The sequence below is a fragment of the Neoarius graeffei genome, chromosome 6, assembly GCF_027579695.1.
Source record: "Neoarius graeffei isolate fNeoGra1 chromosome 6, fNeoGra1.pri, whole genome shotgun sequence".
Classification (NCBI taxonomy): domain Eukaryota; kingdom Metazoa; phylum Chordata; class Actinopteri; order Siluriformes; family Ariidae; genus Neoarius; species Neoarius graeffei.
In genome coordinates, this window is record NC_083574.1 from 18527147 (window position 1) to 18585048 (window position 57902).

The 57902-nt window shown below is 41.1% G+C and overlaps 3 protein-coding genes across 5 annotated transcripts; all 3 read left to right on the forward strand.

Annotated features, from left to right (window-relative positions):
* Window positions 1-4659: 4659 nt before the first annotated feature.
* LOC132887391 (zinc finger MYM-type protein 1-like) lies at window positions 4660-12495 on the forward strand. 2 transcript variants are annotated; one of them, XM_060922862.1, is made up of 4 exons: window positions 5239-5366; window positions 5540-6652; window positions 6727-6826; window positions 10430-12495. In XM_060922862.1, the coding sequence occupies exons 1-4, from the start codon at window positions 5335-5337 to the stop codon at window positions 10955-10957; spliced, it is 1773 nt and encodes a 590-aa protein (XP_060778845.1). In that variant the 5' UTR covers window positions 5239-5334; the 3' UTR covers window positions 10958-12495. The 2 variants fall into 2 exon arrangements, with proteins under 2 accessions (XP_060778843.1, XP_060778845.1); XM_060922860.1 differs by having other exon boundaries at window positions 4660-6652.
* A 6259-nt stretch (window positions 12496-18754) lies between these two features.
* clasrp (CLK4-associating serine/arginine rich protein) lies at window positions 18755-35793 on the forward strand. 2 transcript variants are annotated; one of them, XM_060923376.1, is made up of 21 exons: window positions 18756-18869; window positions 20024-20166; window positions 23500-23597; window positions 25211-25312; window positions 25772-25851; window positions 25948-26032; window positions 26128-26267; window positions 28392-28488; window positions 28752-28830; window positions 28956-29029; window positions 29115-29156; window positions 29259-29441; window positions 30417-30707; window positions 31189-31368; window positions 31530-31569; window positions 32486-32546; window positions 33647-33705; window positions 33800-33846; window positions 34772-34860; window positions 35012-35036; window positions 35145-35793. In XM_060923376.1, the coding sequence occupies exons 2-21, from the start codon at window positions 20068-20070 to the stop codon at window positions 35185-35187; spliced, it is 1914 nt and encodes a 637-aa protein (XP_060779359.1). In that variant the 5' UTR covers window positions 18756-18869; window positions 20024-20067; the 3' UTR covers window positions 35188-35793. The 2 variants fall into 2 exon arrangements, with proteins under 2 accessions (XP_060779360.1, XP_060779359.1); XM_060923377.1 differs by lacking the exons at window positions 34772-34860; window positions 35012-35036; window positions 35145-35793 and having other exon boundaries at window positions 18755-18869; window positions 31530-31573.
* An 873-nt stretch (window positions 35794-36666) lies between these two features.
* znf296 (zinc finger protein 296) lies at window positions 36667-48271 on the forward strand. The gene is made up of 3 exons (XM_060923378.1): window positions 36667-36934; window positions 40079-40396; window positions 45135-48271. Exons 1-3 carry the CDS (start codon window positions 36883-36885, stop codon window positions 46682-46684), a joined length of 1920 nt encoding a protein of 639 aa, XP_060779361.1. The 5' UTR covers window positions 36667-36882; the 3' UTR covers window positions 46685-48271.
* The last annotated feature ends 9631 nt before the right edge of the window (window positions 48272-57902 follow it).

Here is a 57902-nt window from a genome sequence, read left to right on the forward strand (position 1 = left end):
AACTTGAGACTGAAAGGTTTTAACAGTCATCCAAATGACTGAACGTAAACATTGCTACAGTAACATACCAGCTACTTGTTGACATTAGCTAGTCAACAATAGCTACTACAGAAGAACAAAGAGGTTACAATGGGTTATTTTAGCCTATTTGGTTACACACTCGCCGCCACAGAATGTTAACAGCAATGTAATGCCTTTTCTGGCTAATTTTATTCGTCTTACCTCCAACAAAGTGGTCACTACACAAGCGTTGGTATGCCGAGGGCTGCCAATCTGTTAATGGCCGCTATCCATCTTCTCCGTCGGGATCCGATAAAATGATAACCCTTGCCTTGTTTGTTGATGGTTACTACATCCAGGTGCACAACAATATAGTGGCATGATGGAAGTCTTGCTGAAAGTAAAAACTTTCTTTGCTGCCGTTCCTCAATGTTGGCTGTGGTAAACTACTGGTAGTACACGTTCAAAATGGCGGCCGCGTTTGTCATGACGTCACGTGAAAAGGGTCCATATATAGGCTCCCTGTTTCAGTACTCCTCACAACATTCTGACCATTCAGCTTGACAACTTGCTCCGTGTTCAGCCTGTTCAACCAGACTTGCTCAGCAGTTTAGCATCCAACAGCCTTTTTAAAGGCTTATATCCATTTATATATTATATTATATAACACATCACTGCACATTCAAAGGTTCAAAGACTTTGTAAAAGGCTAGTGCATTTCCAACAGTCTTTGTGAAGGCTCATTGTCTTTAATTATTATATTATAATGAAATATAATATAATGAAATATAATATATTTCATTATATTATATTACTAAAAACAACACTGCACCTTCAAAGGTTCAAAGCTTTTTTTAAAGGCTCATTGCCTTTAATTATTGTAGTGCGTGCGCATGTGTGTATTTATTATTATTATTATTATTATTATAATCAGTTGTGAGAAATTTAGGAAGTCCCAGTGAAAATCCAATAGATATAACACTCCCACATTACACTTGGCATCAGTAATATGGATTGCAAACAAAAAAGTGGGGCTTCAAAACGAAAAGCCAAAAAAATTAGGGAGGCCAAGCAGGCCGATATTTTTTTTTTTTTTTTTTTTTTTTTAATGTGCCTCTGATTTCTAACTTTTTCGACAAGCCTCAAGATTCAAGTATTGATAATGTCATCAGTGGCCCGAGTTGTAGCAATGAAGAGATCACTACTGGCTTGATCATACAGGAGCCCTCACAGACCCAATCAAGCGTAGACCCGACCTGTCAGGCTCAGGCCTCAGGCCCACAATCAGACCAGGCATCGCCTGAGAAAGTGTTTCCAAGTGAGGAGGAGTGCACGGAGCCCAGTTTCACACCAGAAGCTTGGGACTCCAACTCCAGTTGTGAAACACTTAATGACCCTGCTTTACTTTACATGAAGGAAATTCAAGACCATTGTTACCCTCCCCAGGAGTGGTTGACCAACAAAGATCACTCCAAGAGCAAGACGTGTAATAGTTGGCGAGGTCACAAAGGACCCCAGGGTAACTTCTAAGCAACTGAAGTCCTCTTTCACATTGGCTAATGTTAATGTTCATGAGTCCACCATCAGGAGAACAATGAACAACAATGGTGTTTAAAAATGGCAGGGTTGCAAGGAGAAAGCCACTGCTCTCTAAAACGAACATTGCTGCTTGTCTGCAGTTTGCTAAAGATCACGTGGACAAGCCAGAAGGCTATTGGAAAAATGTTTTGTGGACAGATAAGACCAAAATAGAACTTTTTTGGTTTAAATGAGAAGCGTTATGTTTGGAGAAAGGAAAACACTGCATTCCAGCATAAGAACCTTATCCCATCTGTGAAACATGGTGGTGGTAGTATCATGGTTTGGACCTGTTTTGCTGCATCTGGGCCAGGACGGCTTGCCATCATTGATGGAACAATGAATTCTGAATTATACCAGTGAGATCTAAAGGAAAAAGTTAGGACATCTGTCCATGAACTGAATCTCAAGAGAAGGTGGGTCATGCAGCAAGACAACGACCCTAAGCACACACAAGCCATTAAAGAAGAATAAAGTGAATGTTTTGGAATGGCTAAGTCAAAGGCCTGACCTTAATCCAATCAAAACGTTGTGGAAGGACCTGAAGCAAGTAGTTCATGTGAAGAAACCTACCACCATCCCAGAGTTGAAGCTGCTCTGTATGGAGGAATGGGCTAAAATTCCTCCAAGCCGGTGTGTAGGACTGATCAACAGTTACTGGAAAGGTTTAGTTGCAGTTATTGCTGCACAAGCAAAGGTTCACATACTTTTGCCACTCACAGGTATGTAATATTGGATCCATCCATTAGCTGTAGCTGCTTATCCTGTTCTACAGCGTCGCAGGAAAGCTGGAGCCTATCCCACCTGACTATGGGCAAGAGGCCAGGTTATCACAGGGCTGCCACATAAAGACAAACAACCATTCATACTCACATTCACACCTACAGTCAATTTAGAGCCACCAATTAGCCTAACCGGCATGTCTTTGGACTGTGCACCCGGAGGAAACCCATGCAGACACGGGGAGAACATGCAAACTCTACACAGAAAGGCCCTCGCCGGCCATTGGGCTCGAACCCAGGACCTTCTTGCTGTGAGGCGACAGTGCTAACCACTACACCACCATGCTGCCGTAATATTGCATCATTTTCCTGAATAAATAAATGACCAAGTATAATATTTTTGTCTTATTTGTTTAACTGGATTCTCTTTATCTACTTTAAAGCACCACTCTAGATTTTATGGAATCAATTTTGTGCCAAAATGTTCATACAATACTTTTGAAATATCAAACAAAAACGACAAATCTCATCATCTCTAGCCACTTTATCCTTCTACAGGGTCACAGGCAAGCTGGAGCCTATCCCAGCTGACTACGGGCAAAAGGCGGGGTACACCCTGGACAAGTCACCAGGTCATCACAGGGCTGACACACAGACAACCATTCACACTCACATCTACGGTCAATTTAGAGTCACCAGTTAACCTAACCTGCATGTCTTTGGACTGTAGGGAAACCGGAGCACCCGGAGGAAACCCACACGGACACAAGGAGAACATGCAAACTCCGCACAGAAAGGCCCTCGCCGGCCATGGGGCTCGAACCCGGACCTTCTTGCTGTGAGGCGACAGCACTAACCACTACACCACCGTGTCGCCAAAATACACAAAAAAAAAAGTCAATTTTTTTAGACTGGCAAACAAATTATTCGTGTAATTGTGCAAAATAGTCTATTACTCTTCAGAAACCTTTTATTTTTGTTCCGTGTCTTTCTCAGTTTTGTTTGACGTAATTTATTTTGGTTGCGATTCCAGCTTTCTCGTTTGCGCTCCCTGACTTTTTGCTTGCAGTTTTGGCACAAACTTCACGTGTGGGTGGGCTGTCCAGGAATGCATTCCCATTGGGTAACTTGTGTTTGACTGACAGCTACGCTCAGCCATTCCCTACTCGGATTCTGGCGGACTGTTTGACAAGTGACCGATCCATTGACGGTAAACAAGGATCGCGTGGACTTCAGTGGCGACTATGATATTGAATTAATTCAACAAAGTGTAAATACGGGACAAATGTGTTGTATGTGTTGCAGTAGTACACATTATGCAGGTGTTTCGTGGCAAGTCAAATGTTAGACTTGGCTCCACTACCCAATATAGTAGCTGTCTTGCTAATGTTAAACACGCCTGCATAATGTGTACTACTGCAACACATTTGTCCCGTACTTGCACTTTGTTGAATTAATTCAATATCATAGTCGCCACTGAAGTCCACTCGATCCTTGTTTACCGTCAATGGATCGGTCACTCGTCAATCAGTCTGCCAGAATCCGAGTAGGGAATGGCTGAGCGTAGCTGTCAGTCAAACAAGTTACCCAATGGGAATGCATTCCTGGACAGCCCACCCACACGTGAAGTTTGTGCCAAAACTGCAAGCAAAAAGTCAGGGAGCGCAAACGAGAAAGCTGGAATCGCAACCAAAATAAATTACGTCAAACAAAACTGAGAAAGGGGTGGCACGGTGGTGTAGTGGTTAGCGTTGTCGCCTCACAGCAAGAAGGTCTGGGTTTGAGCCCCGTGGCCGGCGAGGGCCTTTCTGTGTGGAGTTTGCATGTTCTCCCCGTGTCCGCGTGGGTTTCCTCCGGGTGCTCCGGTTTCCCCCACAGTCCAAAGACGTAACTCTAAATTGACCGTAGGTGTGAATGCGAGTGTGAATGGTTGTCTATGTTTCAGCCCCGTGATGACCTGACGACTTGTCCAGGGTGTACCCCGCCTTTCGCCCATAGTCAGTTGGGATAGGCTCCAGCTTGCCTGCGACCCTGTAGAACAGGATAAAGCGGCTAGAGATAATGAGATGAGGGAAAACTGAGAAAGACGCGGAACAAAAATAAAAGGTTTCTGAAGAGTAATAGACTGATATTTTGCACGATGGCACGGTGGTGTAGTGGTTAGCGCTGTCGCCTCACAGCAAGAAGGTCCTGGGTTCGAGCCCCGGGGCCGGCGAGGGCCTTTCTGTGTGGAGTTTGCATGTTCTCCCCGTGTCCGCGTGGGTTTCCTCCGGGTGCTCCGGTTTCCCCCACAGTCCAAAGACATGCAGGTTAGGTTAACTGGTGACTCTAAATTGAGCGTAGGTGTGAATGTGAGTGTGAATGGTTGTCTGTGTCTATGTGTCAGCCCTGTGATGACCTGGCGACTTGTCCAGGGTGTACCCCGCCTTTCGCCCGTAGTCAGCTGGGATATGCTCCAGCTTGCCTGCGACCCTGTAGAAGGATAAAGCGGCTAGAGATAATGAGATGAGATGAGATTTTGCACGATTACACGAATAATTTGTTTGCCAGTCTAAAAAAATTGACTTTTTTGTATTTTGATTTGTCGTTTTTGTTTGATATTTCAAAAGTATTGTATGAACATTTTGGCACAAAATTGGTTCAGCTCAGTGGTAGCCACGCTCCCTACCAGTTGGTGGCGGTAATGCACCAATTTGCAGTTTGTCAACCGCCAAACAAACTAAAGAAGAAGCAGCATTATTTTTAAGTTGTTTTGTTTTTGCACGTGATGGAAGTTTTCTCCAGACTATAATATTTACAGCTGTAACTCACTGCTGCTTATGAAAGCGGAGCGTTTACAAGATGGCGAGTTCAAGTGGACCCGCGGAGAAAGAAAATTCTGTTGTTTCTTTACAGAAATATCCTTTTTCACGGCGAACACTGGAAGAAAAAAAGAGAGTAAAGGAGCTCGGACCGGACCGGCCCGATTTAAGCATTAAGCAGCAGGCAGGTGACCGGGGCCGGGTTTACACTCGGGGCTTCTCTCGCTCCTGTTATGATAAACGGAGCTGGCTTGCTGGATGCGGTGTGAGTAATGCCTTTTATTGCTTTCCCTGTTTGCTCTTTCAAAGTGTCGGCACCGAAAGTTTATGGACAACGGCTGGGGTCCAGGACCTGAAACACCTTTCTGAGAAGTGCACACGCCATGAAAGTAGCCGCAGCCATCTCGATAACTGTCTAAAGCTCAGTTTCTTTGGCAGGCTTGGCATCGCTGAGCAGTTGGATGACGGCTACAGGATGTGCATTAGAAGGCACAATGAAGAGGTGACGAAAAATCGGCACATCCTGTCCAGGATTATTGATTGTGTGAAATTTTGTGGAGCCTTTGAGCTTCCCTTACGTGGCTCAGAGACCTCTGATAATCCTGGGATATTCCATGGGCTGGTTAATTTTGTTGCTTCCCTTGATGGAGTTTTGAGGGAACACCTTGAGAACGCCACTGTATTCAATGGAACATCAAAAGCTGTGCAGAATGAGCTACTGGACTCTATGCTGGCTGTTGTAAAGGAACACATCATCAAAGAAGCCCAAAGCTGTGACTTTTTATCAATACAGGCGGATGAGATCATGGATATCGCCACACAGTCCCAACTTGTGCTCGTCCTGCGCTATATCGATGCCAAAAACAATGTCCAGGAGAGATTTTTTGAGTTCGTTCCTCTGCTGGCCGCCACAGCTGAATCCGTAGGTATGGTACTGAAAGACCGGCTTGCTGCCATCCTTCCTAAGGATCAGAAAAGTAAGCTCATCTGCCAGGCATACGATGGCTCCAGTGTGATGAGGGGCACCGCTGGAGGTGTCCAGAGGAAAATCCAAGACGTGTACCCGAATGCTCACTACATCCACTCCTACGCACATCAGCTCAGCTTAATAATGCAGCAGGCCACCTGTCACATATCCAAAGTGAGAAATTTTTTTTCTGACCTTGGTGGATTTGCCAGCTTTTTTTCAAGATCACCCAAGCGGATAGGCGTGCTTGATAAAGTAGCGGCCCGTAGATTGCCGACATCTGGCAACATCAGATGGAACTTTCACAGCCATGCCATTAAAACTGTCTTTGAGCACAGAGACGACCTCAGTCAGTGTTTTGAGAGCATACGATACTCCGGTGACTTTGACCCTAGTACTGTCAGAGAGGCAGGAGCTTTGGCTATGCTTCTGGAAAATCAGGATTTTAAGTTTTTTTTACAACTTTTTCACCAAATTATGCCACATGTGGACCTCCTGTATGCCAGGCTCCAGAAGAAGGACATAGATTCTGCCCACATCAATGTGTGCATTCAGTATTTCCAACAGGACATACAAAACATCAGGTAGAAGCTGTATTATTATTATTATTATTATTATGAATGAAAGAATGAATGACTAGCTCCTTATCTTATCACAGGGATTCTCTCCATTCCATTCTTGAGCAAAATGGTGGCTCTCGACCAACAAAGAAGCTTCGGGGACTCAATCCAAGGGACCATGAAAGGATTGCAGCAGAGGTGAGCTTTAGAAATCAGTCACTGTCTATGTTATACTGAATTGTTGTTTTAATCGGTTTGCCGACCTTATCACTTTTTTTTTTTTTTAAATACTTTATTTTCTAATATCAATGTGAGTGTTTTCCTGGGAAATACGCCACTCATATTTCATACAAACTACATCCAGGACATCGAGTAACATATTTAAGTTATTGCACGAAATCGAGTCGTACGTGAGCTGATAGCGGGTATAAGCCATGTACGACGAGATTGAGTGGAATAACTTTTATTCTATCCACATTCACTGGATTTTGAGAAACGGAGCATTTTTATTTTTTGCAAATTTGTTAAATATATATTTTTTTAAATATGAATGTTAATATAAATTTGTTAAATATATATTTTTGCCTGGCCAAGACGGGCAGCAGCACAGCTAACAAAACATAAAGCCAGTACATACATACATCCATACACACATTAAATAATTTACAAAACCTTTTTTTTTTTTTTTATACAAAACGTCTGACAATCATTTCCGCTTAGAATGTAAACAAACCGGCGAAATGACAGTAGCCATTTGTGAAAGATACGGTAATAATTCTTGAAAATTAAAAAAAGATATGTTCTTCCCATCAAATACTTTCATTCCATGTTTTGTTTCTTTTGGGGGGTTTTGTTTTCGAGTAGAGTTTTTATTTCGTCCTCAGTTGGTTCAGCAACACACCCCGCCTTTTTGTTTTTCTTTAATTGCAGTATATGAGCTGATATCCCAGTAGTAGAGTAGCCAATCAGTGTGCAATTGCTCATATCCAGGGATGTGGATGGAATAAGTTCCAGTATCTTCACTTGTGGGGAAATCCGATAAATTGTTTTGATAAACTTAGGCACTTTTTGTTTGTGAACGTGTCTCTGTAATAAAAAGAAAATCACATGTTGGCTTGAAGATATGAAGTTTATCTTCTCGTGTTTGAAAAATATTTCTTGTTCGCACACCACTCGAAGATAAACTTCACATCTTCATGCCACCATGTAATATCCTCTATGTAGTATACTATGTGTAAATGAAATGTTTGTAGGGAACTAAATCAAAAAGCTTGACATGAAATGGGTTCATCAGCGCTACTGGTCATCAGAAATCTGAAATGAGAATAGTTAACCTAGTTTAATTAACCAGGAAAGACTCATGGAGATTAAAAATCTCTCTCTTTTACAAGAGCATCCTGGCCAAGACAGGCAGCAGCACAGCTAACAAAACAGAGCCAATACATGCATCCATACACACAACATTAAATAATTTACAAAATAAATTACACAATATTTTTGCTTCTCTGTTCCCAGTCAGTACATGTATGCATTAATAACTACTTATTAACTGAGCATGAGGTTTTTACGGGAAAATATCAGACCAAGGTGTTGACAGTTACGGACCGAGCCAGAGGCGAGATCCTTGCAGAAAGACCTTGGTCTGATGTTTTCCCATAAAGACAGAGCAAGCAAGGTGAATAAGGAGTTTATTATATGGCATTTTTATTTCTAGGATTAAAATAGACAGTCATTATCATGAGGCATGGCACTGCTTTCAGTCACATCATATTTGTAACGTAGTTGAGTCACACATGCAGAATAAACAGCTAGTGGTTTCCAAACAAAATTCACTTTTTGAATGCTCTTCGTTGCTCATTTCTTGAGTAACTCGATGACTTGTTTGTCTTTTGTGTTTTGGCTGTTTTTGTAGTAGTAGTTAGTTAGTAGTTTACAATTTGGCATTTTGTTTGTTTGTTTTTTTTGCAATATTGAAAGCCGGCGCCTTGGAAAGAAAGTCTGTAATCGCCCATGGGCATTATAGGAAAATTCTGCACAGCAAGGAACCAATCAAAACGCACGATTTTACCGGAAGTAGCTTGTGACCTATAATGATCTCTACATTCACTGGATTAAAATTGAGGCCCTTTCTTTTATTTAGGCTACTTGTTGCCATGGTGAATCCCAGTATTGGACTGCCATTGATTAGGGCTTTTTTTTTTTTTCCCCCTTCCCCATTCTCAACCCCTCAGCGTGGAGTGAACATTTTCAGAATTCTTGGATTTCACATGACCTCACATCCACCTCATTAGTGATTCAAAACTTTACCTGGTGGTCTACCAAAACTCAGTTGACAAAGCGTTTGTACGGAGAAGGTGCATTGCTTGCATGAAAAATGCCTTACGCTTGCGTTGTTGTAGGTTGTTGGAATCGATCAAACCGTGAAACTGATAAGTTTCTTCAGGGTTCCCCGTGAACTAATAAAAAAGGGTGAATGAACACAGGATTTCACAAAAAGACATCAAGAAAGGTGACTTTTGAACCTCTCACTGAAATCGAAGGGAGCCGAGTCGAAGCATGCTCGAGTTTGCAGTGATCACTTGGTGAAAGGTTTGTACCGTATTTCCCTCTCCGTGTTTTCCAAGTACTTTTCTTGCTATGTGTCGTTATTTTACAGTACTTTTTTTTTTAGTCACGAAGCGCTAAAGTCCCCAGCTGTTTCTTTGTTTACTCCTCCCTCCTCACAAAGTCCATATGCATGAAGGTCACAACAAAATTCTTACCCAGCCATACAGTCACAATGTGCCGTGATCACTTCTCCCTCTTGTTTAACTAAGATCCAGGTCTTTAAAGTGGTTTCTGATGATGGATAAGAGCCAACACAAGTGAGAATCAAACGAAGTGTTTGTTTACACTTCAGCTTGGAGTGCTTCATTGTAAAGACGCGAACGAAAAGCTAAAAAAAAAACCACATCCTTACACGGGCAAAAGCAATACAGGATTCATTCAGCAGCAACTTGATACCGAGGTCCTTTACCCAGCCACATACAAAAAAAAAAAAGTTGTAAGCCTCCATACGCTCATCTGTTTTGCGATGTAGAAGGATGTCTGCAACACCAGATAGTTCGAGATGTCGGGAAACTCGACTGAAGGGTAGTTTTCGAATCGTATTAAAAAATCCTTCTTTCCCAGACTGTAGGGGTCGATTCCATTGCACATAGCAATCTTCTGAAGATATCTAAAGTGAGCAGTGGCTTCTAGATTACGAACATACTCTGTTATCGCTAGTTGTTTGCACTACGGCAGCCGTTTTGGTTTGCTCGGCCATTAGCTGTTTTACTGTAAGTGAAATCGCTAAGAAACGTCACGTGACTGAAACCCAGGAATTGAGTGAACAAATCCTGATCAGCTGTTGGAGAACCAACAACTCAGTTTTTCAGCTCGAGGTTAGTTAACCCTGAGCCTGCTCAACAAAGGGATTTAATTTCAAGACGTTTATAAATTCAGAATTCTTTGATACAGTTGTCAGCATTCTGTTACACAAATATTCACATTTTCTCCAGCAGGTGGCAGCAAGAGCTAAAGTAACCATTGTGTGTGTGTGTGTGTGTGTGTGTGTGTGTGTGTGTATTTTTTTTTTTTTTTTGACAATTGTTTTTCCCCTACTGTTTTTATGGCTTGATTGACTGTAACAGATACAAGGGGAAAAAATACTTTAGTAGCTCCATATTTAGAAATTGGACTGTTATCTGTTGATAATTTTAGGCAATGGGAGTTTTGTAATTTCTGCATATTTTTTTAATTAAATTCTCTTCTCTGTAGGTTTGTGATACCATACTGGGACACACCAGGGAACGCTTCTCCTTCATCGCCCACCTTGTCAGTGCCACCTTGCTGCAAGGAGACAGGTTTGAACAGTACAAGGTGATGTTTCCTGAAGATGCACTGAGCAGCACGTTGAAAGCCTACCCAATGCTCAATGGAAGCAGGCTGAAGACAGAGCTTCGTCTCATCTACAGCAAGGAAGAGTTTAAAGACTGTTCTGGTGCTGTGAACCTTTTCCAGTTGTTTATGGAGAACAACCTTGGAGAAGTCTTTTCAGAGACTGTTGCTCTCCTAAAGATCCTCATCACCACACCCATGATCACAGCAGAAGCTCAGAGGTGCTTCTCAACCTTGAAAAGGATTAAAACTTTTCTCAGAAACACCATGACCCAGGAGAGACTGAATGCATTGGCCATGCTATCGATGGAAAAGAGACTGGTGACTGAGATGATGGACTTTAACCAGAAAGTCATTGAGAAGTTTGCAAGCCAGAAGGAAAGGAGGGCAAAATTTATGTTCAAATAGTGTTTTTATTTTTAAACCGAAATATTGGCAGCTTCTGTGTACTCGCTCTGATCAGTAAGCAGTACTCAAGCAAGAATTTACTTGGACGATGTTCTCAACATTTCACTCTGTTACTTTAAAGGGGAACTGAAGGCAAATTTTTTATTATCAAAATTCTATTTATCTCATTTTATTAAATATAGGAATGCATTTTTGATAGCTATTTTGTCACTGCTATCGCAAGTTATGAGTGTTTGAAAAATGCTATGTAATATATCAGTCCATATGTCAAAATCTCGTAAACGAGATTTGTCGAGACCTGTGCGAGACATCGTAGGACGGAAGTAAAACGTACAGCGGAAATAAAAGTGACCGACATCTGCCAGCATTCCCTGTGTCCGAAATCACTCACTCATTCACGACTCCCTATATAAGGAATTATGACATAGAGGACTATATAGTGAGCTCATTGGTAAAATGAAAAAACGCTTTCGGACACTACTCTGTCACGCTGATATTTACGTCATTACTGTCGCACAATTAAAACATGCCAGATCAGTCAGCTGGTGGCTTTTCAAAATAATAAATACATGCATGTGTTTTTGTGATAAATCCATATTATACTGAGCGTATTTCCCACATTAATAAATACAAAGTACCTGCATCTTTCAGTTCTTTTAAATCAAGGCTGAATACTTTCTTCTTTGCTGCTGCCTTTTATTAAATCAAATTTGAGACTTTTAAATTGATTTTTCAGCGCTACTGCAGTGCATTATGGGATATATTGCTTTGGTTAGTGACCATCGTTGTACACTGCTTTTCGTGATGCATTGGGGGGTACTTTGAGTGCACTATATAGGGTGTAAATAATCCTCACTAAGGTTTCGGACAGCACTACAAAATGGCGGCCTCACTATATAGTGAGTAGGGAATGATTTCAGACGCGGGTTGTCAAAAGACGCGCGCGCCCTCTTTCGAATGCTGATGTAATCAAGCAGGCAGTTTTTTGTTTTGATAGCAATCAGGAAAGTTTGGGGGGAACAAAAGTAGGCAGTATTCGTCATTTAAACTCGTTTTTGTGCAATATTTCGTTTGGAAAACAGTTTTCAAAATGGCGGCACTGATACCTGGCTGACGCTTCATGTTTCGAAGTCTCGCACAAGTCTCGTGAAGATCGCGCGGATAAGCGACGCCTGCCGTGGACCAAAAGAACTACGTTCAACATGGCTAAAAACCAAATAGGCTGATAAGTATAATATTTAATCCCAATTAGTTGCCACAATACAAGGTTACTAAAACCGAAAACTTAATTGAATAACACGTTAATTAAGAAATGAAGCAAGTTTAAAAATGACTTCAATTCTCCTTTAATGTGTGCTGGACGTCTTTCACACTGTTAGCTGTTTGTTGGCTGTAGAATGGGACTCCATGCATTATGTAAGCTGCTGCTGCTGCAGTGTTTCTGGACAGTGCTTGGGCAACGTTAGTGTCTTGTTTTCTGATTGATTTGAAGGTGTACTGTATAATGCAGGACCTTTTTAATAAACAGTGGTTTTGTAGATTATATTTCATAGCATGCATTCTTTCGTTTCATCCTACCTTTTTTTGGCTTCTTGAAATAAAGGCTTTCCTCATAATGTGGATATCTCAACACAAGCAAAATTAAAAGCTCAACTAAAACTAGCTCCTAATTCCTCAAAAATAAAAATCAAACTACTTGTGCACTCCTGAAATTAGACTGAAATGAAAAACCAAATTGAAAGACTCAATAATAAAAACTAATGAACATTTATTAGCACCAGTCACCACTGTTCTGAATATTCATAAACATTTTGTTTTTTATTGTACACTTAAGTCCTTTTACTCATGAGCATTAGGTTTGGGCAGAGCTCATGTATGTCCAGTGAGACCCACTTACTCCTGAGACAGGGAACGTAAAACCTGAGCGCAGAGGTGAGGGAATTGTGTCCTAGGAAGTCCTCCTGAGTGACCACAATGACGCAGAGAGACTGTGCAACAGGATCCAGCGTGATTCGGACTCCACCCTGCAGATTAAACCGAGATCTTGTACACCCTAGAGCAGGAGGTCACATGTGGTCTTGTCAGTCTTGCATGAAAAACAAACGAAATTCAACCCAAATAAACTCCAAATATTCACAGAGAATGCTAGAAATTAATCAGATTAGAATGACCATCATAAATTCAACTGACTTTATGCACGTTTCACAAATCATTTAGATTCTGATCATGTTCTTTCACACAGATATGCAACTTTTTTTCCTCTCCTCCTCTCTCTCCCCCTTCCTCTCTTCCCCATAGCTTATTCTTTTTATATTTGTATATGTAAATAATTTTATTTTAATTTAGAAGTTTTTCTCTATTTCTTTTTTCTGTTTATCTGTAATGATGCTGCTGGAATCTTAATTTCCCTGAGGGAACCCTCCCAGAGGGATCAATAAAGTTTCATCTAATCTAATCTAACATCCAGCTCGAGGATTTAGACAGCTAGAGAATTTTAACTTTGCAGACTTCTACACCATGACTTTTAAAAGTAGAAATGGATTCGTGCCGAGAATCATGTTCTCCTTTGGGTCCTTTTTTTAATCCACCATTGGCCTCCTTAATGTACCTTCTGCCCATGGGTATACCGTTTTTTACTATGGTTTGTGTTTGTGCTCAACCTAAAACTGCTCACGTAGCCTGCCTGATCTCACTCTGCAGTTCTCATGAGCCCAAACCACAAAACATTCACACTTTTGCTGATATGCATTTTGGACAGGATGTTGATAATCTGCTGACAAATAATGCAAATCCCACAGCAGCAACACATTAAAACTGGCTCCTCCCGGACTGAGCAGGTTGGACAGCATGTGACCTCTGAAGATACAAAGCAAACTTAATATTTAAATGTAAGAAAGACAAATTGTTAGAGGAACATCGAAAGGTCTGGGTTTAGAAATCACAGACCAGTTATTGAAAACATAGCTCACAGTTTCTACAAAGGTTTAAAGTAATTTGAAGTATTTGAGTTAATCTGAGTCTTGTACAACAGCAGTGTTGAATTCCTGAATCTGATTGGTCAGAAGGTGTTAATTTACTATCAAAACATCTATGACTTGTGATTTAAGCATCACAACAACTACATTTCATTCAACAATGAAAAATGTTGCTCTGGTGAAGCACTCTTGAAGATGTTTACTTCACTGTTATGAAAGAAGTCTTCAGTCTATGCCAGTGCTTTGAGTTAAATCTGATCCTTTCAGTTTTATGCTATGAGGGAGTCTTCCATATGAGAGTTATGCACTTTGTGGTTTCTTAGTTATATGACAAGCTGCAGTTTTTCATCTTATTAACTTCAAGAGCGGGTGGCACGGTGGTGTAGTGGTGGTGTAGTGTGCACTGTTGTCTCACAGCAAGAAGGTTCTGGGTTCGAGGCCGGCGAGGGCTTTTCTGTGTGGAGTTTGCATGTTCTCCCTGTGTCTGCGTGGGTTTCCTCCGGGTGCTCCGGTTTCTCCCACAGTTCAAAGACATGCAGGTTAGGCTAATTGGTGGCTCTAAATTGACCGTAGGTGTGAATGTGAGTGTGAATGGTTGGTTGTCTCTGTGTCAGCCCTGCAATAACCTGGCGAAAATTCTTTTTATGACCTACACTTGAAAAATCTGAAAGGCAGTCTAGCTTTAAAGTTCAGAGTGGTAACCCAGCATGGATCACGGAAAAAACACATGGTAACGTGGAATACATGGTATCAGATTTTGTAACGTGTTACCATGTAGAGCACATGTGGAAAACGTTACCACGTGTAAAACATTTCCACATGTGATTCACATAAAATTGGGCCAAAACCACATGTTTCCCATGTACAAATAACATGTTTCCCATGTGCAAAACACATTTTCCACATATTTCACATGTGAGAAATCACATGTGAAGTTCATGTGGTTTTTCTGTAAGGGCTATAACAGCACTCCTAGTTGTGCTTTATTCCTTACTTAAGCCATTACACTCCATTTGAAGTAACTGATGCCTGATATGTCTACACCCAGATAGAAACAGATAGAGACCTCTTGTGTTGATGAGGTAATAATAGTGTTATTTCTCACTTTCAGGAACAAGTGAGGAAGTTGTATCAATAAAAGCTTACTACAGAAATACAGGAAACAGCGTGAATGCAGCACTACCATATTATCACTGGTATGGGCGGCACGGTGGTGTAAGTGGTTAGCACGATCACCTCACAGCAAGAAGGTTCTGGGTTCAAACCCAGCGGCCGGCGGGGGCCTTTCTGTGGGGAGTTTGCATGTTCTCCCTGTGTCTGCGTGGGTTTCCTCCGGGTGCTCCAGTTTCCCCCACAGTCCAAAGACATGCAGTTAGGTTAATCTGGGATGGCCTTGGGCTGAGGTGCCCTTGAGCAAGGCACCTGGCTCCCAGCTGCTCCCCGGACGCTGCTGGCATGGCTGCCCACTGCTCTGGGTATACGTGTGTGCTCATTGCTCACATGTGTGTGCATGTGTATGTTCACTGCTTCAGATGGGTTAAATGCAGAGAGGAAAGTTGTGCTTTCTTTTTCTTTTCTGGCATGTTCTCAAAGAATATTTTGTCAGTGTGAACCTACTGTGGTCTGTATCCACTGATACATAGATATGGTAGACGAAGACAGATACATGGTGCTTTTTTTTTTTTTTACAGATATGCTACAGTCAGTATATGTTTACTTCAGTATATTATCTGTGTGACAAACCTGTCTAGTACTTTTATGTCATTATCATTTCTGCAAAAGGTGAAATACCCAAATAATATCTTGTCAGTGATGGTCTTGTGGTGCTCCCTTTCCTTTAATGGAATCAATTAGAGCCTCCACTCTTCTGGGAAGGCTTTGCACTAGATTTTGGAGCGTAGCTGTGGGGATTTGTTCATTCAGCTACAAGGTATTCATGAGGTCAGGCACTGATGTTGGGTGGGGATGCCTGGGGAGAAGTTGGCATTCCAGTTCTTCTCAAAGGTTGAGGTCAGAGCTCTGTGCAGCACACTTGAGTTCTTTCACACTAGCCTTGGCACACCATGGCTGTGTCCGAAATTGCTCACTCATTCACTACTCCCTACTCCCTTTATAGGGAATTACTATATAGAGGACTATATAGTGAGCTCATTGGTAAAATGAAAAAAAAAATACTCTCGGACACTACTCCGCTGTGCTGTTATTTACGTCATTGCTGTCGCACAATTAAAACATGCCAGATCAGTCCACTGGTGGGTTTTCAAAGTAATAAATACATATTATACTAAGCGTATTTCTCACATTAATAAATACATAGGACTTTGTGTCGGCTGCATCTTTCAGTTCTTTCAAATCAAGACTGAATACTTTCTTCTTTGCCACTGCCTTTTATTAAATCAAATTTGAGGCTTTTAATTAATTCCTCGCTCTGCACTGTAACTTTTATTCTTGTATTTTAAATGTCTTAATCGATTTTAGCTTTTTTTCTAAATCATCTTACTATTTTTAATTGTACTTGAATGTCAGGTTATAATGTGTTTCCTCCTCCGTCCATTCACCCCAACACACTTTTTTTTCTTTCAATGCGACTGCAATACATGATGGGCTATATTGCTTGGTTAGTGACCATCGGTTGTACGTTACTTTTCACGGTGCATTGTGGGATGCTATAAGTCCACTATATAGGGTGTAATAATTCTCACTATACTAGTGCATCTCAAAAAATTAGAATACCATGAAAAAGTTCCTTTTTTCATAATTTAATTCAAAAAGGTAAACTTTCATATATTCTATATTCATTACATGTAAAGTGAAATATTTAAAGCCTTTTTTGTTTTAATTTTGATGATTATGGCTTATAGCTCATGAAAATCAGAAATCCAGTATCTCAAATTATTAGAATATTCCCTAAAATCAATCAAAAAAAGGATTTACAATACAGAAATGTCCAACTTCTGAAAAGTATATTCATTTATACACTCAATACTTCATTGGGGCTCCTTTACCATGAATTACTGTATCAATGCGGTGTGGCATGGAGGTGATCAGTCTGTGGCACTGCTGAGGTGTTATTGAAGCCCAGGTTGCTTTGATAGTGGCCTTCAGCGTATCTGTATTTTTGGGTCGGGTGTTTCTCATCTTCCTCTTGACAATACCCCATAGATTCTCTATGGGGTTCAGGTCAGGCAAGTTGGCTGGCCAATCAAACACAGTAATATCATGGTCAGCAAACCATTTGGTAGTAGTTTTGGCACTGTGAGTAGGTGCTAAGTCCTGCTGGAAAAGGAAATCAGCATCTCCAAAAAGCTTGTCAGCAGATGGAAGCATGAAGTGCTCTAAAATCTCCTGGTAGATGGCTGTGTTGACTTTGGACTTGATAAAATACAGTGGACCAACACCAGCAGATGACATGGCACCCCAAATCATCACAGACTGTGGAAACTTCACACTGGGCTTCAAACACCTTGGATTCTGTGCCTCTCCACTCTTCCTCCAGACTCTAGAACCATGATTTCCAAATTAAATGCAAAATGTACTTTCATCTGAAAAGAGGACTTTGGACCACTGAGCAACAGTCCATTTCTTTCTCTCCTTAGCCCAGATAAGACACTTCTGGCATTGTCTCTGGCTCAGGAGTAGCTTGATATTAGGAATGCCAAAGTTGTATCCCCTTTCTTGAAGATGTCTGTTCGTGATGGGTCTTGATACACTGACACCAGCCTCAGTCCACTCCTTGTGAAGCTCTCCCAAGTTCTTGAATCAACTTTGCTTGACAATCCTCTCAAGACTGCGGCCATCCCTGTTGCTTGTGCACCTTTTCCAGCCACCCTTTTCAGCAATGACCTTTTGTGGCTTACCCTCCTTGTGGAGGGCATCAGTGATCATCTTTTGGACAACAGTCAAGTCAGCAGTCTTCCCGATGATTGTGGTTGTGTGTACTGAACTAGACCGAGAGATACACTGTGTTCATACTGTTTTACTCAAACTCGAAATGAAATATTCTAATATTTTGAGATTTTTTTTGTTTTTGTACTGTATGCCATACTGATTAAAATTAAATTTTAGTTTATGTGTAATGAGTCTATAATATATAACATTTTCACTTTCTTAAATAACTGATGGAAAATATTGAACTTTTTCATAATATTCTAATTTTTTGAGATGCACTAGTACATTCGGACAGCGCTACAAAATGGCGAGCTCGCTATATAGTCCACTATATAGTGAGTAGTGAGTGATTTCGGACACAGGGCATGTCTTCATTGAGCTCGCTTTATACACAGGGATATTGTCATGCTGGAGAACGCTTGGGCCCCTAAAAGCAGTGAAGTGAAATCATAAAGCTGCAGCATATACAGATATTCTGTACAGTTGTGTGCTTTGAACATGGTGACAACATTTTGGGGAAGGTCCATATCTGGGTATGATGGTCAGTTATCCTGTTACCTTTTGCCATACAGTTTATATATAAAAATCAAAAAATGGCTAGTGATTGAAAATAATACAAATTCTCTTCCAGTCCACATGGAGCCATTTACACTTGGGACGGCCCATTGCATTCTAGGGGGGATTTGATTCATACCTTGATTAAGCAAAATATAGCACTCTGGAGTCTTGTTCTATATAAATAATGACCTATATTTACGTATATAAATATGTTATATTAAATCTGCGTAAAGTAATTGATGACAACAGGCAAATATGTGCAAAACTGAGATTTGTACACCCCTACAACAAGCATAGTCGGTCGAATAGAAGTGACCTTCAGAGCATTGGCTGGTAGTCAGTTTGGACCGAACCAACTGTGTTTTAGAGGGGTGTGCTTTATGGTTGTTAGCTACAGCTAGCGCATTACTACAAGCGGCGCCGTAACTGTTAGCTGCACGCTTGGGGAAAATACTACAGTTATTTCTTCCCTATAGATAAAACAAAAACAGGTAACATAACGCTCATCTTGCACAAAGACAAGCAAGAAGTGCTCTATTTAGCGAAAGTGGAACAGCTGGTTTGCGTATAAGCGAATTTTTGGCTAGTTAGCGCCTCAAGCTTAGCAAAGCAGTTAGCATATCCAGCGGATTGCCATTAAATTAGCTAGCATTCTAATATTAGTTATGGGCAGTACACACAGTTATGTTCGTATTTGGGTTTGATAATGTTTACTGTTTTCGCTGGTCGAAAATGTAATGTAATAATTAGCTAGTGAGCTTGGAAAAAAAAAGTCCATCCTTGACTTCCGAATAAATAGACGCCAGGCTAACTAAACAACTGCAATACAATCAAACGCATCATTATATCAGGCTAGCTAAATAATTTGCAGTATGTAATTTGTAGCTTATATACCGGGTGCATTAGCGGAGTTAGTTTAGCAGCACATAAGCCAGCATTCAAAAGTGGCTAGTTCAGCTAATTGGCTATAAACAATGCTTTGAATGATGCCTTTCACTATTTCAGCAAAAATTGTTTTTTTAAATAATAAAAAATAAAGCTGGACAGCATTTTAATAAATGCCGTGAGTCTGTTTAATACTTAAATTTTATGCCAGTGGGTTTGCAGTATATGTGTAAGATTTCATCATCTAAACAGATCATTATATTAAGATTAGCAGATGTATGAAAATGAGTTGCTTCCTCCCACAGTTTGTGTAAAAATGAAAACAATCTTTATTTAAATGTAGAATGAATGAAACGTCAGTGTTTTCTGCAAAGTCAAGAAGAATCCCAACCTTAAGCCAAAAATCAGCAGAGAAAAATATTTTGAAACGATCCAGTAACAAAAAAGTGACCGTTTCCATAAACTTGATAATCTCTAGACATAATTTGAAGAAGGCAGTGTCCAAAAGCTGCCCAGATGACATGACAGAGATCAGAGATAATTATATAAAAGCATAAGGCTGGGCATTGAAGGTATAAGAGAATATGACATGTCCAGAAACAGATATTTTGATCTCTGCTTAACATGCACCTTTGATCAATAATTTTATATATATTCTTTTTGACACACGAGTATGCAAGCTGTTGGATTCAGCTGAAGATAAGTAAATTGAAAGATAAGTTGATAGTTGAATAATGTGTTTTCTCTCTCTGTATTACAGCAGCAGCCGTGCCCCGCCGCGCGTCGACCCCCAGCGGAGCTGTCATGTGGCAGGAGGCCCGCAAACATGAGCGCAAGTTGCGCGGTATGATGGTGGACTACAAGCGCCGTGGAGAACGACGGCGGGAATACTACGAGAAAATTGTAGGCAGAGATAATGCTTTAATTCTACAGTAGTGCATGAAAGTTTGTGAACCCTTTAGAATTTTCTATATTTCTGCATAAATATGACCTAAAACAACATCAGATTTTCACACAAGTCCTAAAAGTAGATAAAGAGAACCCAGTTAAACAAATGAGACAAAAATATTATACTTGGGTATTTATTTATTGAGGAAAATGATCCAATATTACATATCTGTGAGTGGCAAAAGTATGTGAACCTTTGCTTTCAGTATCTGGTGTGACCCCCTTGTGCAGCAATAACTGCAACTAAACATTTCCGGTAACGGTTGATCAGTCCTGCACACCGGCTTGGAGGAATTTTAGCCCATTCCCCCGTACAGAACAGCTTCAACTCTGGGATGTTGGTAGGTTTCCTCACATGAACTGCTCGCTTCAGGTCCTTCCACAACATTTAGATTGGATTAAGGTCAGGACTTTGACTTGGCCATTCCAAAACATTAACTTTATTCTTCTTTAACCATTCTTTGGTAGAACGACTTGTGTGCTTAGGGTCGTTGTCTTGCTGCATGACACGCCTTCTCTTGAGATTCAGTTCATGGACAGATGTCCTGACATTTTCCTTTAGAATTTGCTGGTATAATTCAGAATTCATTGTTCCATCAATGATGGCAAGCCGTCCTGGCCCAGATGCAGCAAAACAGGCCCAAACCATGATACTATCACCACCATGTTTCACAGATGGGATAAGGTTCTTATGCTGGAATGCAGTGTTTTCCATTCTCCAAACATAACGCTTCTCATCCGTCCCAAAATATTTTTCCAGTAGCCTTCTGGCTTGTCCATATGATCTTTAGCAAACTGCAGACGAGCAGCAATGTTCTTTTTGGAGAGCAGTGGCTTTCTCCTTTCAACCCTGCCATGCACACCATTGTTGTTCAGTGTTCTCCTGATGGTGGACTCATGAACATTAGCCAATGTGAGAGAGGCCTCCAGTTGCTTAGGGCCCTGTCCACACGGCAACGGATTCAGGTGAATCCGATACAATTATTTATCGTTTAGGCCTGGCGTCCACACGGCACAGGCGTTTTGGGTGCCCCAAAACGCAATCTTTTGAGAACGGGTTCCAGAGTGGAAAGATCTGGCAACGTTGCCGTTGCGAAGTCGTCTGGATGAGTAGAACGGATTTGTTTACGATGACGTCACAACCACATGACTGTCGGTGCTTCACGCCAGGTAGAAGTGTAACGAACTCGATGCGAGTTGTCAACAAATCCTATAACTTGGTTCATGAAACGCGCTTACAAAATATTTTCACTGTGAATATTTGTGTAATGGTGCAAAGTGAGTGAGAGAGAGAGAAAATAGCCCTTAGGGCAGAGTCAATCCCGCCAGCAAAAATAGGGAAAAAAAAAAAGGAGCGATCTCACCTCTTCAGATGTTGGTTTAAGTCCTACAATACATTCCTCAAAAAGGGCGTAGAACAACAAATTAATCCATCAACGTGTAGCATTCAATTTATTCCGGACCATTAAAGACGCCGCCTTCCGCGTAGAATCATACGTCATCCTCGCCGCCATATTGGATAGGTCAAAGCGGAGAATAAAGATGCCTCATTCATGTGCTGCGTTTAACTGTACCAACAGGTTTACCGTCAAAACGAGATCACATGGGATTACCTTTCACAGGTGAGACTGGAAAAATACTTTTCATTGTATTTGGTCATTATAACGTAATTTTACGAACAGATTTTCCTGACTTTGTGGCTAATATGAAGTCTCGCGCATAATAGTTTATGCGCATGCGTCCTTACTTCTTCTATTGTTCTGGTGTCTCTGAAGGGACTGTCTTACAGCGCCCCTAGAGGTGTGGCATGTGTATTGCATCGTTTTCAGCAAGCGTTGCGTTGCCATATGGACCTGATATTTTACTGATCGTTGCCCATTTGGATGCGATATTTTTTTAAATAACATCTCGTTGCCGTTGTCGTGTGGTTGTAGCCTAGAAGTTACCCTGGGGTCCTTTGTGACCTCGCCGACTATTACATGCCTTGCTCTTGGAGTGATCTTTGTTGGTGGACCACTCCTGGAGAGGGTAACAATGGTCTTGAATTTCCTCCATTTGTATACAATCTGTCTGACTGTGGATTGGTGGAGTCCAAACTCTTTAGAGATGGTTTTGTAACCTTTTCCAGCCTGATGAGCATCAACAACGCTTTTTCTGAGGTCCTCAGAAATCTCCTTTGTTCGTGCCATGATACACTTCCGCAAACGTGTTGTGAAGATCAGACTTTGATAGATCCCTGTTCTTTAAATAAAACAGGGTGCCCACTCACACCTGATTGTCATCCCATTGATTGAAAACACCTGACTCTAATTTCACCTTCAAATTAACTGCTAATCCTAGAGGTTCACATACTTTTGCCACTCACAGATATGTAATATTGGATCATTTTCCTCAATAAATAAATGACCAAGTATAATATTTTTGTCTCATTTGTTTAACTGGGTTCTCTTTATCTACTTTTAGGACTTGTGTGAAAATCTGATGATGATTTAGGTCATATTTATGCAGAAATATAGAAAATTCTAAAGGGTTCACAAACTTTCAAGCACCACTGTACCTCTCCCATCCTGAGCATACTATTTATATGATGTGTAAAAGTACAATTAGTTTTTGTGTTTTGTCTGATTGATTTTCAAATATGAACAAAATCCAAACATCAGACAATGAAGGGTCATAAAAGATCAAACCCTTAACTTTTGCCAGCTTATTTAATGTGCAGTGCTGCTGCTTTAGTTAAAGGAAAGCTCTAGGATTTTTTTTTAACCTGGGCCCAGTTTTCCTATCTCTTTGGGTTGGTATATTTACTCGGGATAAAACTATTGAAATTGGTTCAGTATTGAGCAAAACAGCCAAATAATGTAATCTTCCCGGGCAAACATCTATGTGAAAATAAACTTCTTGTTTTTGCCCCTGACAGGCTCATAATGTTTGCCTGGCTCATAAGTGTCTGTTAACATGGCAGGAATCCCTACAGAGATAGACCTGTGTTTGTTTACTTGAATATAACGGTTTAAAAAAAAGCTAGAAAATTACTGTTTCTACAGTCATTGTTTTACCTTTCTCTTCCGGTTCTTGACGTAGCACCCCATTCAATACCTGTAGTCGATTATCACATGGGGTGTGTGTTCTGATGTTTTCTGAGCTTTTCTTTAACACGTTATAAAATAGGCAGCTGGTATGTCCTCAGGTGCCTGGCAGGTGATCTGTAAAATAAATATGTGAAGGGAGTTTGTTGCTGTTTATTCACATTGTACATTTTGTATCCCTACCATGTTTTTCCCTGTGCAGAAAAAGGACCCAGCTCAGTTCCTGCAGGTTCACGGCCGTGCCTACAAAATCCACCTTGATCCAGCTGTAGCCTTGGCTGCTGAGAGTCCAGCTAACATGTGAGTTACTCATGCCTGCAATTCTCACCTGAACTTTGTATTGTGTTAATTTTTCTTTAGTGTTTCCAGCAAGAGTGGACAAATCAATAACGCGGACTGCCCCAGATGTGAAGGTTACATGTCCTTGCTATTAGTGTTTTTATACAAAGGGGTCCAGCAGACAAGTAGGTTCAGTAGGTTAGAATCCACCGGTGGATTTTTTCTCTTTTCTTTTAAATAAACAAGCTCCTGCTACTCATTCTGAATCCCACTGCCCATTGCACCATGTACGTTTGTTATTAATTAGCATACATGGATGATGGATGCAGGTTTGTGGAAACACTGACATTTTGTTATTTGACGTATAACATCCTGCAAGCGTAATATGCACTCCACTCATGGACAGACGTTGAGAGAAAATAAAGATGATGTGTGATGCGGTGTCTCCCATAACCCCGGTCGGAAAGTATGAGCTGGAACTGAACGGTACATTACAATAATGTTACGTTTTCTAAATATTCAGGGTTTCATACTTAACATCTTGTACTCACACGTATCACTGTCATGTATTCTGTGATTATCCAGTATTATTATATCCCGTCACATTGTATTAACGTTATATTCACCATATTTTCAATCGAAATTGATCTAAAAGCCCGGAACTCCAATTACGGAATATACCTCGGTGTGATGTCACAAAGATGTTCTGACAATAAAACAACTAAATAATATATTTTGTTTTTCTTCTAACTTTATCATACGTGATGGGATGGATTCATCTATAAAGGTGGGATGACTAATGTAAGTACCGATTAATAAAATGGTGGACGTGACCAATGTCTATGAAACTGGAACAAAAAAGGTAAGATGATACATTATGTAAATAAATGTCACAAAAATGGTATTGCGGGATGGAACACTTGTTATACATAGGACGGAACAGCATATAAAAACCCGGAAGGCAAATATAAGAAAATACGTGACGGTACTGTTCTGTTCCGTACCGGGTTATGGGAGATGCATGTGATGCGAGGAGAGAACACCACACCTCATAGCCAATACCCACGTCGTGCTGGCTTCTCGAGAGCACAGACAATGTTTTCAAACTATTCAAAAGGATTGATGGATGGATGTGACTGAGTCATGTGCTACACTGCAAAAAATTGAAAACTGAATTTGAGGAGAAAATTACTTGATACTAGTGAAATTATCTTTCTGCATGGACAGATTTTTACTTGGTAAGCCATCTTGGAATAAGTTGGTTGCAATCTTGAATTAGGTTTAATAATCTGAGTTGGTGTCTTGTATTCTTCCAAAAGGAAATGCTAGATCGTTTCAAATATATTCAAGATATTTTCACTTGCTAAGACATCATTTTTTGCAGTGTACAATGATTTTATATAGCTGTTCATGTCTATATTAATGCACTTAAATTGCTAAGTAGCTTGTCATTTATTACATTCTTAGCTACAAAATATTAGCCTAGCCAGATACTTTTCTGTGCAACCAAAGCATGGAACTGGATAGCCCACTGGAGATTTTAGCTAATAAATTTATAATTTTGTCCAATCCTGTATAGTTTGTCCTGGAGCAGGCGCTATTTATGTATAAAATGAATCACATTTTCTTTTCAGGATGCCTTGGCAGGGGGACACCAACAATATGATTGACAGGTTTGATGTGAGGGCGCACTTGGACTACATTCCCACTTATACACCTACTCTGATGAGCACTACGTAAGTCTCATAAATTTCTGTGTTATGGATAGTGATTTGGAATTATTGAGATACTAGGATGTGCTTCTTAAATAAGCTGGACACCAAAAATGTTAAAGAATGGTCCCCGAATTATAGGGCTTTACACTCGTTGTATGTCGCTCTGGATAAGAGCATCTATTAAATGCCATTGTAATGTCATGTAAAAACCACAAAGCATTGTAATTTTTGGCTGAATAACTCGAACTCAGCGAACTTGATTTTTTTTTTTTTAAAGTCCCATTGAAGCTGTGTGATGTCTTTTTGATCTGCTTAGTAAATATTGTCACATGCTCTGCTTCAAATGAAAAGCGTTTTAAACATACTAAATATAGAATGGTGCCGTCAGCTCAGCTCTGATCAATGCTGTATTATACTAACTTTCTCTTAATATACAGAGTGTTTTGTTTTCAGCTGAGTTAATAAGTGTTTTGGTTGCAGGACTCCAGAGCAGGAGGGTGAGGAGAGGAAGTGTAATTATGAACGCTACCGAGGCCTGGTGCAGAACGATTTTGCTAGCAGTGAGTGCGACTTTCTGTGAGCTTGAGCGTAACACAATTGTGCAAGGATGGAGTTGTGTGGGAATTGTTTTGTAAGTTAACAGTGTCTTTTTGTAGTCTCTGAGGAGCAGTGTTTGTATCAGATATATGTGGACGAGCTCTACGGTGGCCTGCAGAAACCAAACGAGGACGAAAAGAAAAAGTAAGTCCATCTAGGCACAGCTGACTGATGGGAGATTTGAGGTTGATCATATTTAAATCTGAAGGAAACCCTTGTTTGTTTTATTTATCTCTCAGACTTTCTGAAAAGAAGGCTCAGATTGGCTATACGTACGAGGACAGTACAGTCACGGAAACTGATGCACGGTCAGATAAAGTGGATGAGGACAACTCGGAGAACAGCGAATCTGAGGAGGATGAAGTCATTCCTGACATTGGTGTGTTTCACTTTCTGCCTCATTTTTGCTTTCTTAATTGCACTTCTATCTTTAAAGACCATAGTTGTTTTAAACAATGCAAAGAAATAAACTGAATTTCGGGACTAACTGGGCAAAATACTGAACGTTTTCTTTTTATTGCTTGATGTGTTTTTGAACCATTGTACAAATATGAAACTGAAATTTTTTCTATAGTTGGAAAAATTAAAAGCATAAATTGTGTAGGAGACAAAAGAAAAGAAGAAACCTTTGTTATATGCACACTTCAAGCACAGTGCGATTCATCCTCCGCATTTAACCCATCTGAGGAGTGAACACACGTGCACACACCCAGAGCAGTGGGCAGCCATACTACAGTGCCTGGGGAGCAGTCAGGGGTTAGGTACCTTGCTCAAGGGCACTTCAGCCCAAGGCCGCCCCATGTTAACCTAACTGCATGTCTTTGAACTGTGGGGGAAACCGGAGCACCCGGAGGAAACCCACGCAGACACAGGGAGAACATGCACACTCCACACAGAAAGGCCCCTGCGAGCCGCTGGGCTTGAACCCAGAACCTTCTTGCTGTGAGGCGACAGTTGGAAGTGTGCGCAGGATTTTTTTTTTTAAAACACTATTCCTACTGAAACCCACATCAGTTCTGATCAGTTCCACCCACTTAACCAGGATATAGCAAGTACTGAAGATGAATAAAATGCAACTCTCAGCACAAACGCTCAGTTTGCTCCCATATTAATCTTTGTCCTGCAAGCTTTATATCTGACCATCTGTTTCTACATGAAAAGTAAAATCCACTCTCGCACCTTTTTTGTTACGTCTTGCAGAATCCCAGTCCCGATGCACAGTGTCTGTCTCCTGGGGTGTTAAATTGTTAATCTTTCGTAATCTAAAATCATTGCTTTAGATCAAGAGGCACACTTTTATTGCTTTTGTTTGACATTAAAAGCATGCGTGGTCTTTAGAAAAGAAATAGATGTACGCACCTACATTTGGTTTATCGTTGTTTGTATGACTTGGTGTTTTGCAATTTTGAATGTTTGCCCACACTTGATCAGTAACTGTTGCTCTGATGGCAGTAGATATGTTTGCCCACACGATCAGTAACTGTTGCTCTGATGGCAGTAGATAACGTAGCATGCAAACAGGCACAGAACTCTGATTTCCCATTTGGTTTTCCATGCCAAATGTGTACATGCACCCAGAAGGGCTGATTTGTTGGTGCCCTCTTCCCAAGTTCAGTTTAATTTTGGCTAAGGGTTGTTTTACAATCAGGGTACAAAGTTTGTGTCACAGGAGTCCAAAATTCAAATTGATTCAAACTGGTTCTTGTACCAGTTTTAGATTTCAGGTAATTTTTTGACATATGTATATGGTAGCTTTGTGTAATCTGCTATAAGATAAAGAAGATTAAATGTAGCTTTAAGCAGGGCTGGGAGAAACAAATGAAGTGATTCTCGGAGAGGACATTTTTTTTTTGACAATTCAGAATCCACTACTTCCATAGTGCTTTTAAATATAAGGCTGTAAGCTTTGTGTTAGTTGTCTCTAATATTAATGTCCCAATATCTTGACCACATTTTAGGATGAAAATAATCATTTTAGATATGTTATTTTATATTGAAAAATTAGCTGTCTCGGAGAGGACATTTTTTTTTGACACAATTACATACTAAATTGATCAAAATAGTCTGAAAACTTACTGGCATTCAACATTAAAACTTAACTATGTTTCCAATGATATGGAACCAAATATTTGTTTTATGGTATAAAGAATGATGTAAGTGCATCCCTTTTGGAGCTACCTGTGGTCAAAAAAGCACTTTTTCTAAATGGCACGAGTAATTTTGCTAAATATGACATATATTGCCATACATTCACCAAAAATAATGTTATCGCCAAATTTTTTTTTGCATGGTAAATAGAGCTATCACAGGGCTACAATAAACAACCAAGTTTATTTAATCAAGCCTTTTGATATTGAAGATAATAAGTGTTAAATGTGCTTTTTAGCTTACGTACCCTGATTGTAAAACAACCCCTAAATGTTTGGTGGCTGAACATTCAGTACATGTTTGATCTGGAGTACTGCATAACACGCTAAAGTGTATTTATGATCCTGTTTTCTAGATGTTGAGGTGGATGTGGATGAACTGAACCCAGAGCAGGTGATGGAGCTGAACAAAATGGCCACTCCTTATGGCATGGCAGAAGGAGACTTTGTCTGGTCTGTTTGTTGTTGACATTTTATCATCACCTTTTTTTCAATTTTTTGTCCCAGCACTGCACATTACCAGTTTCCCTGTTGCAACACACCTGATGCAAATCATTACCTTAAGAAATCCTTGATCAGTGGAGAGATGTATTCAAGCTGTGAAATACTGATTGAAGCTGATACTTTTGCTCCTTAATAGTTATTGATGATATATAACACTGAAATGGAATGTTGTGCATGTGGCAGGCCGTATAACTGACATGCTTTTGTGGCAGGATGTTGAGAAAGGACAAGGAGGAAGTGGAGGCCATAAAACATGCTAAAGCGCTGGAGGCCGAGAAGGCTATGTACTCGGTAAGAAAGAAACCAGTGATTCTGCTAGTGTGACTTGGGAGGCCCTCTTGGTATTTTGATGTGTATGTGCATCTGGCACGTAGCCAGTGTGCATTGCTCAGATGCTGTGTGTGTGTGTGTGTCAGGGCCGACGCTCCCGCAGACAGAGGCGAGAGTTTAGAGAAAAGTATATGAAAGGCAGACAGATCAGCCCTCCCAGGTAAGCCAGTAGTATAAGCATTGCATCACCAACATCAAAGCCTATAACACTCACTCATTTTACCACGCTTCATGCTTAATCACAGTTATGCCAGACGAGACAGTCCGACCTACGACCCCTACAAGCGGTGAGTGTAAGGGCGTGTTAATTTATCTACAGCACAAGGCCTTGGCTGTTAGAACTGCTCTTTTATTCCCCTCTCTTCTTTCCCCTCTCTTACCTGTGACAGGCCCCAGTCTGAGTCAAGTTCAGAGTCACGCTCTCGCTCGCGTTCCCCAGGCAACGATAAGATCACCTTCATCACCAGCTTCGGGGGCAGCGATGACGAGGGCGCTGCAGCCGCACAAGCCCAACCTACTGCCCAGTCAACCCACGCTCCCTCCAACCCTGCAGGTCATAGCAGGGGCTCCCGGTCGGTAACTTCCCTTTTCTACTTCCCCCTGGCTTTCTGTTGGATGTTTTCTCCTGTCAGTTTTATGTGTGTTGCACTGTGATATGAGTTGGGTGGTTTTGTTAAGGTCAGGTCAAAAGCTCAGCCTGGGTTTTATGCCGAATGTTTTGTGCACTGACGCAGCTAAACTGTGTGTGAGAGCTTTGACAAGTAATTGCAGAAACGGGCAGAGCAGTTTCTGAGGTTCAGGGCTATTGCACAGATACACTATATAGTCAAAAGTATGTGGCCACTTTATCACCCCCATATGTGGTTCTTCCCCAAAACTTCGCCACAAAGATCGAAGCACACAATTTTCTGGAATGTCTTTGTATGCTATAGATTTAAGATTTCCCTTCACTGGAACTATGCATGTTTCAGCGTGACGGTGCTCCTCTGCACAAAGGTTGCCAAAGTTGGAGTGGAAGACCATGAATGGCCTGCAGAGAGCCTTGACCTCAACCCCACTGAACACTTTTGAAATGAACTAGAACGCCGGCCGCGCCACAGGCCTCTTCGTCCGACATCAGTGCCTGATCTCACAAATGCTTTTGTGGCTGAATGGGCAGATCCCCACACCTGTGCTCCAAAATCTAGTCGAAAGCCTTCCCCAAAGAGTGGAGGTTATTATAACAGCAAAGAGGAGGGGCTAAATCTGGAATAGGATATTCAAAAAGCACATATGGTTGTGACTGGTGAGGAATCCACATTCTTTTGGCCATATAGTGCATTTGTAAGATATTTGTATTGTCCCATATTAAGTCTAAAGCTACACCAAAAAGGAAATAAAGTAGTGAACGACTGCTGGCCTAGCACTTTTATCCGAACCACATAATCTGTTCTTGAGATGCCAGTCTGTAGCATTTACCATGGCACACAGTACGTGTTTTCAGGCTGTTTTGCCATGACAGTCTATAATAACTTTGCACATTTTGGTGTGTTTATTGGTGTGTCCAGAAGGAGACGCTCCTCCTCCAGTCGCTCCTCTTCCTCCTCGCATTCTTCCTCACACCGCTCATCTCGCTCTTCTTCGCGGTCCCGGCGTGGTAGGCGTGCACGTGGAGGGCGTGATAGAGATGGACGCCGTTCCCGATCCCGCTCACACTCTCGCCATCGTTCACACTCTCGGTCATGGCACCGTGGAGGACGAGGAAGCAGCTCAAGGAGACGCTATGAGAGGACACGCTCTCGCTCCACAGATAGGGACAGAGATAGAGGAAGGCACTACACATCGCGCAGAAGAACCAGGTAAGAGGAATGGGATGATAAATGGACTTGCGGGAAAAGACAAAGTGGTTTTATACACCTAAGTACACTTTACACAAGAGCAATAAACCTACTGTCCACTATTCACAACCCATTTTTCTTATCACATGAAAATGTAAAAAAATAATAATAATAATAAGGTACAGATAAGTGTACTGAATAACTTGCTTAATAACTGCTTTTGTGACGCAAATCCATGTAATGATTGTCCAATCAAATTAAAGTCCTGTTTAAGTGAGAAGTAGTGATCCTGTGATAAGTCATGGTCAGATTATTCATATTAGGCTGCATTGTATATCTCTGACATTCATTTGTGCGCCAGATATGTTCATCACAGGAAGAAGTTGTCATTTAATTTCTCAGAAAGCAGTTTTGAAAACATTCAACCTTGTCAGCAAAATGAGGTCACAGACTTTTTCCCCCCAGGGATGTTCCTCACCACACAGTCGCTTTCCTTTTGTAGGTCCCGGTCTCGCTCTCGCTCAGGTGACCGCGGTCGCCGTGGTGGCAGGAGTTCTGGGTACAGGAGAGGTGCCAGCAGCAGCCGGAGCCCATCTCGCTCACTTCCTGCCAGTCATAGCCCCTCCCCTTCCTCTCGCACTGCCCAGCCCGCCGCCACTGCTGTACCTGACAAACAGAGAAAGTGAGTCATGTCTGTAGTACAGCCACTGCATATTGAAGCCACTTTATTATCGACACTAATGGTCTATTCGTTGCTCAGTTAATAATGTATAAACAGAATTCTGGTTTGGAATCGATACTTTTGTATAAGCTTCTCACAAAATCTCTCTCTCTCTCTCTCAGGCCTGAAACTCCGGGTGGTAAAGAGACGGGAGCTGCCAAAGTCAGTAAGAATTTGATATGGCTCATTTTGTTGCTAAAGACCACGCCTCCTTCACTCCTGACAGGCCGATACAGTTGTCAATGAGTTCTGAGGCGCTCACCCACCTCATTCAATCCTGGCTCCTCTGAGAGCTTCTGATCTCATTTGAAATGTCATTAGATTAGCTGTCTCCATGGTGATCAGCTCTTCCAGTGCACCGTGCGACCACAGTGCCCTCTGTTCCCAGAACACAGTGGTCTTTTCAAGGGCATCTATTTCTAAACTTGTCTTAACCCTCATTATATATAGTGTGTGTGTGTGTGAGAGAGAGAGAGATATTAAGCACAGACACATGAATCTTAACATAAGCACAAAACGAGTATTTGAGTGTGTTCACCCTGTGGAGAGGTGTTCGGTTAAAGGGCTGTATGAGAGAGCCCAGGTGCTCTGGCCTCAGCAGTGGAGCATGCTGGGACAGGCAGTGCAACAGTACTAAACTTATCTGCATGCATACACACGTTCACACTGTCCTTGTTTCTGAAGTCTCACAGTGAAACTGTATGATAGTAGCAAAAAGATAAAGATGTTTTGTTGTTGACCGCTAATGTGAGAGAACGAACAACAATAAAGAGGCAAAATCAGCCACTCCAGTACACACCCACACCGCCGAAATACCAGAGGCATAAAGAAGGCCAGCGCTGTTGTAAATCCTCTACTGCTATTGTACGGCTAATTTACATGTACAGTGTGTGATATAAACGCTCTCCCCATCTCCTAAAGTTTTAAGACTCAAATCTGAGTAGAACACGTGTACAGCTTGAGGCTAATGTCTAGATACCTGTGCCCTTATGAAAGCCGTGTTGTAGTATTACAATCCCCCTGCGTCTCTCATGGCGTTCTCTGGCATCATGTTCTAATAACAGCATGTCCCTTACAGCCCAAGATGACCCCCCAAGAGAAGCTGAAGCTGCGCATGCAGAAGGCCCTCAACAAGCAATGTGAGTCTTGCACCCTTTATTTTACGTTGCTGCTTACAGTTGTGAGATGATGCTGATTTTTAAATTCAAATTTAGAAATTGCTTTATGGCAAAGCACTTAGGATTTTAAATAAATAAAGTCTCATTTTTGAACACGATTGTGTCCAAGGCATGTGTGAACCTTTATTTGGCTACATACAACTGAGTACTTGTTTAAGTTTTCATCTTACTCAAGATATCACCCAAGATGAATTTGGTGTCCAGAATCAGCTTCTGTAGTTTGCACTGAAGCATTTAGACTGATGTAGCTAAGACGTAAGAGAAGCTTATAGCCTCTATTTATCCTCCAAAACATCTTATTTTATACTAAGCTCTCCAGTCGGACAATTCCCCAAAACTGTGGCCTTCCACCCCGAGTCTGATGCTAGCATTGAGAGATTACCAAACTGTGCTACAGAAGAAAGTGATTCTCCCATCACAATCGTTGCGACATACTTTGCCGTCTAATTTTGGAGATAAATGTCATACAGTGTCAGAAACCACATATGCATATGCTTAAGCTCATTCAGTGTGGTTTGAGGTGAGTGTGAGATTATCTTAGGCATACAGTCTGCCCTGTGTTAAACTGGAGTCACTCTACAAGCTTCCCTCATTTGTTGGACCTCATAGCTCCATTGCAAAACTTCAGAGAAGGAGAAAAAATAAATAAAATCCATATTGGGACACCTAATATTTTAACACGTTCACTCTATTTGGGTTAAGGGGGCAGAGTTAAATTTATTAAATTTTCAATACCGTTAGTTTTGGAGGTCCTTGTCCACTGTCCTGGAATTTTAACACGTTATTTTTAAGACATCATGTCTTGTGTAAAAAGGGAGACTAAATAGAAAACTTGTGCATAGGTCAAAAACAGATATTACATCTCAGTGTCTCTGTACCTTTCCAGAGCATTGCATGTTCAGGTTCTCGTGCCACAGAGCAATTATAATCCACCTTTATGTTTAATGTATTTAAGTAGGTGGTGTCATTACCACATGGCACATTTCTAATACTAAAGACTCTATTCAACATTGTCAACATTGAATGTATTAAGCTCTCATACTGTGCGTGTAACTCTGCAGCCAAGGCGGATAAGAAGGCAGCACAGGTCAAAATCCAGCAGCAGGAGCACAAGCGGCAGGTGAGTATCTGGTGCTCATCTGTTTTACAAAGCTCTCACTGGAGAAACCAGAGGCTTTCTATCATACACTAATATTACTTTTGTCTCTGCTTAGGAACGAGAAGGAGTGCTGAGAGCTATGGCACGCAAAATTCGCATGAAGTAAGATGTCTGTTGAAAATGTGTAATCCTGCATTCACTAGCAAGTGACAAGCCACTCGTGTCTCTTGTTTTGTTTGTGTCTTGTGGGTGTGTCACGACTATTACTGTTGCATGCACTGTTCAGCAGTTTTTAGACAGAAAAAGTGCCAGCTATATAGCTTGTATGGCTAGCTGAGCATAAATTAAATGATACACCAATCAGTATGAAAACTGGTGGTATGATTTACGTGTTAGACAGAATACCAGCTTCACTGGCAGATTAGATAAGCAGTCTCACTCCACTAGGTATATTACACATGCCACTTTTAAATGCTGAGAAGAGGCATCTAAACCCATGTTCACTCTAGCAATGTGATAAGCGACAGTTTTCTATGTACAAGTGCGACATGAAGCAGCAATCGCAGCAGAGTCGCTCACCCTCACCCAATTCCAAATACAGTGAGTAATTCCACACATGTGCCAGGATGTATGTGCCAAAGAGCTCTGCTACTTCCTTCCAGGTTTTGGTTTTTTTTTCCTAATGTCTCTATACATATGTAAAGAAAGGTCATATATTATAGGATTAGAAACCATTGTTACAGGTCTTTCTTCCATTTTTGCACTTTAAACAGTACATGGGAACTAATTGCAGGTCGGAACTAAATTCGAGTGGGGAACCGAAGAAATATGACCCCGCATGCCATAGAATTGGTCTGAGGAATAATTCAAGCTGCTTTTTCACTTTATCTTGTCACAACTAATTTGCATAAATTCTGAGAGAATCTCAGTTCAGGCGTCATGCTCGCACTGAAATTGCTGCTTCATGTCGCACTTGTACATAGAAAACTGTCGCTTATCACATTGCTAGAGTGAACATGGGTTTAGATGCCTCTTCTCAGCATTTAAAAGTGGCATGTGTAATCTGATTGTGCGTTGCGCATTGTAGGGAGCGAGAACGACGAGAGAAAGAGAGGGATGAGTGGGAAAGGCAGTATGGCCGTCAGAGTCGCTCACCCTCACCCAATTCCAAATACAGTGAGTAATTCCACACACCTTTAACTGTGGACATATTTTCAGAATATTGGATGAGCTGGCTATTTTCTTCCTTTCTGCTAAAGAATTATATCCTTGTCATTTTTGAAAACTTAATTATTTGATTCTAATCCTGAACATTTTTTCCTTACAGGTCGTGATTATGGCTCATACAGAAGGTAGGGGAAATTGCACTCTGATTTTATAAATAAATAATAGTTGGACAATATGGAGTTATTTAGTTTTCTGAGCTAAACTTGGTTTCTGCTTCTTTTTTTAACCTGCAGGAGGTCCCGTTCCAGATCACGGAGTCCATACTATCGGTACTGAACACCAAGCCCATTACTGTTAGAGTGTGGGATTTAGGAAGTGGATAACAGGCAGACTATTTAAGGCACATGTATGGAGAAAAAATGAAGGGTAGTTGGGAGTAATCTGGCTCCTGACCTGCACCCTATTTGAAGGTCGGACTACCCTGTGGTATAAATGAATGTCTGATTTCAACAGAAACACATTTTTTCCTTCCCTCATCCTGTTATGTTTCAGAGCGTACAGAGATACCTTAACTTTAAGAATATTCTCCTAATGTAGGAAAAATCCACTTACGAATGTGAATTGCTTTTGTAGAGGTTAACTGTACATAGGATTAATTTAGTCCAGTCTGTCCTCATTTTGTACATCTCTGACTCTTCCCATCACGGAAATCAGTGTCTTAAAGGCTCGAAAATGCAAATGAACAACCCAGACTCAGCTTTGTATATAATATATTCGTATAAGAATGTCTCTGAAAATTCGTGAACACTTCAAATCTGTGGTGAAGGAAGTTTCACTCACACTGTAAATATCAACCTGCCATCAGTGCAGTTTTATCCAGAATAGACTGCAGTATGCTCATGACAAATGCTTAAATAAAATGCTTCCAGAATGATAAATCTACCTGAAGCCTGTCATTGTTTTATTAATGAATGTTGCATTAAAATACACCTGTATGCTTTTTCTATTAATGCAAAAAATTAGCTTACTTGCTCTTTGCCCAAAGTTTTGATTTTTGTCGCCAGATGGCGCAGTTCAGAATTCAAAGCACTGCCTTAAACTGAGAACCAAGGTAAATGATCTTAGAGATCAGTGTGGACCTTTTTTGAGCTTCACCAAATCTAAATGCATTACGATATAACGTATGGTGGTAGGTTTAAAACAAGTAAATAATAGTTGTACTGGCTTGGTTTCGAAGTCAGGCGGACAGTAAAAACAGCACACGCACACACCTGTCTTTGGGCGACCTCGATAAACCCACTTCCTCCTCACCCACATCCTTTAGCCAGTAGAAGCATTTTATTGGTGTAAGGCAGTGCTGCTGTGCCTCATCAAAACAACCATTAGTTTTGTTTATGCAAGACAGATAACGAGCACAGTTACATGTTTGAATCGATTTGATTAGTACAGCCATGAATTACAAAATCATTTTAAATCTATTTCAGTTGTTTTTCCTCTTCTGTGTCAAAATAAATAACCACACCAGAGTAAGATCTTCGGCATCTGAATAATGAACAACTCCATGTGCAAGACAGACTAAGCACCTTTCAAAGAGTCCAAAGGATCTCCTGTATATTTTGTATCAAACTTTTGTCGCACTTCTTTCTTAAAGTGAGACTGTAATTATCTAAGAACAAAACATACATCTCGAAGATTTATGATCCGTTATTCTGACACTCTGATTTAATAATGTATAGAGCTAAAGGATTGGGGGCGTGATTAAGAGTTGAGGGCGTGTCGTATGATAATTAGTGACCCCGCCTCCTTGGGGCGACTAGCTGCCTGAACTTGAACACTGACGGACAGAAGGCTGCGACCGTGACCACAGCCGGCGGAGATAAATCCAGAAGCCGACTGTGTATTTTTGTTTTTTTTTTCTGTATTTATTTTATGACGCTGTTTATACTCGTGGTGTTCAGTCATTGAGGACTTCGTATCGGTATTTAAGATTGAATCAATAAAAGCAGGGGATTTGTGCATAAAAAGCTGATAATGTCCAGGCGCAAACTTGGAAGCCGACCGCAACACCTGAGCGTGATTCAAGGTAAGCTTGGAAAACTTGGGACGCGTCTCAAACAAACCGTACACTATCATGACCCCTACCACACGTCCAGTAGGGTAGACACGTGTACGATGCAAAAGCCTGTAGACTACAACTGTAAACACAGTGTGGCACAGTTGACATACTATTTTTGTAACCTACATCAAGCGACTGTGCGGTTTTCTACTCTGCTATCAATAGTGAAAACAAGTCACATAGTATAGTCTGGTCTACACTGCCGTAGATTCCCAGTGATCCCTACAGGCTATAGACTGTTAACATTGAACCTTGTGTTACAGAGTCCTGCCTTGTGATTTATGACCTATGACATATGACAAGTGTCAGAAACTTGACATGGCAAAAGCTGACAAAGCTACCCTCTTAATTGTTTTAGGACTTTTGAAGGAAGCCTATCTTTTGTATAACTCCTATTTCTGATCATTGTAATGGATAATTGTGACTCTTGGTCAATTCTTGTCCAGTGTAGAAACCCAACACGCCTCGCAATGACACTTTACTTCCTTATTGCATCTTCCCGACCTTCATTTTCCTTCTTTCTAGCAGTGGCAGTTTATTCAAGTAGTCTATTCTAACATTTGATTAGCTTATTATTTTTGACAGCAGTGCATTCAAATATTTATTATTATTTTTACATCAGGAAAAGACCCAAGGAAGCAGTGAGTTTGTGAGTTTGCTTTAAAAAAAAAAACTGCAATTCGGACCTCCTGTTTTTAATAAACACTTTTTCACGAATAAGAGACAGCGATCAAATATTCTAAAACTATTCTTTATTATCCTAGTTCTGTCCTATATTCTCTTTTTCTTTCCCCCCACCAAACTAATACTAATAGAGGTACAAGGTTGCCAGATATAATCCACCAAAGTGCGTTTTCCAGACTTAAGTTTAAAAAAAAAAAATCCAGCTTCACTCAAAAACAGCCAATACGGTAACTGTGTTCAGCTGTAAGGTCGATCTGATAGCCTCAATCTAGTGCGAAAAATAAAGATGAATTGAGAGAAATCTGGCAACTTTGAGCGCCTTTACCTGACCGCAGGACGGTGCAGCCGCGCCTTGTGCTCAAAAGCAGCAGCAGAAACAGGAAAGGTGACATTTCTGGGTAACCACGAGTACGGTCCTGCCTATCCTTGGTGCTGTCTGTGCCTGCAACGGGCACCATGCAGGGGCATCATGTCCAAAGATGCTGGAGGCAGAACTTGTATGCCACCTGCAAGAACCATCCAAGCACAGAGATTAGAGATGTTCCTCTTACTGAGAAGAGTTACTTTTAGAAGTTTGTAAATGTATTGACTTTGTCACAGCATATCACAAGATCAGGCTGAGTTGAGGCTCATTTATGAACTTTTTATTTCAATTGCATTTCTTGCTCATCATCACCAAAGGTGCCACAAGTTCCAGAGAGCACTGTAAGTTAGTTAACTGTACTTCTGTATGTCAGTCTAGTGTGGTGATTTGTCTGCTCACTAGATTTCCAATTGCTGCTCATCTCATCAGTGTAGTCCTAATTACAGTGTCGCACAGTCAGTCCTACTTAATTCAACGAACACTTTGGCTCTCGTGACAAATTAAGAGTGCTCCTGTGGAGCATGGACGCCACCATAGAAAACACAGAGAGCTTGTGAGAACATGCAAGAGGCGACTCAAGTGTGTTGTGTGAAAAGTGTCAACGAGTTGAAGCGGTTGGTGAGTATCGTCGCTCTGCAGTAGCTGAGTGAGAGTGTTTCCTGTCTGAAAGCAGGCCGAGTGGCAGAGACACAGGAAGTGGGCAGCATCTGCTGACCAGAGTGTCCGACTGAGGGTGCCAGATAAACACCCACCACAGGCGTGTAGAGAAGCGAAAGTAACACTTCATTAGAGAGCCTGACACAAATGCACAAGTTTAGGACTATATGAAAGATGCGTTAGAGGGTTAGACAGGTCATGCATCTGACTGTGGTGTGCGTGTCAGACAGGCCCACACAGACGGTGTTGAAAGTTCTGAAGTACTTTACTGATCGATTCTAGAGTGGAAATTCATCTGGTCGCTTGACTGTGTCCTGTTGAGTTGTGTATTGTTTAGAGCAGTCAACAATTCAATATGATCACTGCAGAGCTGTTTTGGTATTAATGCAATGAGATACAAGAAGTACCGCGCTAATACTTAGGTCTTAATCGAAGTGTTGGTTTTGGAAGCCATGCTGATTTGACGTGCAATGACTGGCACAGAAGCCACGCCTCCTTTCCTAGAAATAGTCTTTTTAGACTTTCTTCCAAACGTTTTGGAAGCATTTGGAACAACACTTTCGTGTTGGGGGTTTATGAGGCACTTCATAAGTCGCATAAGATGCAACTCACCTGGAGCGCTGGGCAATTGATCATGACAAATTGGGTCACAGTGCACTTTTCTGAGAGTATTGTGGGTCAGTATGACACTGCCAACCAACTCCATTGTTAGATAATTGGACATAACCGTCAATTTTTTTTTATCAATCAATTCATTTTCATCATTCTTTTTCAATGCTAATTAAAACCTCAGCAGCACTAAATATTGTGATAGCTAATGCTTTCAAGTAGTTTTGCCATATCACCCACTGAGTTGGCTAGAAGTAACATATGAAGGTGTGCTTTCATCTGTTACTACTTCCTCTTTCCACTCTGCCTTGTTTGATGGACAGACTGTAAATAGCCAAGAAGTTCATTTTGGGTGAGGACTCCGAATTAGTTCTGATTAATCTGCCTTGATGGCACAGAGAAATTGTGAAAGCACGAAGGAGAAATGCACAGTGAGAAAAGAACATTTCTGGATAATAGTAAATATAGTGATAAATCTTTACTATTAATAACGAATATTATATAATATGTGAGATATTAGACCACTACAAAGACACCTGGATTGCAATCGGTGCTTAACCTATGAATTGGTGTAGCTGTATTGTCATTAAACCGGATGCACTTAATTGTGAGCCATGATGATTGTAGGTGATGGTGCCAAGAGAAGTAGGGAGCAAGTTCCATGGCTGAAAGAACAAAAGCATTGTTTCTGTCTAGGATCCTGGTATTCACTACCATCAACCATTGAGTTGGCATGTAAGATGAGGAAATATTTTTCCCCCCATAATCTGTATTTGTGCTCATGATCTCTCCTTCAGATGCCCCAGAACCCAGCGTGACTCCGGTGTCACCCTGCTCTCCTGATCACCTAGCTGGAGGCAGCGATCTACTGACATGCGGTCAGTGTGGTCAGGCCTTCCCTCTGGCTCACATCCTTACCTTCATCCAGCACAAACAAGGAGGATGTAGCAGCACCAGGCGTGGCCCACTGGACCACACACCTCAGTCTCCAGCCAATCATGCGTTCCAACGTGGCCCGGGCATGCTACTGGAAACGGGCTACATGGAGCTGAAGAGGACAACAGGCAAACGTTGGAAAGAAGAGCCAGGTGTGAAGGTGGAGGCTAACCAAGCAGGTGAGTTCTAGGGGCTAATTAATGTCAATCTTTTTATTGTCCTCCCATTTAACGAACTTGTCCCCAGTCCGTCTCATTAGGTCACCGTTGCTGTGGCACTGAGGCCTCTGTGAGTTAGAGACGCTGATGCTAATTGTATGGAAGGGATGGTTACACACTCTCTTGCATAAACACACTCGCATTTGTACACGCCCGGGGGGGAAGGGGAAAGAGGCGCACACCTGAGCATCTCCTTGGCTCGGTCTCTCAGGTGAAATGGCCAGGTAAACAGCATGCAGCCAGGCCATGCAACAGCACAAGTCCCAAAGTAGTGTACATACATACATACGCGCGCACACACACACACACACACACACACACACACACACACACACACACACACACAACGCCCATTAAATACTGTTTGTTAATTCTAATATGGTACTTGGTGAGGGGAAAAAAAAAATCAAATTTACACAATTTTTCATTTTGCTAAAGCAAATTTGGTGTCCAGATGTTACGTTTTTAGTTTTAAACTTCAGTTTCGAGGCCAATGCAAATAACAAGAAATGGGCGTCTGTCTCACCCAAATTTTTTCCTGTATATCCGTGCCCAAGTCATTATTATATCCTTGCTTAAAACAACATCTTGGACTACACTAGTCTTAAGTAAATAAATGCTTTTGTACAATAGGACAGATTGCTAAGTTCATATTTTGTAATTTAAGCTCCAAGTGGAACAACATTATCAGCTTTCTGGTCCAAGTTCACCTTTGGAAGGTGGTGCCTTGGAAGCAATGATCCCAGAACGTACTAATGCTAAAAAGGGATTCCAGCTGTCCAAGATGGATGCCCTCAAAACATTTAAGTTATTCCACGAAATTGAGTGGTACGTGAGCTGATGAGTTGCACACTGAGTTGGCTATAAGCCATGTGCGGCGAGATTGAATGGAATAACCATTTTATTCTATCCACATTCACTGGATTTTGAGAAATGGAGCATGTTTATTTCTTGCAAATTTGATAAATAAAAACTTTATACAAAACATCCGACAAAATGACAGTAGCTGTTTGTGAAAAATGCGGTAATAATAATTCTTGAAAAATTAAAAAAAAAAGTTCTTACTAGCAAATATATTTTTATTCTATATTTTGTTGCTTTTTTTTGTATCGTTTGGGGTTTTGTTTTCAAGTAGAGTTTGGTTCAGCAACATGCTCCGCCATTTTTTTTCTCTATTCACGGTATATGAGCTGATAGCCTAGTAGTAGGGTAGCCAGTCAGAGAACGTGATTGCTCCTATCCAGTGAAGGTGAATAGAATAACAGTGCATGCCTGTATGGTGAAGTTTCTTTTTTATTTTTCTAATATGTGGATTGGCTACACTCAATTGCCCTTGGGTATGAGTGAGTGTGTGGTGCCTTGTGATGGACTGGTTGCTCGGTTATGTTCCAATGATATTAATAAAAAAAACGAGTAAAATATGTCCTCATCTATTTATATCCACCTCAAAGATATCTGATAAAATAATTAAAGTAAGCTTTCAGACGTGAGACATGTCCTGACTGTTGAACTGGATCTGAGGTAAAGAAGAACGTTGCCTCAATTAGCTCGTTTTTGCTGAACTGGTCCTTTAGATTAAAATTCTTTTGGCAACCTTAACCAACCCGAGTAATAAAAATCTGTCAATACTAGACCAACTGAAGGATCTTAATTTGCATATTCTGCATCGTTCTGCAAACCCAGATGTTGGCCAACTTGTTTTGAGCCTTCCAACATGAGTGATTATTTCACTAGACTTGAGTCATGGAGTCCAATCAGAGAGGTTTGTGTAAACATTTCTCCAACCGTATCCTTGGTGCCTTGTTTGCAGGTTTTCCATCTTTTTTTTTTTTTTTTTTTAAGCGCCATAATGACTGTAACAAACATTTCAGTGTAATCATTAATGATTTCCTATCAGTCCATCCACTCATTTAGCTACATTACTCAAAGATGACTAAGAAAAAGAAATCAGAGTGTTGTGCTCTTATTTCATGCATGTGGTTTGTCATGTTCTACAGTAATGTGGTAGGGTCACTAGTCTGCACAGGTGCAACTGTTGCTCTTTATTAGTGAACTGTGACTTCCTGTGACTTCACTCGTGCCTCGGCTGCAGCGACCCAATTTGAGAGCTGCTGTTCCCTTTCCCTGCTAAGCTAAGCTAACATGGCAGTTTATTAAAGGTGACAAGTGTTCGCCAAGGGACTCGGTGGTTATGACTGATCATTATCTTCAGTGCACGCACACATGCACACTGACGCGCACATGTTTGCACTTCCTTCCTTTGTGTGAAGCTCAAGGGACAGACAGCTCTGCCCCTGTCTGTCCAAGTCTCTCTGTCTTTCTGCTCCATAGGATTCAGTCCTTCTTCTTTCATGTGTATATTTGTATGTTTCGAAGGACAGGTGTCAAGGCAGGAATAAGTTCAGAAGTTTAGTTTAGTATTCTGATGTCTTGAGTAGCTCTTGGAGATGGTTTTGCGAGTGTGTGTGAGCGGATGAGTGAGGGACAGTAGTGTGATTTGTTCTTTCACTCTGACTCATCTAGTGAAAATTCAGTTACCCCATAACAGTTAGGTGTCCCTCTAACAACTGATTGTAGCTCAAGTCTGTGTGTGTGTGTGCGTGTTTTAAATTAGCCGGCGCCATGTGATGATCATTCAGACAATACATTGATACCCTATCTTCTCCGTTCTCCTTCATTCTCGTGCTATCATTATTTCTCTCTCTCTATCTATCTCTTCTGCCTTCTCCTTTCTTCGTCCATTCCCGAGGGAGAGAAGATTCCGCCTGCTGCTCGTTAGAGCTCCCAGCCAATCTGCATTTTTAATTAGCAGTTATTGCTTCTGCTTAATATGCAAGTGCTACCCTGGGCCAAATGGGAATCCTCACAAAAAGAGTGAAGGAGAGGGAGGAAAAAAGGGGGGAATAGAGAGAGAGCGAGAGATGGGTTGGGTATTGTGTTTCACTCCAGGACCTCGAGACAAAAGCCCTCCTGCACCCCTCCCCTGTCTCCCCCACCCAAGGGAGAGATCTGAAGGCAGAAGGGGACTCACACGGAGGGTTTCAAGGTGCATTCGTTGAAATTTTTTTTCTAGGCTACTTAATGTCATGTAGGGCTCTTTTTTCCCCTCTTTGTTCTTAAGTCAAACTTTATTTAATTTTTTTTTTTACTTTATTTTTTTTCACCGCTCCTTTTAACCTTCCTTCCCTAAGGCTCAAAGGCATGTCTTCTCCTCTAAGCTCTCTCCTCTCCAGGCCTAGAGCCTTCAACGGAGGACAGAGACACTTTATAATCTTCTCACCCCTCAAACCCCCTCCCAATAAAATACAGAAGGATTTTGACTTGAGGAGACATGAAAGAGGCTTATACCATTCAGCCCTGAGCCCTTTGGCAGCAACGAAAAATTAAATGCATTATTATTTTTTTTCCCCTTCAATTTTTGGGATCCTGTTTCCCATTTTGATTTATGCAGAGAGGCCCCATTTATCAAGCAGGCTGACTCAGGGTTCATTTGCATAAAGCCTTCGTTTCGCCTCATTCCGCTAATTAGCAATTTGCTGCTTAATTGGTGAGTGGCTCTCAGAAAAGGAGACAAAGCTCACCATATATTTGAAGATATCCACAGACCTCTCTTACGGCAGCTTCAGTCTTTTGTCTTTTTCTTTTTACACTTGCTGCACTCTCCTCTGGGCACACCTAGCAACCTTGACCCTGGCAAGGTTACTGACGTTTTGCCTAAGGATGTTCTTTCTGGCTGTGTCTACGTCCTACAAAGACAACCCTGTGCACCTGATTTTTGTTTTCCTTCTCTCCTTTTCATTTAATAGATGAGGACTTGCTGTTACACATACATACCATTTTCATTTCTTATAATTCTGGCTGTAGCATGCCCTACTTTTTCACGTTTGCTGTTAAACCTGTTTCTGCCCTGCGCAAACCAAATGACATTGTTCTGAGTTATGGGCGGCTTCTTCTGACGTCCTTTCATTTTCATGCTGCAAACTGTCTCGCGCGTTATCACAGTGCATTCTTGCACATGACCTTAAGCATTGAGGGATGTCATTTTCTTACTGGACTAGCCATGCCTGTTCTGGTGGCCCCTGTTTTGCATTTTCATTTTATTTCATTTTACCTGTATGCCAGTGTTGCAGTGTAAATTTGAATTTGTGCTGTTGATTTTAAAGTTCTTTGAACTTGAACTCGTAAATATTGAGCACACTCCAAAAAAAAAAACCCTTTAAAATAGTCTGTTTTATTATTATGTTTCCTGTCATGGTGGTTCCACAAAAATGCATGAGATGGCAGAAAAAGAAATGTAAGCACTTAGATTTTTTTTTTTTTACCTTTTATCAAGAAATCCAGGCTTTATGGATGCATGGGTTAAAAATGCAAATTGGAAATGCCCCCAGCCCCGCACACCTTCTGCCTTCTTTGGTTAAGTAGCCTTGAATGGCCTACATTTGCATGTGGAAACTTGATTGGCTCTTAGTTTTTATGACACAATAACACTTCTGTTGCATGTTTAATGCTAACTCAGATTTTCAGATCCCTTCTTCTGAAAAGAACAACACTCTGGCAAATGCTCTACGTTGACAATTTCAGACTTTGACTAATGTACCACTCATGTACTCCTTTGAATTTCATAAATGCGTTTTATAAAGTGTAGGGTGACCTTAAAACCAATTCTAGTCAAATAATCTCCATGTAATTTCTGTTGCAGATGAGCCATCCAGTTTTACCTGTCTGGTGTGTGAGTGTGTGTTGCCAAGTGCGTGGGCCCTCCTCCAACATGCCCAGCATACACACTCCCTGAGTCTCTACCAAGTCGAGGCCAGTCCTCCACAAAAGTCCAAACCAGCAGCCATGATGGATCCACGCCACCTGGGTGCCACACTAGCCTCTGCCTTCTACACTTCCTCTTCCTTGAAACGTTTACCCCACTCCCATCAGCCCCAGAGCCACGTCCTCTTGTCAGGAGGACGGAATCTTCAGAGTCTGAACTTCTCACTGTGTCTGCAACGGCTGGCGGAGGTGAGTGTTGGGAATGGAGGAGTTATGCCCTCGCCATCTTCATCTCCACCCGCCGCTTCTCCTTTTCCTCACTCTACCCCTCCATTGCTTGGCGCCTTCTCCTGTGAGGTCTGTGGCCAGAATTTCCAGTCCTTGCGCAGCCTTTCTGCTCATCGGCGCACGCATGCCACTGAGAAGCCTTACCATTGTGCTGTGTGTCGGCTATCTTTTGCCCAAAGTGGAGAGCTAGCTCGACACATGAGGAGCCATCGAAAAACACCTGAAAGCTCAGCGAAAGTGTCAGAAAGCTCATTAAGAATCCAAAATCTTGTTACTGCCACCAAAAATGAGGATGGTAAAGTCCCAAGCAGATTTTCTCAGCAAGGATATGGAGACGGTGGGCATCAGGAAGGTGACCCTGCAGGCACAGGTTTGATCCTGTTGGCATCCCAGCCAGGAGGAGCCAACCGCAGTTTGCAAAGGTACTGTCAACTTCAAACGGAGGTAGATGAGGAGGTACAGGTTGAGCCACAGCATCCCTCACCCTATGGCAGCCCTTCAGAGGGCTCGCTGGACAGCGGAGAGACTGGTGAGAGTGGCATTGCCAGTGGTAATTGTACTCCCAAGAGACCTGAGCGCGAGGGCGATGTGGAGGCAGAGGTGGAAAGTGTGGATGTGGTGCAGGACTGGCAGCAGGACAATGAGAGACGCCAGTCTGCTGGTCGCAAGAAGAAAGAAGAGGCATGTGAATTTTGTGGCAAACGATTCCGCAACAGTAGCAACCTGACTGTGCATAGAAGGAGCCACACAGGTGAACGGCCGTACCGTTGTGGGTTGTGCAGTTATGCCTGCGCCCAGAGCAGCAAGCTGACACGCCATATGAAGACCCATGGCACCCATGGCACCCGTGCCCCCTTCCAGTGCCAGCTCTGCTCTGTGCCCTTTACTGTCTATGCCACATTGGAGAAGCACCTGAAGAAGACACATGGTATTAGCAATGCCACAGTCGGAGCCTACAGCCAGAACACACGTTCTCTAAGCCCTCCTCTTGGATACACCAACCTTTCCATTAAAATGGAGGATGATCACACCATCGAGCACTCTGAAGCCCCAGTCCAAACCATTACAGAGGTTGTGGAGATGCCCAAAACTCTCAAAGAAGAGGAACCCGAGATGGTCACCACTGATGGTGCGCCCTCATCCACTCCTGAAGATGCCAGCCATAAAGCAGGGTTAAGTCTTGCTCCAAGCACTGCCTGAACATTCAAGGAATCCTTCATGGGTCCTAAAGACCTCAGTTAGCACACCAGACACTTGGATCTGATTCTACCCAGCCCCTGGTCAATATCTCCCTCAAAAACTGAGATACCAAAACTGTCTTTTGGTGAATAGGAGCCACATTATGGGTGATGTAGTTGATCAGCTATCCTAGATCAGATTACAGTCAAGTGCCTACATGTAGACAACTGTGACCATTCCTGTAAGGACTCTGGACTCCGTGTGATATTTGAAATGTTTTGCACTCCTTACGCTGAGTGATTTGACTTGTTTGTCCAGGACTATAGAGATAACATGATGTCTTTCAGCCCCAGAAGAAGATGGGTAAATCAGTCTAGCGCATCAATGACCAAGAAAGATCAAGATTGTCTGTACATCATTCTTATTAGTTTTTTTTGTTATTCTTAGAGGATTGTTATTTGCAAAGAAGTTACACACGCAATTTTAGTGACTCTTAAAGTCAAACTGACATGGAAAATGAAATTTTTGTAATGCTCTTTCCCCAACATTTTTGAGAAAATTATACTGGCAGTAAGGATTATTATTATTATTTTTTAATAAATTGGGTTCCACTGAAAATCCTTTTAACCTTGGAAACAGTTTTCATCTGTGTCCTGAACACTGGACCTTAATTTTGGGATACTGTTTATAATGAGCACAGTTTGGGTATGTGGCAATGAGCATCAACAATCGTAACACGGATTTCTGTGTTCCTAATCTTCAGCACACATGGCAGTGTCTTAGGGATCTTTGTAAATGTATTTGAAGTCAGCGCTTACACATTCTGTGCATTATAACCGATTCATCTCAAAACCTCTAGCTGCTCTTCTATGCATAAAGCTTAATTTTATAATTAAAAAGAAAACGGGTGTCTGCATGCTTTCTATTTTGTCTGTATTGCTGTTTACAGGTTATGTGTTTAAATGCATGCCTTGAAATATTAAGGGTTTTTGTGTTGGGTTTTTTTTTTTTAATAATTTTTTTGCCCTGTGTCTTTTCATGGGTGGTGCATGTTGTATGAGGGTGCAAATGAAAAGCCATGCTTTAGAGGAATGACTGGGTGGGGTACAGCACTGACCTGTTGCCTGGAGAAGTGTGTGTGTGTGTGTGTGTGTGTGTCTCTCTCTCTCTCTCGCAATGTGTGTAAATAATACATATGGGTTGAAACGTCTTATTATATGTATGCAGAATACATATAATACATATGTATGTTTGCTAGTTTATTTTCTATGAATATTGATGTCTGTAATCTATCAGGGAACTGTTGACTGTTTTTCTTTTAAATAAAAAATACAGTTCTGAATATTTGACTATACACAAATGTGAAAGGCTGTTGGGCACAACAGTGTCCACCACTTCAGGGGATGACACGCTCTCTCTGTATAGAGCGCTTCACCCTCCCTAATGATGAGGATCCATTTTGTTGTTTGCTTCATCTGTATTGATTTCAATTATGTATGTGGAATATTTTCCCCAATATTCCATGGGAAGCACATGCCTTTGCTGTAAAGCAGCTATAATTTTCCTATCCTGTGCCTGTGCAGGGGAATATTAAAAGACTGACGCAAAGTCAAGTGTCCGTGTGTGTGTCTGCAATGGAATGGAACTTGCCACTACTTGTTTGAGAATACATCAATTCATCCATGTTTGGACTGGCGTGCTGCTCTTCTCCCAACTTACTTCCTTTTGAATTGTGCTTGGACTCAAAGGTCATTCAGAAAGGCTACACCTGTATTTTGTGTGTGTGTGTTTCAATAAGCACACTTTTCATTAGGTTGTGAGCAGAAGCTGCACCAACTTGTTAAGTTCATTATAACTTTGTACTCAAGGTTTTATGGTAGATCTGATTAACTGTGTTACACTCAGTAGCCGTTTTATTCGAAACACCTACTTAATACCGCTCAGAACAGCTGTAACACATTGGAGTGTTATAAAGCTATACATGGTATACACTGAGGGGTAATTACTCTGACGCGTTTGTTTTTGTGATTTTAATATACTTCCAGTGCATATAGCTACTTCAGCTTTACACACATGACATCTTTTAACTTCAAACTTTATAAATATGAGCAAAACAATGTGTTCATAACCATAAACAAATGTATAAAAATTGATTGGGAAAAACAGGGTTAACATTATTAACCACCTCTCAAGTGGAAAAAGCTACAGAGCCATAGCAAAGCCTTTAAACATCCATATCAATACATGGTAGAAGTCGTAAAAGTTTGGTGCAGTACACAAAGTTTCCATAGAAACAAGATGCTTTGGAGAAAAAAGTCCTCCAGCTTTGCTTCTGCAGGTGTAGAAACATCCATAGTGTATCCACCTTCATTACAGTTTTCTCTTAAATGGATTACGCTAATGTTTTCCTCTTAAATCTGCCATAGAATATAGATACCAGACCCATTGCTTAATACTAAAATTGTTAAAGCACCACTGGCAGTAATTATAATCTTTCTGAGTCTGATGCTATGAGCTTGGTGCACCTGGATTCAGGGATATTCTGCCAGTCCTCTTTGCAGGACCCTCAAGGTCTTTCCAGAAATATCCAACTGGGTTAAGGTCAAATTCTGTCTAGACCACTCAAGAATGTTGACAGATACGTCCTGAAGCCACTCCTGCATTGTTTTCTCGATGTGTTTCAGTCATTTAAAGGTCAACGTTGGACTTAGGTTCTGAGGTTCTGGTCACTTTTTTTTCTCCAAAGATGTCTGTGTTATGATTTGTTTATGTAAGCCAAAGACTTCAAACTCAGATGGAGTCACAGAACAGTCACCAAAAAAACTGTTAACCTTTTATTGAAGGTACACACACACACAATGTGCAATATTAGAAACATTGCTAGAAGAGGATAATAATCATAAACTTGTTCCTTTCTCTTGGTCTTAGTATAGCTACCACTCTTTAGTTGAGTCAGTTTCCAGGCAAGTAAATCATCACACACTGGAACTTTTATTTGCTCTGTGGAATCACAAGTAAATTTAGGATTTGTCCACTTGTGCAGGACTTCTAGAGTTCCATCAGGGTGACCTTCTGGTTCTTACTGGCCACTTTATTAGGCACAGCATGCACAGTGTTCGTTAATTGTCCTCTAGGGCTTCATCAGTGTCAGCTTGCAACCACAACACCACTGGATTTTGGTTGGTGGACCAGTTGGTGGACTGTTCATCAACTCAGCAGTGACTTTGAATGCTAACACATTTCAACCAGCTCCAGATACACTAATATGTCTGCTGAGAATGACACACCACAAAAATAAAAATAATCTTGTCAGCATTAGTCCTGTGCTGGTCCCTTTCTACTAATGGATGGAGTAGGGAGGGGCTACAAACTCACTTATGGTAAGAATACATACTGGCGCTACCTTATAAAATGCCCATTAAGCAATGGCATGCACTAGTATACATAAAATTAAACTGAAAACAACCTAACTGAACTTTACTGTGTTCAGAGAAGAAAATGAGATGTGATCCCTGGCAGAAATGGGTATTAATTCATTTATTGGTCAAGATGGAATGTTATTGTGGTGTGGCTAAACCAGAATCTCAGGATTGTGGGAGGAAGTCTGGACAGGGTGCTGGTGCGAGTTACAATAATGGTTGTGTCCTTTGTAATGGGACAAAACCACCACGACATCATCTTCAAACCAAACCCCCCCAACCCACTCTATCCCACCTCACACCATTCTCCATCTAATGATAGTGCTGCTCTATGATCCCTATAGCTCATTAACAAGCAGGCTTTTTAATGAGCTTTCAGCCTGGACTGGGGGAGGCTGAGTAGCAGGGACCATATGTAGCTCTCACCCCAATGCCCAATTATCACTGCGTTAGAAGAACTACAGAGGGGAGGCGTTGGGCAAACACCAAACCGTGTCATTTATACCTCTCCAGTTTAGCCAAATTCCTTTCATTGGCTCTCTTTAGGGGGGGAGAATTACAGGTGAGCATCCTGGGACCTGCACCACCTCTACTTCCCCCATCAACATCCTCCAACACCCCACACACACACACACACACACACACACATATGCACACTCATACATAGTTTGCTGGAAGCTGCACAGTTCATACAACACCATTTGTTGACCACACAGACCTAATTATATAATGTAATGTGAGGACATGAGAATGGAGATAGCCCCTGGTGGAGCTGCTAAACCTTCCCAGGTGCCCTTTGTCTTGGCTGGACTGCATCTCAATACCATCACAGAGACAGCAAACTCAGCAGAGCTGTGACTGGCCAGCACTCGTTTCGCTTTGACTAATCTGAAGGCCGCACTTCTCGGCCCTGAGCTTCTCTGACTAACTTGCAGGTGTGTGTGTGTGTGTGTGTGTGTGTGTGTGTGTGTGTGTGTAGGTGTGTGTGTGTAGGTGGGTGGGTGGGTGGACTTTGAGCAACATGCCTACAAGTGACTGCACATTCTACAGGCCTTTGTTTGATCCGGAGGGTGAGGCCTCCACAGGTGTACAGGTCACACTCACACACACTGTTTTTGTCTGAATGTCTGGAAGAGAATGTCTAGAAGGTAGTTATGCTTGAATAGTCCAATGCTCTATATATATATATATATATATATATATATATATATATATATATATATATATATATATATATATATATATATAGTGCTCAGCGTAAATGAGTACACCCCTTTTGAAAAGTAACATTTTAAACAATATCTTAACACAAACAATTTCCAAAATGTTGACAAGACAAAGTTTAATATAACATCTGTTTAACTTATAACGTGAAAGTAAGGTTAATAATATAACTTAGATTACACATTTTTTCAGCTTGACTCAAATTAGGGTGGTGCAAAAATGAGTACACCCCACAACAAAAACTACTACATCTACTACTTTGTATGGCCTCCATGATTTTTAATGACAGCACCAAGTCTTCTAGGCATGGAATGAACAAGTTGGCGACATTTTGCAACATCAATCTTTTTCCATTCTTCAACAATGACCTCTTTTAGTGACTGGATGCTGGATGGAGAGTGATGCTCAACTTGTCTCTTCAGAATTCCCCAAAGAAAATAACTTCTTTACACCACAAAGGTGAAGGCTACAAGAAGCTCAGCAAAGCTTTATTTATCAGTCAGAATACTGTAGCAAAAGTGGTACAAAAATTTAAGAAAGATGGAACTGCAACCATCTCACAGAGACGTCCAGGTCGTCCATGGAAGTTAACACCTCGACAGGAGCGTCTTCTGATGAGAAGGGTTGAAGAAAATTGGCATGCAAGTTCACTGCAGTTATCTAAAGAAGTAGAAAGCCAAACTGGGGTGACTATTTCCCGTGACACAATATGGCGTACACTGCAGAGGAATGGCATGCATGGATGCCATCCACGAAAGAAGCTTCTCCTAAAGCCCAGGCACAAAAAAGCCCGCCTAGAGTTTGCCAGGGCCCATGCTGACAAAGATGAAGACTACTGGGACTCTATACTCTGGAGTGATGAGACCAAGATAAATGTTTTTGGAACTGATGGCCTCAAAACAGTATGGCGTCGCAAAGGTGAGGAATACAAAGAAAAATGCATGGTGCCTGCAGTGAAACATGGTGGTGGCAGTGTCCTTATGTGGGGCTGCATGAGTGCTGCTGGTGTCGGGGAGCTGCATTTCACTGATGGCATCATGAATTCACAGACGTATTGCTCTATACTGAAAGAGAAGATGCTACCATCACTCCGTGCCCTTGGTCGTCATGCACTTTTCCAACATGACTAAGCACACATCTAAGGCCATTGTTGGATTTCTGAAGAAGAACAGGGTGAAAGTGATTCAGTGGCCAAGTATGTCTCCTGATCTGAACCCAATCGAACACCTATGGGGAATTCTGAAGAGACAAGTTGAGCATCACTCTCCATCCAGCATCCAGTCACTAAAAGAGGTCATTGTTGAAGAATGGAAAAAGATTGATGCTGCAAAATGTCGCCAACTTGTTCATTCCATGCCTAGAAGACTTGGTGCTGTCATTAAAAATCATGGAGGCCGTACAAAGTACTAGATGTAGTAGTTTTTGTTGTGGGTGTACTCATTTTTGCACCACCCTAATTTGAGTAAAACTGAAAAAATGTGTAATCTAAGTTTATATTATTAACCTTACTTTCACGTTATAAGTTAAACAGATGTTATATTAAACTTTTTCTTGTCAACATTTTGGAAATTGTTTGTGTTCATTGAGATATTGTTTAAAATGTTACTTTTCAAAGGGGGTGTACTCATTTACGCTCAGCACTGTGTATATGTATATATATATATATATATATATATATATATATATATATATACAGTATATATATATATATATATATATATATATATATACAGTATATATATATATATATATATATATATATATATATATATGTATGTGTGTGTGTGTGTGTGTGTGTGTGTGTGTGTGTGTGTGTGATATTGCATGGGTGCGTGAAGATATGAAGTTTATCTTCGAGTGGTGAATGTATATTTAACGAGTGAGCAAAGCAAATGATTGAAATATTTTTCAACATGAGAAAATGAACTTCATATCTTCATGCAACCATGTAATATTTTATGTTAAATCAATACAGCCACAGAAAAACTATGCAAGTTATTCAAAAGAATTATAATTTTTAACTGGGTCGCCATTTTGAAAATGCGCGTCCAGTTAGGGGGAAAACCTGGGAGTGACATCATCAGAGTGAAATATCTGGAATTATTATACATACAGGACATTTTTTTGATGGAAGAATAACATGTATTCTATTTCCTTCTAGCAGGTTTCATTCATTTGGTTTAGTAGCATGCGATATTGTTAGCATATCGCTTATAATATGTGTATTACACCACTCTATCCAATGGAGAATGAGCATTGAATATGGTTTATGATATTGCATGGTCGTCAAGACAACATGACATTACACATTGGAGCTGATGCGAATATTCAAGGAGAAAGTTTTCTGCTGCGCATGCGCAGAAGCATTTCTTTGTTCATTTCTTTGTTTCTTTGCTCAAAAGACACACTGAAGACCCAACAGGCTCTGAAAACTTCACTGGATATTCTTCACACAGATTTACAAGAGAAAAACATACCAACAGACATCGAAAAACTGGAAAAGAGAGTGTGTATATAATAATAATAATAATAATAATAATAATCTCATTATCTCTAGCCGCTTTATCCTGTTCTACAGGGTCGCAGGCAAGCTGGAGCCTATCCCAGCTGACTACGGGCGAAACGCAGGGTACACCCTGGACAAGTCGCCAGGTCATCACAGGGCTGACACATAGACACAGACAACCATTCACACTCACATTCACACCTACAGTCAATTTAGAGTCACCAGTTAACCTAACCTGCATGTCTTTGGACTGTGGGGGAAACCAGAGCACCCGGAGGAAACCCACGCGGACACGGTAAGAACATGCAAACTCCACACAGAAAGGCCCTCGTTGCCCACGGGGCTCGAACCCAGACCTTCTTGCTGTGAGGTGACAGCGCTAACCACTACACCACCGTGCCGCCCAATAATAATAATAATAATAATGGCTTTTTGTCGTGGTATATCAGATATATTCCATTCAGCTAGCATGATATTGAATGAGTTGAAGACAAGTTCAATATCATGCTAGCTGAATGGAATATATCTGATATACCACAAAAATAAGCCAGCCAATATTATTTATTATTATACATACATGTACGGGCCACTTTTTCCATGGAATAAAAACATGCATTCTATTCTCTTCTAGTGGATTTATTGATGGCCTGCAATATTATCATATCACTTATCCTCCATGTATTACTCCACTCTCCCCAATGGAGAATGAACGTGCAATATTGTTATAATGTTGCATGTTGTCAAGACAACACGTTGCGCATGCACACATTCATTTCTTTGTCAGCCAGGAGAGAGAGAAGACGAGATTACTTCAGTGCTTGGTTTAAGCACTAAATAAATAAGCTGAAATTAAAGACGCGCTCAACACCCAAAAGGCTACCAAAACTTCATTATATATTCTTTATGCATATTTACAAGAGAAAAACATACCAACGGACATCAAAAAACTGGAAAAGAGACACGTCGGAGACGTACACTACCGTTCAAAAGTTTGGGGTCACTTTGAAATGTCCTTATTTTTGAAAGAAAAGCACTGTTCTTTTCAATGAAGATCACTTTAAAACTAATCAGAAATACACTCTATACATTGCTAATGTGGTAAATGACTATTCTAGCTGCAAATGTCTGGTTTTTGGTGCAATATCTACATAGGTGTATAGAGGCCCATTTCCAGCAACTATCACTCCAGTGTTCTAATGGTACAATGTGTTTGCTCATTGCTTCAGAAGGCTAATGGATGATTAGAAAACCCTTGTACAATCATGTTAGCACAGCTGAAAACAGTTTAGCTCTTTAGAGAAACTATAAAACTGACCTTCCTTTGAGCAGATTGAGTTTCTGGAGCATCACATTTGTGGGGTCGATTAAATGCTCAAAATGGCCAGAAAAATGTCTTGACTATATTTTCTATTCATTTTACAACTTATGGTGGTAAATAAAAGTGTGACTTTTCATGGAAAACACAAAATTGTCTGGGTGACCCCAAACTTTTGAACGGTAGTGTAAAAGTTCCGTGCTAGCGAGTGATTGTGACAGTTTGTAAACAAACATGGCCGCCAGGTTTGCTTCATTAAAAGCCAAAGATTTAAAGAGAAAGACGCGCTGAACACCCGAAAGGTTACCAAAACTTCACTGGATATTCTTCACGCATATTTATAAGAGAAAAACATACCAACGGACATTAAAAACTGGAAAAGAGAGCAATAGCTGAAATACTGTCAAAGTTCTACTTGGAGGTGAGGAAAAGTGATGGAGACCTTTAGAAGAGGACTTCACTCATGGACTTCACTCAGCAAAGCCCTTTTGTTTTGAACAACTGCAATGTAACAATTAACTATGACCAAAAGTAACTTTGAACTTGAACTGTCAACCTGTTTATAGCTTAAATATAAGTTGGGCTGTTGTTCAGGCTTTTTGGACTTGTACCATTTTTATTGTTAGAACTGTGACTTTGTACAGTACATTGGTTTGACAGAACATTGAATTGCATTCAATCAGACTCAGCATTCAATATTGGTAAGTTACCGCCCTGTTCTTGACTTTTTGTAAAATCTATAATTGTTCCATCAAATGTGTATGTATAATAATAATAATAATAATAATAATATTGGCTGGCTTTTTTCATGGTATATCAGATATACTCCATTCAGCTACTCACCTTTGACTCGTTCAGTATCATGCTAGCTGAATGGAATATATCTGACATACCACAAAAAAAGCCAGCCAATATTATTTAAATATGTCACTCAGATCTGCGGTGTATTTCGTATGAAAAACGTGAGTTTTTCAACACGAGAAGATCAACTTCATATCTTCAAGCCAACATGTGATTTTCTCATCTCATTATCTCTAGCCGCTTTATCCTGTTCTACAGGGTCGCAGGCAAGCTGGAGCCTATCCCAGCTGACTACGGGCGAAAGGCGGGGTACACCCTGGACAAGTCACCAGGTCATCACAGGGCTGACACATAGACACAGACAACCATTCACACTCACATTCACACCTATGGTCAATTTAGAGTCACCAGTTAACCTAACCTGCATGTCTTTGGACTGTGGGGGAAACCGGAGCACCCGGAGGAAACCCACGCGGACACGGGGAGAACATGCAAACTCCGCACAGAAAGGTCTTCGCCGGCCATGGGGCTCGAACCCGGACCTTCTTGCTGTGAGGCAACAGTGCTAACCACTACACCACCGTGCCGCCCCGTGTGATTTTCTTTTTATTATATATAGACACATTAACAAACAAAAAGTACCCACATTTATCAGAACAATTCACTGAGTTCCTCACAAGTGACAGATACAGATTTATGTCACGGTTTTGTTTCTCCATGTCCCAAATGTAGTTTGTCTGAAAAATACGAGTGGTGCATTTCCCAGTAAAACGCTCATGTCTGTGTGTGTGTGTGTGTGTGTGTGTGTGTATATATACAGTGCTCAGCTTAAATGAGTACACCCCCTTTGAAAAGTAACATTTTAAAAAATATTTCAATGAACACAAACAATTTCCAAAATGTTGACAAGACAAAGTTTAATATAACATCTGTTTAACTTATAACGTGAAAGTAAGGTTAATAATATAACTTAGATTACACATTTTTTCAGTTTTACTCAAATTAGGGTGGTGCAAAAATGAGTACACCCCACAACAAAAACTACTCCATCTAGTACTTTGTATGGCCTCCATGATTTTTAATGACAGCACCAAGTCTTCTAGGCATGGAATGAACAAGTTGGCAACATTTTGCAACATCAATCTTTTTCTATTCTTCAACAATGACCTCTTTTAGTGACTGGATGCTGGATGGAGAGTGATGCTCTCCATGAGTGATGCTCTTTTTGTTGTGGGGTGTACTCATTTTTGCACCACCTTAATTTGAGTAAAACTGAAAAAATGTGTAATCTAAGTTATATTATTAACCTTACTTTCACGTTATAAGTTAAACAGATGTTATATTAAACTTTGTCTTGTCAACATTTTGGAAATTGTTTGTGTTCATTGAGATATTGTTTAAAATGTTACTTTTCAAAGGGGGTGTACTCATTTATGCTGCATATATATATATATATATATATGCAGAATATTTAAGTCCATAAGGGCGGCACGGTGGTGTAGTGGTTAGCGCTGTCGCCTCACAGCAAGAAGGTCCTGGGTTCGAGCCCCGGGGCCGGCGAGGGCCTTTCTGTGTGGAGTTTGCATGTTCTCCCCGTGTCTGCGTGGGTTTCCTCCGGGTGCTCCGGTTTCCCCCACAGTCCAAAGACATGCAGGTTAGGTTAACTGGTGACTCTAAATTGACCGTAGGTGTGAATGTGAGTGTGAATGGTTGTCTGTGTCTATGTGTCAGCCCTGTGATGACCTGGCGACTTGTCCAGGGTGTACCCCGCCTTTCGCCCGTAGTCAGCTGGGATAGGCTCCAGCTTGCCTGCGACCCTGTAGAAGGATAAAGCGGCTAGAGATAATGAGATGAGATGAGATTTAAGTCCATAGTTTCTGGATAATAAAACATCCCCTTAAATTCTGATCACTGTGTTGTATGAGTAACACTTCCTTTATCGCATATTTTGTGTAAGGAAGAGGATGAGGTTAA

Coding starts and splice junctions, on each gene's coding strand:
- znf296 (XM_060923378.1), top strand. CDS start 36,883: ATGTCCAGGCGCAAACTTGGAAGCCGACCGCAACACCTGAGCGTGATT. Junction 36,935..40,078: donor ACACCTGAGCGTGATTCAAG/GTAAGCTTGGAA, acceptor TCTCTCCTTCAG/ATGCCCCAGAACCCAGCGTG. Junction 40,397..45,134: donor GGTGGAGGCTAACCAAGCAG/GTGAGTTCTAGG, acceptor TTTCTGTTGCAG/ATGAGCCATCCAGTTTTACC.
- clasrp (XM_060923376.1), top strand. CDS start 20,068: ATGTGGCAGGAGGCCCGCAAACATGAGCGCAAGTTGCGCGGTATGATG. Junction 25,313..25,771: donor CCTACTCTGATGAGCACTAC/GTAAGTCTCATA, acceptor TTTTGGTTGCAG/GACTCCAGAGCAGGAGGGTG. Junction 28,489..28,751: donor GCAGAAGGAGACTTTGTCTG/GTCTGTTTGTTG, acceptor CTTTTGTGGCAG/GATGTTGAGAAAGGACAAGG.
- LOC132887391 (XM_060922860.1), top strand. CDS start 5,142: ATGGCGAGTTCAAGTGGACCCGCGGAGAAAGAAAATTCTGTTGTTTCT. Junction 6,653..6,726: donor CAGGACATACAAAACATCAG/GTAGAAGCTGTA, acceptor ATCTTATCACAG/GGATTCTCTCCATTCCATTC. Junction 6,827..10,429: donor ATGAAAGGATTGCAGCAGAG/GTGAGCTTTAGA, acceptor TCTTCTCTGTAG/GTTTGTGATACCATACTGGG.